Source organism: Balaenoptera borealis, assembly GCF_965194805.1.
Source record: "Balaenoptera borealis genome assembly, chromosome: 9".
In the NCBI taxonomy this organism is placed as follows: domain Eukaryota; kingdom Metazoa; phylum Chordata; class Mammalia; order Artiodactyla; family Balaenopteridae; genus Balaenoptera; species Balaenoptera borealis.
This window is the reverse complement of record NC_138873.1, coordinates 41,887,242-41,959,330: the sequence shown is the minus strand read 5'-3', so window position 1 is coordinate 41,959,330 and position 72,089 is coordinate 41,887,242.

Here is a 72,089-nt window from a genome sequence, read left to right as displayed (position 1 = left end):
TTATTTGTAGGCTTTTCTTTCTTTTCTCCAGTTCCTTTCCTTGCCTGAGACCCAGTTGGACACTCTTTTTTTTTTTTTTTTAATTTATTTTTGGCTGCATTCGGTCTTTGTTGCTGAGCGCGGGCTTTCTCTAGTTGCGGCAAGCGGGGGCTACTCCTTGTTGTGGTGCGCGGGCTTCTCATTGCGGTGGCTTCTCTTGCTGCGGAGCACGGGCTCTAGGCATGCGGGCTCAGTAGTTGTGGCTCGCGGGCTCTAGAGCGCAGGCTCAGTAGTTGTGGCGCAGGGGCTTAGTTGCTCCGCGGCATGTGGGATCTTCCCGGACCAGGGCTCAAACTCGTGTCCCCTGCATTGGCAGGCGGATTCTTAACCACTGCGCCACCAGGGAAGTCCCCAGTTGGACACTCTTAACCAGGATTAAAAAAAAAATTTGATGTAGTGTTTTATTTGTTTGCTTCGTGCTCCATCTTCTTCAAGGCCAGAAGTGGGGTCATTGTCCTCCTTGCTTCCAAGTGTGGCTTCCAGACCATTATTCTTTCTCATTTAAACCCTGCTCTTTGAGGCTAACCCTTTTGCTCTCATCTAACAATATTCATTAACACTTACTGAAAACTTCTATTGAGCCAGGCAGTGTGCTAATCACTTTGCACAGAGTATTTCATTGAAAACTCACAATAACTCCGTAAGGTAGAAACTATCATTATCATATCATTGTGAGGTTTATAGAGGCCAAGAAACTTGTTCTCATCTGAATACCAAGGATAAAGGGTGCCTAATGCATTGGGTTTACGGTGAGGTATAACGTATGTAAAGAGCTCAGTAAATACCATGTAAGTGTTTGCTGTTATCTTGTTGCTGAAGGAGACTCTGAGAAAGTGGGGGAGCTGGCATTCAAACCCTGGCAATCTGACTCTAGAACACGTGTCCTTAATCATTATGCACAGCCAGGTGACATTCTACTGACCTCGCCTCATTCAGTAACGAGATCCTTGGCTCACAGCCTTTGAAGCCAGTTCTGCTTCAGTTCTCTGAGGCTTTTTCATAGTGCATGATGTGGCTCATTCCCAACCCTTGCTCTTTTTCCTTTGTCTCCTCTGCTGCAACTCCTTCTTCTACCTTTTTCACATCACCTCACTGCCACAACATACCCTGCATCCTTCGCTACCTCTGAAATCTCTACCTCACATATTTCACTATCTCGTCACAACCTAGTGCCTTTTAGTACGTCCTCACTGACACGCCCACTCCATCACAATTTCATTATCCATCAGCTATTCTTCACTTCTCTTTTTGCCCAGCTTAGATTTTTACGGTTCAAATCATAATCATGTCCCTGTAGAGACTCTCAACTCCCTTATCTATCCCTCTGCCTCTCACACTCACCTGACTTTAGCACTGGTTGAGCCCAACTATCTACTTTCTTTGCACCTACATCTGAACAATTGTGTATGGCTGGAGAAAAAAATCAGTAACCAGACTGACTGTTTTTAACATCAAACAAATCCATCATCGTATTTAAGTCCCTTAAAGAGGCACTTGGCACTGCGTGACATTATAGTGTTTCCCTAGTAAACTCAACCACTTTCAAGATAATTATTTTATATTTTCTCCCCTCACTTCACGTCTCACATCTTCTCTTTACACTCATTCTCACTGATGATTTCATTTCTTACTTCATTAAGAAAATAGAAGTAATGAGATGGAAACTTCTTCAACTTCCCATTTTCAGACCCATTTAAAACCACTCCTGCATGAGTCCCTCCTTTTCTTCTCTTTTTCTTAATACAGAGGAAGTACTCTCTTTTGTCAAAGACCAGCCTCTGCATTTGTTCTGGATCTGATTCTCTCCTGTTTTTGCAAGGATTTCCTCCTTCTCTTTTCTGCATGTCCAACTCTCCCTCTCAGCAATGTTCCAGGTTGGTGCGTCCTAAAAATCCTCCTGCAGGTGCACACACCCTTTGAATGTTTAGGAAGCTTAGATTTGAAGGGGACCACTTTCTTTGACCTCTGTCTCTGCTTCCTCAACCACATTCATTGTGTCCCCACCTCATCAGCCCACTCCCATTTGGCAGATGCCACTTCTCCACTGAAACTGCTTTTTCTAAGGTCACCAATGAGTTCCATGCTGGCAAACCCAATGGTTGCTTTCTTGTCTTTAGTTATTTCACTCACAGGATGGCTCCCTTTTTTCATTCAGGTCACATCTCTTTAGCGAGACTTTCTCTGACAGCTCAAGCTGAAATAGTGCCTCCCTTCCCCCATAATGGCACCATTACATCACTCTGCTTTATTTTCTTCATGGTACTTATTATCTGAATTTATCTTGATGATTTATTTGTTCATTTGCTGACTGGGTGTCTCATGCCCCCGCCTAGAACAGTGCCTGGCACATCACAGATGCTCAATAAGGATTTGTTGAGTGACAGCACAATGCTTTATTTAGAATCTTCTCTCCCCTGTGATAACTAAGCTTTTGTTAACTGGATGAGGTTTGTCTGCCCCTGACCACTCTCTAATATTAGTAGAGCTTTCTAGTGCCTCTATCACTGAGACTTCCGGGTGGGCCACCCTCATTTGTGGACAGGTCTGAGTCCCCTAAAGGACCAGCTTCATTTTAGTGCTGTGCTTCCCGTCTCTCTCCTCCTCTTATTCTCCCCACCCATCCATACCACTCTGGAGACACATTTCTAGTCTTTTCTTTTTTTCAATATGATCCTTGTTTTAAAACCTCCTTCTTCCTAAATACTAATTACAGGTTGCTGTGTTGGTGGTGATTGGTGGGCATCTCTGAGCCAGTTTACGAATGTCACAGTCCTACACTTGCTCTTTAAAACTGTAAAACGTCCCTGTTTGGGGCCAGCTGGCTAAGTTCTAGATCTTGTCTCTAGTCTTCTGAAATCTTAAGTACCTGGGTCAAAGTTATTTGCAGGCTTGACTTTTGTCAGCTAGTCATTAAAATATTGTGGGCACCCAGTGAAGCATACTGATAGTGAAAACTAGGAGTGTGCCTATGAGAAGTCCAATCTACATCTTTTTCTAGTCGACAGGGCAAAGCAGCAACAGTGCCAAAAAGAATATCCAATTAAAAAAAAATCACCAACTGTTAGCCAGACAATGTTATTCTCCATTCTCCTATTGTTAAACAAACATGAAAACAAAACAAAGCCCACAAGGGCATTAGTATTGAGAAATATTTTGGATTCTAGTTTATTATGTTTTGAGTGGTCTTCAATCTCTTTAATTCATGATTTATTGATAATGAAAATATTGTCATATACACATGGACATAAACATCTTCTTGAGACCTGGACTCAGCATGCGTGTATGCTAGAAACCTAACACTTTACGGTCAAGTGCCACTGGTTATTCAATTTCAGCTCCTATCCTGACCACACCCAGTAAACGTGCCATAACCAGGTGATTGTTTAATTTACCATCTAAACTGGGATACTATTAAAAATTAGGCTGGAAAAACATGATTATAAGAGGACTGTCTTAAGAAAATGGGAACATATAGTCATTCCAACCATAAGTTCCTATGATGGCACAAACCAGTCCAATCTCCTGCAAGTGGAACAGAGGCTCTGGCCCCTGCCGCTGTGACTCACTGCTGCCCTTGGTCCACAGGCTTAAAGATGTACAGAAGGCACTGTTAATCGTGAACGAGGGACTTACTCTTTACAAGTGCGTTCTTGTATTCGCACAGGTTTGTGATAACAGACCATATCCTTTTTGGTGTTTTCCAGCCCACCTCTCACAAAATAAAGCAGGTCTTAAAATAAATGTCTTTGAGAAAGAAGGAAATTTCTCTCTTTGAGAGAAAAAGCAGAGACAAAGAGAATTTTTCTCTGAGAGAGAGGCTTACGTGAACTAACTTCCCTTCCCCCAGCCCAACCACCGTTTAATTCGACATGAGTCTTCAATGGCAAGCAAAATCAAATCATTTTTAGAGAGCATCTGACTTTCAATGCACTTGCCATTTCTAGCAGAAGAAAAATGTGTGTGTGTGTGTGTGTGTGCGTGTGTGTGTTAGGGATAGTGGGGTGGGTGGCAAAACAGAATGGAAAAGAACTGAGGTTTGTTAGAGCTAAATTTGCCTTTTCTCCCCTGAATGTGTGTGTGTGTGTGAAGCACATGAACAAAAAAGTTTCTTAGAGAAAGGTTATTATTACACATGCCAAAAGCAAGCCAATAATTTGATAATGCTTATATTCCAGTAAAATTTTTCAAAGGCCAGGACACCAAAATGCTCTTCCTCCTTCAGGGTGGCTTCTGTGAGCTGATACTCGTTATCTTCCTTTAATTGAGGCCCTAAGGCTGGCCCGGGGGAAGGGCACCAGCACTGTTCTCTGTACTCACTTTAAGCTGTGAGCAGTCAACTGTGAGAAAAAAAGCGATGAATACTGAGAATACGAGGCATGTTTGGAAGTAAAGAAACTCTTTTCCTTGGTGGCTCAAGGAATATTCCTCCTCATTTCATATCCACCTTGTATGTGCATGAAGTCTTTGATTCCATAGGTGAGCTCACCTTTGAAAGTCGTCGACTCCTACCTCCTCTTTATTGGCCGCTTCACGCTGAGCTGAGTCTGAGTGTCTCCAGAGACAGCAAACTTGTTACCTCCCACTGGAAGGTTCTGACTGCTGAAAGGTGCCTTCTTTAATTGAACGGAAATCTGTCACCCCGGATGAGCAACGTTCTTGTTTGCCCAGCAATGCTCTGGTTTTAACTGCAAGTTTTGCATCCTGGGGTACCCCTCCGCCCTGGGCACACAAGGACAGATGGTCACTCTGTCTTTAATGCTCATCTGTTGGCCCTATTGTCCATCTTGGGCTATGCAAAGAAGTGCTATTATTTCTTCTAAATAAATCCATTTTGACACACTTAAGGCACATTTCTCTTGTTCCAAACATTCTCAGCTGACATAGCTTTAGATTCTTTATTTCACACTCAATCTGCTCTGCTCGGAATGAGCTGTCCTTTGTTGGTGGAGAAGCTTTCCCTTCCTTTCCACATGTTTCCACAGAGGAGGGGAATTTTACTTCCCTTTTCTTTGGGGAGAGGGTGGGTGTGGACACTTTTGTTTTACACTACCCACTTTTTTTTCTTATCCCACTGAGAGGAAGAGCTGCAGCTAATCTTATTGTTGAAAACACATCCTTTGGGCCAGGGTTCTCACAATGGCCAGGATTACTTTAGCTCAAAGGTAAAAACAGTTGCTCAACATCACCAATTATCAGAGAAATGCAAATCAAAACTACAGTGAAGTGTCATCTCACACTGGTCAGAATGGCCATCATCAAAAAGTCTACAAACAGTAAATGCTGGAGAGGGTGTGGAGAAAAGGGAACCCTCCTACGCTCTTGGTGGGAATGTAAATTGATACAGCCACTATGGAGAACAGTATGGAGGTTCCTTAAAAAACTAAAAATAGAACTACCATATGATCCAGCAATCCCACTCCTGGGCATATATCTGGAGAAAACCATAATTCGAAAAGATACACGCACCTCAGTGTTCACTGCAGTACTATTTACATGTCTTGAGCTAAGTAAGACATGGAAGCAACCTAAATGTCCATTGATAGAGGAATGGATAAAGAAGATGTAGTACATATATACAGTGGAATCTTAGCCATAAAAAAGAATGAAATAATGCTATTTGCAGCAACATGGATGGACCTAGAGATTATCATTAAGTGAAGTAAGTCAGACAGAGAAAGACAAATATCATACATCACTCATATGTGAAATCTAATTTTAAAAAATGATACAAATGAACTTATTTACAAAACAGAAACAGACTCACAGATTTCGTAAACAAACTTATGGTTACCAAAAGGGAAACGTGGTGGGGAGGGATAAATTAGGAGTTTGGGAATAACACACACACACTACTATATATAAAATAGATAATCAACAAGGACCTATTGTATAGCACAGGGAAATCTACTCAATGTTCTGTAATGACCTATATGGGTAAAGAATCTGAAAAAGAGTGAATAAGTGTATATGTATAACTGAATCACTCTGCTGTGCAATCGAAGCTAACACAGCATTGTAAATCAACTATACTCCAATAAAAAAATGCAGAATACACAACTATGCATTACCTGTATAATTCCAATTTTGCTTGAAATATTTTTAAGATTTACGTATAACTATGCATAGACAAGAAAGAATGTGATCAAGAGCAATGAGAAGTTAGCCTGAAAAAAAGGTGACGAACAGGCTCTATCCTGTCTTTTTCACTGCCAGTCTCAGCCCCAGGGATCACACAACAGACTCGACTTTACTCCTTCCTCCTTCCTGCTTCCAGGCAGTGAGCACGCTGGCAGCAAGATGGAGCCTGTCCTCTAGAGGCAGCCAGAAAGTTCCATGATTTTGCTTTAATTTCCAATTTCCCTGCTTCCTGGGTGAGTACGTCAGGTCATTTAGAGAGGGTGAGAGGGAGGAGGACCCACCACTTCCTTCCATTTTTCTAGGGAACCCAACACTTGTCATAACAATTAATAAGTGTAATTCTTTGGTCTCTCTTTTGACTTAATACTTCAGATCTTTTCTTTATCCTTTGCAATAGTGATGGAAAGGAGGAGTGACTCTTTGAACTGAAAGCACATTAAGCTGGAATTTAAGATATAGTGCCCCAAATGAGTATAATACTTCATGTGTGACAACTTTTGTTTTTGTTCCAGATTCAGCACTTCTTTAATCCAGTGTATGATCACATTAGTTATTTTACTGTCTTCATTCTAGGTTCCTAGTTTTCTTAATGATGACTAAAATCCCCGATAAAGAACACATTTTTCCCCACGCTTCTGTGCTGGTTGTTTCTACCAAAGTCCAAAGGTCTGGCCACCTCTGTACCTACCATTCACTTCTTAACTCACTGCTGTAAGCCTCCTGTCCCCCAGTGCTCTGGTGTAACTGCTGCTTTTAAGGTTACTGATGATTTTCTACTGGGCAATGATCTTCATCCCTGGCCCTCTGCTTTATCACCATTCACTTATACTGGGTGACCTCCTTCAAACCAATGGCCCTTATCTACCACTTATGCATTGATGATTCTCAAATCTATACCCACAGCCCAGATCTCTCTCCCAACCTCCATACTCATGTAACCCAGTTGCCTGTAAGATGGCTCTACCTGAATATCCTACCTGCAAATTCAACATACCCCAAATCAAATTCATTATTTTGGTGCAAGATGCTAATTTTACTCCAGCAGTCACTATGTTAGAGACTGGCACTGCTATTCACTTAATTTCCCAAGCCAGAAACCTGAGTACTATTCTTAATTCTATTCTCTTTTTCTTTCTCTGCCACCAATTTGTTCTGTTAATCCTACTTCCTAAATATTTTTTACATCCCTCTCTTGCTCTTGGGTCTCATTGTCACTGCCTTACTGCCCTTTCTTGTTGGTGTTGCTTCAATGCTGTCCTCTCCGCCTCCAGTCCTACCCATTCCCACTCCACACAGTCGCCAGAGTAACCTTTCTAAAAGACAAATCAGACCACGTCACGTCCCTGCTTTTAAAATCCTTGAATGAGCTCTCGTATGCTTCAGAATAAAGATCAGACATTTTGGGTTAACACAGACTGCCCTTCGTGGCTTGTCTCCTGACCATGCTTTAGCCTCATTTCCCGCCACCCTCCCGACCTCTGGCACCCTCATTCCTACCATTCTTAACAACATGCAAGTTCCTCACTACATTGTGCTGCTCTACGCTGCAGTGCTGTTTCCACACACTGCTCCTTCTACCTGGAATACCATTCCTCCCTTTGCCCTATCAAACTCCAGCCCACATGTCCTCATGATCATATCAGGGGTTACACTCTCTAGAAGTCTCTCCTGAGCCCATCTTCTTCCATTATCAGCCAGTCTCATGTGTGATGCTGTTGTTGGAATCTAACTAAAACTCATGCCTAAATGGACAGTCATTTCAATTCTCCACTGAGATGACTCAAAAGAAGATCTTTGGGTGAAGAGTAAAATTTTCTATAGAAAGCCCCTCTACATCGCACCATTAACAAAAACAAATGAATTATCATGTCCCAAAGCTCTATACTATAAAACACAGTGGGTATATTATATCCTGGAATATTTTCAAAGGAGGACTTGCCAATTGCCTGTCACAATCATAGAGGGTTCCTAGTAGTTTGCTCAAGAAACATCTGGTTTGGCAAAACTGAGCCACAGAGCTTCCCAATGAAACAGCCAAGGTCCTAAGTAACCTCAAGAATGATTTGTTAGATGGAATTACTGAATATAAACTAATTGAACCAGAGAATATCTGCCAAAAATAATGATTTTTACCTTCAGAATGATTGGTCTTAACCTATTCTTTCTAATAATCATTAGACAGCTGAATCAATTAATTGTCTATTGCTGCTATTAGTTCACGACAATAAAATTGTGTCAATAGTGTATGGGAGGGATATTTTTCTTTCTCTCTGTAACTGGAGAATGTGCTTTCAAATCATCCTAAAGAGGTTTTATTTCATTAAAGTATAAATTTAAGAGGAGTTTAAATTAGAATATGATCGGGCTTCCCTGGTGGTGCAGTGGTTGAGAATCCGCCTGCCAATGCAGGGGACACGGGTTCAAGCCCTGGTCCGGGAAGATCCCACATGCCGCGGAGCAACTGGGCCCGTGAACCACAACTACTGAGCCTGCGCGTCTGGAGCCTGTGCTCCGCAACAAGAGAGGCCGCGATAGTGAGAGGCCCGCACACCGCAATGAAGAGTGGCCCCCGCTTGCCGCAACTAGAGAAAGCCCTCGCACGTAAACGAAGACCCAACACAGCCAAAAAAAAAAAATTATAATATGATCTTTTAGGAAGCTTTCTACAGATCCCAAGTCTCATGGTGGTGCTAAAGAGGAGGTTTTGTGTAAGAATTACCAGCTTGGGAACATACAGCTTAAACTATAATTGTTCCTGGTCTAAGAGTTAAAGGCCCAGGACAGTCAACAATATTTTATTCACACCAAAATGACTGCTTGTGCGACCAATGCCATGTTATACTTTTGTCTTGACAAATGTCTTCAGAAGATGATTAGAGTTTAACAGGCTCTACAGTGAGAGAGGGGATGCTAAAGATCATCAGCTCTACTCATGTTCTTTTGGACTAAAAATTAGAATTAAATAGTCATAAGGGTTAGATGGAGTGTCTGACAACAAATGTGACTGTGTTGTAAAACACTGTTTATTTTTTACAAATGAGGTAAATAATATTTCACACCCAGCCGGCTAGTATCTTGCCTAGACTTAATAAAGACAAATACATATGTTCTCAAGAATTAGAAACCATCAGTGAGAACAAACAAATCCATTTCTTAAATATGGATTATAAAACAGAAAAACATAAGTCTCCAGGTGCTAGGTGGGATCTGGACTTCTGCAGGCTTTATCAGATCCACACCAAAGATGAATTAGTCCCCAGTTACACCTAAATGTTTAATGTTTAGTTAAATTAATAAATGTCAAAAAAAGTTGTGTCAAGAATATTTAATTACAAAAATTCTTATCAAAGAATATTTAATGGCACAACAAAATGTTTAAGTGAAAAAATTTAAGAGCAGCATATGTAGTATAATCTTAATTTTTAAAAACACATAGATATGCCTATAAAAATATTGGAGAAGTATTCAGAAAGATTTTTATTTGTTTGTTTATTTTGAAGAATTAAAATGAGGGGAAATGGTCAAAACCCTTTGACCATGTTTCAAAATGCATCCTACAGAGTATGGTAAGCAGGTATTGGCAGACGGTGCTGTAGACCACCAAGAATGGGAACATGAACAAACATTTCCTCTGTTTTGTCTCATGTGCAATATCAGTTTTTGGTTTTGACTATTTTTAATGAGAAGTTTTATACATGAGTTGACACAGCTGATCCTAAAAGAATGGCATGGGGGAGAAAGCCCCCCTCTGCCATGCTGACCCTGGTAGACTATGGTACTTTGTGGATAATCAGCCTGCACAAAGCAGTTTTCAACTGTACTGTGATTGTTCATCTGTATTCTGCACTGTACAGTTGTACATTATTTCTAGATGAGCATATATCTGCAGAAGAACAGGGTTTCTGGCTCCTACATGGAAGCCCCCATGCCGAAATCTGTGCCATTTCCACTGAACAGAGGGCTTTGGAATTGGTTTGGGGAGGTGAAGTAATGTTTTTTTCCCTGTTGCGGTCTCTGTCATATGGTATGTGGACACGCAGAGGGAAGGGTGGCCATTCCTATGTCACTGCATGTTTGTGCACACGCATGTGTGTCTGTGTGTGTTTGTGCTGGTGGGTGTACTCACGGGATGAAGAGGATGCAAATGGTTTGGTCTATAGGATCAAAGGGCTTGAGCCACGTGGGTGGACACTGTCTGCCATGATTCCATTTAATAAGGATAGAAAAAGGCAGGCTTTTTTTTGTTTGTTTGTTTCTGATGGTGGGGGCAGGTGATGGGCTCACTTGAGCTTCTTTGTGCTTCCAGAAATCAGGCAGCTCAGAGAGCTGAGTCCTGATATTCCTGAGTGAGCAAAGGAGTGGGGCAGGGTGTTCATGCATGCATCTGTGAGTGTGTGTGTGTGTGTTTCCAGATTCTATTGTGGGAATCCCTTGCTAACAGGCCTTAAATAGGAAACCTATTAGGGATTTAGTCCAGTATCCTTTTTAGATATGCATGAGGAGAAGAAGTTGGGAAACACACATCCAGCTGGCAGAAAGGTCCTTTCCTTTGCCGATTCAGACAGAGTTGAAAGCTGTCTGTACAGTACAGTACTTTCTGCACTTTCAGCTGCAGCTCTGAAGCTTTGCCTCATTTAAGCTATTCATGGAGAAGCTGATTTTTATAAGAACAGAAATTGTATTCTTGAGGCCAAGCTTTCCCTTTTTTCTTTAAAATTTCTTGAAAAGACTTAAGACGGTTAAACAGTTACTACATGACCACACAGTGAAAGGCATAACACTGTTTAGAGTAAATAAGGGAGTCTTATGAAAACACCATGATGCATATACAGTGGTTTCTGCATGAATCAAATTGTATGTTTTCAAAACATAATTGATATTCTTAGGTGGGATGATGGTTTGATCCTGTCAGCAAACTGAATGTACTAGTGCCAGCCTGTAAGGGATAATGATTAAATCAAAAGGAGTGACACCAGCAGAGGAGTACAAATAATCCATATTAAAATACTTGAGTTTGGGAATTATTTATAACCTGGAAATTCAAAAGGAATTGCCAGAGTGCATGTATGAGCGCAGACAGATGATTCATCTCGGCATCTAATGGAAACTTTACTTTTCACTGGTTAAGGAAGCTGGAATTCTTAGGTGTAATTGCGCATCTTTGTTAGGAAGATTATAATAATTGGCCTGGTCTTGGAAATAGTATGAATAAAAAGAGCACAATTCATAAATGGAAGTCCTCTTTTCCCCCTTTCACTCTTTCTTATCATATATTTTTTTAAAAGTTACTATTTTAGAAAGTAAAATGGATACAGTTTATTGATAGAGTGTGTTGTAGGAGAATCTTTCTGAGTTAACAGCTCCTATGGGAAGAAATGCAAAAGTCTTTTAGCTATTGAAAAGCATTGGAGTGTGATGGCAAAGCTTAAATAATGCCATGTTTTTAGTCAGGGAGGGGGCTCGATATGTCTCTTGTGTATCACAGTAAGAACAAATATATACAAATACATGACATTGGGCTGTCCTCCACTAAATGTTTTTGTTCTACTCTCAGTGATGTGAAGAAAAAAACAACAAACCCTGTAACTCATAACAATCACATTTCTCCATTTCGTTTCAAGTATAAGTTTTGTTCCAGAGACATATTCAAAGTGGAGAATACGACAAAATATGTTTTATGTTCGCATTCATCTTTAAAATAGCCTCTTGACACTGTTAAGTTGCGACTGGACAATTACTTGGCACGTAACCCATGCAGACCGCAACCTTGACAGAATTAGAGGAAATCCTTCTCCAAAGATGAATGTTCTTGACTGATTCATCAGAAGCATTAGGCACAAATGCACTCTTTTTCTGCACCTCATGCATGCCAACTTTCTTGCCCATCTTCATGTATTATAAATGGCCTTGTTTCCTGTTTCCTGTTTTATTTCCACAATTATCCCTTCCCTGTGACTGAGATCAGGTAAGCAGATATGGAAGTATCTCACACATGTGTAATTCCCATCTCCTCAGAGCATTTTTCTTGTCCACCCCTGCTCCCCACCCAGCTGCTTACATGGCATTAACAATAACCCACATAGTTCTTCAAATGTCGTAACTCTTTAGGAAAAAAAAAGCCTTTATTTAGCTCACTTTTTTTCCTTTTGCTGAACAAAATACAATCTCTAGCATGGATTACAGATGTAAAGAACAGCATTCCAGCCCAGTGCTAGGCCTTACCTTATGCTCAAGTGATAGAATGAATGACTTTCCTACTTGGGGAGACTGTTAGTTGCCTCTGTGAATTTTTCAGGGGCCACGTAGACACACACACACACACACACACACACACTATATGCTTAATATAAGCGTAAAAAGAACTGGGGGTATGATCTTAAAAATGTCTTGACAAGCATGATGCCCTTAACTGCTCCTACCTAAGCTCCTGCCTAAGAAAACATGGATTTTCACACCCTTACCCTTTAGTGTTGTGTCAGGGACCGTTTTGGGGCTCAGTCTCCTGAAGTCATTCTCTTGGTCTGGCCTGTTTGAATTCTTCTAGATATCTAGCTTCAGATTCCATTTTTCTATCTAGCCGTGGCCTTGAGGCTTTAGAGTTTCTCTTGCTTTCCAGCATGTCCATATGTGATACTGTGATTTATAATAAGAAATATATATTTGATCTTTGTCCCTGTTCCTGGCACAGAGCTCCTAAAACCCTTTTAACTTCCTAACTGCTGAGGATGATCAAGGTGTTTTTGTTGTGTTAATAGTGTGACTTTTGGAAAGTCCCTAGGTAACCTAAGGGTGGAGGCTGGTAGCCTGTGGAATGAGCCAAGGAACTTTCAGTCCTTCCAACCCCACCCTTCCCCCTCCAGGGAGGGAAGAGGGGCTGGAAATTGAATCCAGTCACCAACGGCCCATGATTTAATCATGCCTATGTAATGAGGCCTCCAGAAAAACAGAAATGGATGAGGTTCGGAAAGCTTCGGGGTGGGTGACCCCGTGGAGATGCAGGATGAGTGGCAGAGGGCATGGAAGTTCGACGCTCCTTCCCACATACCTTGCCTTGTGCATCTCTTTCATCTGACTGTTCCTAAGTTATATTCTTTTATAATACATTGGTAATCTAGTAAGTAAGATGTTACTCTGAGTTCTGTGAGCTCTTCTAGCAAACTGATTAAACCCAGGAGGGGGTCGTTGGAACCTCAGATCTATAGCTGGTCCATCAGAAGCACAGGTGATTATCTGGGTTTGAGATTGCCCTTTGAAGGGGGGCGTGCATCTTGTGGGATGGAGCCCTTAACCTGTGGGATCTGATGCTATCTCCAGATAGATAGGGTCAGAATTGAGTTGAATTGCAGGACACCCAGCTGGTGCTGTGGGAAAAGCCCCCATACGTGGGTTTTAGTGTCAGAATTGTACCATATTTGGATGATTGCTCCCCTTTGAGCATATGTCTTGCCTCCACGGGTAGCCTTCACCTTGGTAACCTTGGCATCAGACTTCACCTCTGCTTGTTCCATATCCAGCAGCCAGCTAACTGCCCATTCCATATCTAGCCACAGCCCCAAGGGACTTTGGCCAGGGTCAGAGCTAAGGGAAAGCGAGTCAGTAGAGAAACGTAAATGCTTTTTCTCTTTTGTTCCAATCTTGGCCATGAGTACGTGTGAGCTAAGTGTAGCATCCTAGCATTTTGTGGGTACCTGGAGGAAAAGAGATTCAGAGAGAGGAGCTTTCTCACTCACTTACCTAGGCCCCATTTTAAGTCCTCTTTCCATTTACTCTGTGAAGTAGAACACCTCACAACAATATCCATGCATTAATTATTTTGTAGCCTTTGTGGCTTCCATGTCTCAGGGACAACTTGAGAAAAATTGAACCAAGGAAGGTGCTGCTTTCCATCTACCTTCCTTGGGCTTTCTTCACGCTCAGCTTTCTCAACAGCAAGGACACAGACACCAGATTATCACCCCTAAAGCAAGCCATTATCAGGAGAGAAACTCAGGAAAGCCCTTCTGTGGAAAATGTGTTCTTGAAGGCTCACCCTCTGCCACATCTTCTGGTGGTTTACACAGTGCCTGCTATGCTCCCCTGAGGGGGTGACAAGGGTGGAGGTCAAGATCAAGAAAACCAGCATGGAAAACCCTCAGTGTTCTTACAAAACCGGGACCAAAGATTCACAACATTTTAAAGTTACAAAGAGTTAGATATTAGGATTCTATTGCCCCAGAGATTTTCAGATGAGAACGTCTTGTTCTGCAATATTATAAGAAGCAGAAATCTTTTGAACGAACTGGTCAGACTTCAACATGAATGATGATAGCGGGATCATTTTCCTGACAGAAATTTTTGCTTGAAATTGGAGAATTGTTATTTATTATAAAGTTCAGATGAGTATTGAATCCACTCATTTTTGCAGCACAAAACCAAAAAAAGCCCATTAATGCCTTCCTAAAGCTTCTCACTAGTAACGATTTTAACCAAGGTGAAAATACATTTAATAGTGCCATCTAAGGTTTCAGATTAATTTTACTTAGGAAAGACCTTTCAAAAGAGTAATTGTTTGAAGTGTCTAGTTTGTTCAAAATGTATTTTATTATAATTTCAAAGGGTTGTCATCTTTTTTTTTTTTTTTAACCTAACCCATGGCACGGAAGACATTAGCATTCCCACGAAGACTTAGCGATGCTATGTTTTTAGTGTGAGACGCATACTCATGCATAATGCAGGTTCTCTCTCATTTCTATAGTAGGTATTGCTTAGTGGTACTGAAACTGTTGAAAAATTATAAATTGATGTACCTCTGACAGAGGGTAGACCCTGGCCAAATGGGCTGACTCAGCACTGTAGCATAATCTCTGCTTTGGCTTTGGCTCGGAATCAGTCCTAATCACTGAGTACCACACCCATGCTTATCTATTAAAAACAAAAAAACAAAAAAAACCCAAAACAAAAAATGAGTTGAAAACACTGATGTTTGATTGATTCACTACTAATTTCTTGACCACTTACTACATGCAAGGGGCTGTGAGAGGCCCCAGGGATAGAGTAGTGAACAAACAGATGAGATTCTGCTCCCATGAATGTGAAAAACAACACAATTAGATGAAGCAAAGCCAAAATCAAAATAAATCATACTGGTTTGTTCCAGGTATTTTTCTTCCTTTTTTTTTTTAATGAATTCTTGGCTCCACATCTAAACGCTGGCTCCCACATTTGGGAAGCACATCATGTTTCATGCTTTTGCACACTTCCCTCCAGGCATTTGCGATCTTTGCACATCTCACCACCCTACTTTTTTTTTTTTTAATATAGTTGACTTATGATATATTCATTTCAGGTGTACAACATAGCGATTCCACATTTTTATAGATTACCTACCATACAAAGTTATTATAATATTAATATTATTGACTATGGTCTCTATGCTGTACATTACATTCCCATGACTTATTTATCTTTTAGCTGGAAGTTTGTACCTCTTAATCCCTTTCACCTACTTTGTCCATCCTCTCACCCCCTTCTCTTCTGGTAAGCACCGATTTGTTTTCTGTATCTATGAGTCTGTTTCTGTTTTTGTTTTTTTTGAATATTCCACATATAAGTGAGATAATATAATATTTGTCTTTCTCAAAAAAAAAAAATTTGTCTTTCTCTGTCTGATTTATTTCACTTAGTGTAATACCCCCCCAGGTCCATCCATGTTGCCAAAAATGGCAAGATTTCATTCCCTTTATGGCTGAGTAGTATCCATTGTATATATACCACATCTTCTTTATCCATTCACCTGTTGATGGACACTTAGACTGCTTCCATATCTTGGCTATTGTAAATAATGCTGCAGTGAACATCAGGATAAATATATCTTTTCGAATTAGTGTTTCCCATTTTCTTTGGATAAATACCCAGGAGTAGAACTGCTGGATTGTACGGTAGCTCTATTCTTAAATTTTAAAGGAAACTCCATACTGTTTTCCCTAGTGGCTGCACCCATTTACATTCCCACCAATAGTGCCTGAGGGCCTCCTTTTCTCCACACCCTCTTCAACATTTGTTTCTCACCACCTCCAGTCTGCTCTTCCCTTTGACTTCAGTGTCCCCATTGCTTCAGGCCAGGACTTGCGGCCAGTGACCCTGGCCCTAAGAAACCTGCCCATTTCCACCTCCCCATGCCCTGGCAGTCTTAGAGACCCAAGAAATCCTGTGGTGTTGCCTGCATGGTGATGGTTTCTGTGACTGCAGAGTCTGCTTACAAGTGATTTAGATCTGTTTCTACTTCTATGATCTCAGGTGGGGAATTAGGTGCAAACATTTTTGGGGTTTGTAGCTGAAACCTCATCATGACAGATTTTCAAATACGATGAGACAATGATGACAATGAAATGGAAGAAAAACATCTGAGAATACTTGACTTGTCCTCCTGACAGTTTCGTTTCTTGGAAGTAGAAAGGGGAACTGGCACTCTGCACCTAGTTCTGATGAATAAGGGAAGATTAATTGCTGAAGCGGAAGAGACTGTTATGATATATGCAGTAGCCAGAGGAAAGAACCCTAATGTCTAGGGAGAGGGAGATTTATCAAAAAGCGTAATCTTAAAACCTGAGATTCTAGAAAGGAGCCAAGAGGCATGAGTGGTTACTTAGAAAAGAATCTGACAGTCCCGTGAGAACTGGTTCTTATGAGGGATAAATTTTTGTTATCTAAAGAAACAGGAAGCTCTCAGGTAAGTACATGTTTCAAAAGGACGTGCTCCAAGCCTTTTGGTTCTGGATGTGCACCAGAACCTGCAGAACATCAATCCCATTCTTGGAATCTGAAGTGAGTGTGGATAATGAGTAGCTATATCACACCCAAGTCTTTCCTATTCACTCTTGTTCTGTTTTCCTTGTTTGCTTTTTAATATCTCCCCTGGCGTTGGATCTCCTAACAAACTCATCTTTGTGTTTAAATTAATCTCTCTGGGTCTCGTTCATTCTTGTATTTTCTTCTTGGTGTTTCTCTTGGATTTCAACCTATTTCAACCCACACTTACATAGCTTTTCCTTCTCTCTCATGGTCGGTTGTTCTCTTGGTCCTCCACTTTTACCTCCTGATTTCTTCCTCCTTTCCTAACTCTCCCTCCCAGTTATGATGTCCAGAGAACCTCCACATAAACAGTGTACCTCCAGTTGATGCTGGGGCTAAAAACCCAAAAGCTTTCTATAGCGATGCTTCCTTCTCTTCAAACCCCACCACCCCCAGCCCCATTTTTTTTTTAATTTATTTTATTTTTTTATTTATGGCTGTGTTGGGTCTTCGTTTCTGCGCGAGGGCTCTCTTCTAGTTGTGGCAAGTGGGGGCCACTCTTCATCGCGGTGCGTGGGCCTCCCACCATCGCGCCAGCCCCATTTTTTTGACTTTAGTAGCAGACTGATTACGTGAAAATTGGAAGATGAATTCAAGAGTGAATTCATTCACTTAGCAAAGTACAGAGGGATCAGAGTTCCTTTAAGTAGCATCTTCTCAAGTGTTTGTTTACAGATCATTACATACTTAACTTGGTGAGAGACTAAAAGTTGAAATGTTCCAAACCACTGCTGATTAAATAGCAATCTGGAATTAAGATAAGGCAAATCTAAAATTAAAATAGCAAATTTGAAATGTCCATGTTATCAGATAAGAAGCTAAAATATGTGACTGTCTTGTTCGACAGGAGACATCTGGCCAGTCCAGGTCTTGCCTTTTCTGGTTACTAAGATCTGATGTTCAACCTTTGTGTCCTTTGGATGACCTGTGCTGCTTGTACTACCAGGACCTCCCCAGGGCAGGGGACACCTGCTCCATTTCAGCCTGGCTCTTCCAACTCTTCACCCCCTCTCCCTGGACCAAAATACAAAAGACTGAAAGAGGGACTCATTACCAAGGATGACTATTCCTAAAGTGGTTAACAATGTAAGAATGTAATCAGCAAGGCTAATTTCATCATGATAAAATGCTAAAGATAATAGAGAAGGACATTCAAATCTGTATTTTGAACTAAAGAATCAGGAAGAGATAAAGGCTAGATGGAGTAGGGATGGGTGGTGTAAGGCTAAATGAGAGAACAGAACTACTGAGCTTTGATTTCGCCTCTGTCTTTTTTATCAAGAAGAATCATCTTCAAATGAAAAAGAGCAGACCAAATATAGAAAAAAGAACAGAAACCCCAGATAAGGGAAGCGATAGTGAGAAAGCACTTAGCTGCCCTAAAGGTATTCAAGTCCCTGGGTAAACTGCATTCTAGCAAAATTATTTACTGGTGTGATTATGAAACTACCCTTGGTAATTTTGGAGGGTTTATGAAGAGAGGTATGCAAAGTCCAGGATGGGTAATTATCCCAATTATTCATGAGGGGAGAAAGTGGGTTTCAGACTCTAAAGACTGGTGAATTTGAAGTCAAGATCTAGAAGGGGAAGTGATGACTCCTATTAACAGTGTGAACTTAGAAAGTAATTAATTTTCTTTTTCTTATGTGAGCATTTAATTTCTTTTTATAGAAGTTACTAGGCAATATGACACAATTCACTTTGTTGATTCATGCATTCAATATATACATACATTATTAAGTGCTTACCTGCCTCTGGGGTCAGGTATGGGAGATCTAAGATAATCAGACTCTGACTCTGACCTCGAGAGCTCCCAGTCTATTGGGGAACATAAGGAATCGAGAAGGAAGAACAGATCTGTGGGAGCATGATGAATTATGTCTTTGGGTGTGGTGATTTTGAGGCTCTTCCAAGTTGGGATATCTAGTTATCATTTGGAGATGTCTGAATCTCCAGAGAGCTCTTGTCTGAGAAGGCATATAGGTGGTAGATAAAGCTGTGGTCTGGGGTGAGAAGAAAGTCAGGTGGGAGGGGAGGGGACCAGTTAAAGAGGCTGAGACAGAACCAGCAGGAAGGTAGGAGGTGCTTCATGAAAGGGGGGCTATCTGGAGACCAAGGGAGGTGAGAATGTGATGAAGGAAAGAATACAGAGGCTAGAAAAATGAGACCTGCAGAGCCCACTACTTTTGGAATTTGATCATTGAAGATCTTAGCAAGGCTAGTGGAGTGGAGTGGTGGGGTCAGAGGCTGATTACAACATTCTAAAGGGTGATGAGGTATGAGAAAGTGGAGGCAAGGAATACAGGTTTTTATGAGCTTGGTTATAAAGGGTAAAGTGGGACATGGGGTAAAGGGAGGGAGTTTTTAAAAATGATGATGGAGATTTAGGCATTTTCTGATAGATTAAGCAAAAATAGCTTCCATTTATTGACTATCTAGGCATTGTGCTGAGTGGTTTACCTACATTATCTCATTTAATCTTCATTTACATCCATAGAGGTAGGTATTATCATTCCCAGTTTATAGATTAAAATATTGAGGTTTAGGGATGCTAAGTCATGTGACCTCAGTACACAGGAAGGGACACAGCAGGGATCCAAACTCAAATTTCCTTGTCTGTAAAGTCCTGTTTTGCCTCAATATGCTGACCAGCGGCTCTTAATCTTTAGTGTTTATGAGAATCACTTGGAGGGCTGGTTAAGACACAGGTGGCTGGGCCCTAGCTCCCAAATTTCTGATTCAGTTGGTCCGAGGTGGAGCCTCAGAATGCACATGTCTAACCAGCTCCCAGGTGGTGCTGGTGCTGCTGGTCTAAGGACCACATGTTAGAACCACTGAAACTTGTCAGAAATGCAAATTCTTGGGCCCCAGCAATCTGCGATCTAATAAGCCTTCCAGGAGATTCTGATGCATGCTAAAATTTGGGAACCACCGTGCTAGGCTAAGGAAGAAGCTGGTGGAAAGGAGGAGATGGGAAAAAAAGAGAAGAAAAATGATAAATTAAAGACCTAGAGGAGAATTGGAGGTGCTGGGATTCATGGCACAGGAATGGACTTTGGCAGAAGGAGTGATCGTAACTTGGAGATGGGACATGGTGGGAGGAAGAGGTGAGCCTGTGTGCAGAGGTAGCTAAGCGTGTGAGAGCGGAATGGAGAGTGGAAAAGTGAGGGCACGACTATGACTTTCAGTGTTTTGGGCTTTTAGCAAGACATCTGATCATACCTCTTTTGATGCTCTTGTAGGAAGGTGAAGAAATGAGGGCTCATTGAGAGTGCCGTAAGTGGCTTTGAAGAGGGCTATCTATCTCCTAGAGAAAGTTTTTAGGGATGTGCCACAGGGTTCCATTGAACTTTTAATAAACCAGCTGAAAGCATGGAAGATACACTCATTGAATCTGAAGATGACATGAAGCTGGGAGGAACAGCTAATTACTTGGATGACAGAGGCAAGATTCAAAGATACTGACAAGCTGGACTAATGGGCCAAAAGAAACAAGATGAAATTTAATAGGTATAAATATAACCTCCTGCACTGAAGTTTAAACACACATCACCCTCTCCGGTAGAGGGGAAATTTCTAGAACCTGAGTCCAGTATCTCAGGCAGCTCAGCATTGTATTAGCTTTATGACTGCCTGGCTCACCTCTTAAATCCTGGTTCCATAACAAAATTGTTGCCTTATTCCTTATGCCAAATTCTTTTCTTGTAACCTACCTCTGGTAACATGTCTGAAAGGGTATGAGACCAGTTTCCAGTGTGGGGTGGGGAGGTTCCCCCCAACATCCACCAAGCATTGTTCCAACAAGAGCTGTGTGTCCTAAAATTTAACCCAGTTCTGACACTATCTACCTGGAGACAACATCAGATTCCACAGGTTAAGGGCTCAGTCCTATAAAATCTGACTGCCACCACCCTCCCCTTCCCCCCAGCTTGAGATGCCAGTTGTAAGCCCATTCTGTCCCCTGTGCTTCCGAGCAACTGGATGTAAACTGGAGGTCCCAACAATATCCTCCTTGGGTTCGATTAATTTGTTAGAGCAGCTCATAGAACCCAGAGAAACATTTCACTTACTGGATTACCCGTTTATCATAAAAGGAGACAACTCAGGAACAGCCAAATGGAAGAGAGGCACAGGGCAAGGTATGGGGAAAGGACACGAAGCTTTCATGCCCTCTCAGAGAACATCACTCTCCTCAAATCTCCATGTGTTCACCAACCAGGAAGCATTCTCAACCCAGTCCTTTTTGAGTTTTTATGGAAGCTTCATTACATAGGCATAATAGATTAAATCGTGGGCCATTGGTGATTGAACTCAATCTCCAGCCTCTCTCACCTCCTCAGTGGTGGGAGACTGAAAGTTCCAACCCTCTAGTCACATGGTTGGCTTCATTGACAACCAGGCCCCATCCTCAGGTGCTTTCCAAAAGTCCCCTCATCAACATAGACCCAATTGTGATGGAAAGGGGCTTGTTATGAACAACAGGAAACCCATTTCACCTTTATGGCTCTGAAGCAATTTCAGGAACTGGGGACAAGAGAACAAGTATTATGACAAAAGATGCTCAGGAAATTCTTATTGCTCAGGAAACTCTAATGAGGATGAAGACCAAGTATATATTTATTATATCACATGCCTCTCTCTTGTTTTGTCTCTGTGCCCATGATCTTGCCTTGGTTTTTCTGTCTCTAAGTTTCTCTGAAATTGGGGTCTGGCTTGGCCCTTGCTGGTCCTCCCTAGCCTGAACTCCAGTGCCATATCTGTCTAGGATTTTATCCCCTGATGCCTGACCTTCCTGACACCCAGCCCATCCCTCCAAGCCTTCATGTATTTCCTGTCTATGATGCATCATGGATGTTGTTTCTCAGAGCTGCCTGGAGTTCTATTCCCGATTGGAAGTATTTCTGACATCACCTGCTTGCCTGAAGCCACTTCCTTTCATTTTCTGCTGCTGGGTGCATCCCAATACTTACAGGGAATAAGTAACTGTAGAGATTTTTAATTAAGTTTCATTTTGAAGGAATGAGAGCTTTAGTTTTGATTTATGTATAATTGCTCACCAAAATTAAATTCTGCTCTCACATTGTACTGTAAAAATCCATGAAGGGCTTTCATGTACTTTTTTTTCATTTAAATTTGACAATAATCCTGTAGATAGGTATTGTAATCTTCATTTTACAGCTGAGGAAATTGAAGTCCAGGATGGTGAAATAACTTGCCTAAAGCCACACAGCTTCCAATTGGTAGGACTGGGATCAAAACCCAGGCCTGTTGATGCCAGCTACCCCCTCACAGCTGCACCTGTTCATCAGCTTGTAATGAAAACTCAAGTTTTCTCCCAAGTGTTAGCTTTTCCTAAAGATACATATTGCCAGAGTATCAAGTAGATAATGGCTTCAGTGCACAAAAGAGAAAGGGCTGCAAGGCCTTGAAAAAGGAATATTAAGTGTAATCTATCATCATTTGTTTGTTTTCATTATTAAACGCACCAGCAACTACATCACCACTTAAGCTCTCTAAACAACTTAAACAGATAATTGTCTTAAGGAAACATAAGAAATGTAGCTTAGTCCAGCGTGGAGACATCATTCCTGTTTCTATCGTTCCTGTCTGAGCTCTCATTAGTTCGTGCTTGGATTTTTACATCAGTCATTGGCTGGTGCATCTGGCTCCATTCTCTTTCTAGCTGTAGTTCTTCCAGCCTCACACTGTGAGGTGAATCTTTCTGAGGCATTGCTTTTATTATTGCCATACCTTGAATCAAAGACTTTTATTGGCTTCCACTGGCCTGAAACATCAAGTTTAAACTACTACTTGCATGGCTTTCAGTGCCCTTCCTAATCTGACCACATCCTACCTGGCAAATCTATTCCTCAGTAGGGACCGTTCTCCTCCCTTTATCGTATCCATGCTGGTTACTCCTCATGCTCCCTGAACTCCCCAGATCCAATTCACTTCTTCACGAATTTCTGGTCTCTAGGTTGGGTGGTGCCCTGTGCTCAGCCCTGCATACTTGAGTGAATAATATTATGGTGACTGATTTAGCTGGGGAAAGCACTGGCTATGTAAACAAGTAACCATAGTGGAAAGCGGGGTTCGCAAGCACGAAAATTTCCTTGGAAAGGGCACAGATTGGGAGATTGAAACCAACTTTAATAAAGAAATATGACAAAGAATAGAATATCGTTTGAAATTTATGAAAATGGTGATTTTTATAGACATCACAGAGTCCTTTAATTTTAGATCTGGAAGGGACATGAAAGATCAATTATTTTATTTTTTAAATTAATTAATTAATTAATTTTTGGCTACGTTGGGTCTTCGTTGCTGCGCACAGGCCTTCTCTAGTTGTGGTGAGCAGGGCCTACTCTTCGTTGTGGTGCACAGGCTTCTTATTGCGGTGGCTTCTCTTGTTGCGGAGCACGGGCTCTAGGTGCACGGGCTTCAGTAGTTGTGGCTCATGGGCTCTAGAGCGCAGGCTCAGTAGTTGTGGTGCACGGGCTCAGTTGCTCCGCGGCATGTGGGATCTTCCGAGACCAGGGATCGAACCCGTGTCCCCTGCATTGGCAGGCGGATTCTTAACCACTGCACCACCAGGGAAGTCCCTGATCAATTATTTTAAATGAGAAATATAGTGTGTAGAAAGAACATGAGATTTGGAGTTAAAATCTCATCACTAACATTTATCAATTTGTTAACTTGGTTCCATTGTTTGCCCTCCACAAGCCTCATTTTTTTATATCTAGAGTAGAAATAATGGTACTTACCTACATATATGGTAGCAAAGAGGATTAATGAGTGAAGTGGATTATGTAAGTGTGTACAATAATTACTACATAGTGTGGGCTTAAGAAAGGGAGCTACTAAAGACATGTTAGTGGGCTTCCCTGGTGGCGCAGTGGTTGAGAATCTGCCTGCCAATGCAGGGGACATGGGTTCGAGCCCTGGTCTGGGAAGATCCCACATGCCGCGGAGCAACTGGGCCCGTGAGCCACAACTACTGAGCCTGCGCGTCTGGAGCCTGTGCTCCGCAACAAGAGAGGCCGCGATAGTGAGAGGCCCACACACCGCGATGAAGAGTGGCCCCCACTCGCCGCAACTAGAGAAAGCCCTCGCACAGAAACGAAGACCCAACACAGCCAAAAATAAAATAAAATAAATAAATTAAAAAAAAAAAAAAGAGAGACATGTTAGTTTTGGATGAGGTTATAGTATTTGTCTGAGAACCTGGATCCTGAGCACCCAAATCTTGTCTTTTCTTTGAGAAATACATGTGCAAAATAACACAGGAAATACACATATAAGGTTATTGCTCTCAAACCCAATGTGCAGGCCTCCCTTGAGGAGTCCTGCGTTCTTCCTCTCAGGCATTGAGGACACCAAAGAAAGAGGCAGTTGCCTCAATCTGGGCAAATCCTTTACTTCCTGAAGACATCATTTCACGTGCAGCGTACGCCTTCTTTGGCTAGTGTGATGTGTAAGGGCAGGGTAGTGTGCATCTCTCTGAGAGTTTCTAGCGTCCTCAAATCACACTGATATTAACTTTTCCCCACAGACTCAAACTGTATTAATTTTTCTCTGAATTCAAAGGAGAAAGAACCCAACTCTTCTTGGGGACAGAACTTTTGAAAGCAAGACTTCTAAAGGTCTCATGTGGAATCTATTTATCTTTGAAACTCTTTGACCTGTAGGGTAAAAATAATCTTGGGCAATGGTGTGTAAAGAACAATTTAAAACAAACTTTGGGCCCTTCTTCTTTAAGGGAAGAAAAAAATAAAATTTTTAAATTGCTTCATTCCTCCTTAAAAAAAGAAAATAAAATGCACTATTTGATTTAACAAACAAAAATTTAATTAAAAATGTGTATTATGGCCTTTTGAGGAAGAGTGAAAGGAATGAGAGAGAAAAAAAAGAGAAAAAAAAAGGAGAGACAGAGGGAGAATGGACAGAGGAGATGGTTTTCCAGCTGGGACAATACATGGAAAGAGGGAGGCAGGTTAGGAAAAGAGGAGTGGGTGGGCTGCGAGGAGAAACAAAGGGAAAGGGAAGACCAGCATTTTCTTCTGCCTATTCCATTTTCTGCAGTCCAGCCTCAAAGTGTGGTTTCCCTGCAGTGAGCCCGCTGTTTAGAACAGACTTCTAGATGTGTGTAGAATCCTTTCAGCCCTTTGCTTTCCCTGTCCACAGGCCCTGAGATGCCATCACCTCTTCTTGGTTCTTCCTCTTTCACTATCTTGTCCCATCCACTTCTTGGGCAAGTCACCCCAGCACCTGGCTTAGTGCCCCAGATAGGGGCTTCCTGCTCTAAGAGCAGAACTCAGGGCACAGCAGTCAGAAGACAAAGTGCTGGGTGGGGTGTCAAGACTGCTGTGTGTACTTTGAGATGTGGATACAATTGACATTTGATGAACTGTCTTTAGGGGAATTATGAGATGTCCAGTTGATGCTTAATTTCAGGACTTTTGCTTTAGAACTGATGAGATTAGGACCAGCTTGATCTAGCCACGGGTCAGAGAGAGGGTCCATACCCTGCCAAGCAGCAGGAACTGCACAAGCCTTTACTGAAGATTCACCCTTATTCCTGGGGGCACAGTGGGCGAGGCAGGATGATGCAGAGGGAGGAAAGTCCTGAGCCCAGAAGTGGGAACCCATAAATATGCCATTATTTTGCAGCACTATCGGTGAAAGAAGTTTAAAAATCTTTGTGGACTCAGTTTTTTTTTCATTTATACAATTAAAAGACGTGATAACTACTTCTAAAATCCTGTTAAACAGAGAAGTCCTATGAGTTTTGATAAATTACTTTGTTCTTTTTCACCAGAATCTCTTTGCAGTATTCTATGAGATGATTGTCCAGGCTCATTTCCAATGACTGTGAGGCAATATGTTCCATTGATACCCATGTAGAAAAATCTCATTTTAATTACATTTACTGAGAAAACTTACCTGGTCATTTCTGTAACTCCATGCCAGGCTAGGCAGAAGGGGTCTGAGACAGAGAAATGAAGTCCTACGTACTCTGCAGGATACTGAAGCAGCAAGGCGAGTCACAGGCCTGAAGAGAAGGGAAAAGGACAAAATTGTTGGGAACTGTATGATAGTGGCCTGTGCAGACTGCTGACCAAAGACCACAGGGGACTGAGGACATCTCAGCCAATGCTCACATGGACGGACAACATACCAAGGACAGAGGCCCTGCTCTGAATGAAATTTGGAGTCCGCTGTTCAGAGGAATGGGGAATTCAGAACAGAGAGGGTAAAGTTATAGAAAAACAAAGAAAGGTACATTTCTTTGCATCAGACTTTAGGGCCTGAGAATTTGGACCTGCCACACGGAAAGTGAACGTGGTTATACAGTTTCCTTGTTCTGTGCTTGCAGTGGGCTGAACGGTGGTCCCCAAAATATATGTCCACACCCTAATCCCTGGAACATGTGGATGTTAACTTTTTTGGCAAAGGGGTCTTTGCAGAAGTGATGGTTAAGGATCTTGAGATGGGGAGATCTTAAAAATTAAAAATGGTCTACTAAAAAATCTTCTATTTTGTAGACTGTGTGCGCCATGACAACAAGGACTAAGTCATTAATATTTAACTGTGAGACTTCAAAACATTACTTAACCTCTTTGTGTCTCAGTTTCCTAATCTGTAAAATTAGGATAACAATAGTATGTACTTTAGAGACGCAGGTGAAGACTAAATGAGATAAATGTATAGAGGAAACAGACACTGGCACTGGCATAGGCTTTTCATTGGTTTACCTGCTGCTTTGCCCAGTGACTGGAATATAGGAGGTGCTTAATAAATGTTTGTAAATGAATATAGACAGTAACAAACATAGAGGGAAGTACCTACAGAGACCCTCCCCCCACAGTAGATGGCTTACACATATATTTACAAAGACAATGTTTCTTTACCCTAAAGCAGCAGATATATTCTCTTCCTATCCACCATCTGATTTTTAGATCCTAGGTGCATAGGGGACAGAATCAGGAAAATTTCACAAATTAACCTTGTAATCTTTTAACCACTGTCAGGGCAAAAGTGTCAAAGAGGTAAAGTTTACTGGTTACCCCTTCATTTGCCGATTTAGTGTCCCTCTAGGTCTTTCAGTGCTCCTGTAAGGGTTACTACTAGAGTGCTGTGGGCTAAGATTAAAATAAAAATTTCTAGGATGTACTGAGTATATTTAATGTGCCAGGCACTATATTAAGTGTTTTACCTGCTTTATCTCATTTAACCTTCACAACAAACAAGAGAGGGAAGTACTATCACTTTGACCACTTTATAGAAGAAGTATCAGATGTTGAGAGAGTCTGACTTGCCCAAGACTGTATAATTAAAACTTAGCAATGGATGGTCTTCAACCCACTCCAGGCCACTGCAATTCATGTTCTTATTTACCGGATACCCCATATACAGATGGCAGCCTATGATCTTACACTCAAGAAAGTTGGGATCTCTCCTAACTTTTCTCCCTAGATTTAAGAAGTCAGGAGCTGGTTGGAGATTATTAGATACTCAGGGCTAACTGTAAATATACCTATAATTATTGTCCCCATTTTACTCAGTGTGGTGAAATGATTTTGCTCTTGAGAGAGAACATGAGATGGATGAATCCACAAAGGAGTACTGGATTCAGATAACTTAATTTTTTGTGCGTGATTGAAATGCATTCTTATCACAGTTTGGAAGAGTACCTGAAGTTCAGAGAAATATAACAAAGCTAGTATGTGGAGAGTGAGATATAGGCCTTAAATCTCTTCTAGAGCAGTGTTTCTGCTGCTTCTTCCTCCTCCTATTCAGGAGGAATAGTTATTTGGAGGAAAAGGAGAGATAGGAACCGGGGGGACTTTATGCACTGGGCTGAAACAGGGCTAGTGGCAATGTCATCATAGGAGAAAAAGTTACGGAAAAACAGTCCTAAGACTGGTTACGAAAAAGCAGCTTGTGGCAGATGAGTGCTCCTGATGAGAAGGGCTAGAAATGTTGGGTAAAATATAAAAATCATCAGTCTATTCTAGGAAGTGAAAATAGTATTAATTTATATTAGGTTCTTCAGCTCAAAATGCATGTTATTATCTCTAGGGGTAGAAGAAAATATATGTAAAAAGCTAACAGAGGACAAAAAATGGAATGATAAAACAAATACTGGATAAATCCAAAGAAAAGCAATAAGTAAATAAAAGGAAAGAAAACAGATGGAATAAGTAAAAAACAAATGGTTATATGATTGTTATAAACTTAAGTATATCAATAATATATTAAATGAAAGGGATCTAAATACTCCAATTAAAAGGTTGTCAGATGCATTAAAAAACCCAACAACTCTGTTACTTGCCAAAGACATAACTTAGATATAAGGATTCACAAAGCCTGAAAGCAAAAGAATGCAAAAAAACGTACTAAGTGTATTAGTTTGCTGTCGCTGCTATAGCAAATTACCAAAAAAAAAAAAAAAGCATTAAAACAGCACAAATTTATTATCTTACAGTACTGAAGGTAAGACGTCTGAAATGGATCTATTATCACATTTCTTTTTCTGACACTCCTAATCAGCATACATGGAACAATGCCCTCAGCAATATAACCACACATATTTTTTTAAGTGTACACAGAATATTTATCAAAACTGATCATATGATGTGTCATAAGGTAAATCTCAGCATATTTTAATAATGAAAATCATTGAGAATATGATGTATGATCACATTGTAATTAAGCTTGAAATGCACAATAAAAAGGTAACTAAAAAAACCCCCAAATGTTTGGAAACAACCCATGAGTTTAAGAGGAAATAACAATGGTGATTTTAAAATATTTTGAATTAAATGATACTGAAAATATGACATACTAAATCTTGTGAGATATAACTAAACCTGTGCCAAGAGGAAAATTTATAGCTGTAAGTTGCTTTATTATAAAAGGAGAAAAACTGAAAATCAATGGTTTTAGTATCCACCACAAAAGTTGGAAGAAAAAAGGAAATTAAACCCAAAGAAAGCAGAAAGATTAAAATAATAAAGATCAGTCTAGAAATTAATAAAATAGAGAAAATCACCAAAGTCAAAATCTGGTTCTTTGAAAGATTACTAAAACTGATAAACTCCAAGTAAGATTGATCAAGGAAAAAAAAGAGTACAAATTACCAGACATGAGTATGAAAGAGAAGACATAACTAATTTCCTATAGACATTTAAAATATAGTTAGAAGATATAAAATAATATATTATTAATATATTTGATATTATAGATAAAATAGAGAAGTCCATTGAAATGCACAATTTACCAAAAATTACACAAAAAGATATGAAAATATGAATAGTTCTACACCTATTTGTACATAAATAGCTTCCCAAAGGAAAGTCTCCAGGTCTAGAGTTTTCATCAATGAAGTTGTTGAAATATTTAAAGAAATAACATCAATCTTAAGAAGCTCTTCCAGAGAAGAGAATGAGAGCGGATACTTTCCAAGTTATCTTATAAAGCCAGGATAACTTTGATACCAAAATGTAACAAAGATATTACCAAAATAGAGGCCAATTTCTCTCAAAAATATATATGCAAAAGAATCCTACCCCAAATATTAGCAATTTGAACCACCAATGTAAATACAAAGGATTACACATCACGGTAAATTGGGTTTAATCCAGGAATGCAACGTGGTTTCATATTAAAACAATCAACGTAATAAACAACATTAATAGAATAATGAAAAAAATCACAGTCATCTCAATAGATGTAGAAAATATATTTGATTAACTTCAACAATGATTCATGATTCAAAATAAAACCAACTTGTAGGAAACTAGGAATAGAGGGGAACTTCTTTTTTTTTTTTTTGGCCGCACCTCATGGCTTGCGGGATCTTAGTTCCCCCACCAGGAATTGAACCCGGGCCCCAGCAGTGAAAGCGCTGAGTCCTAACCACTGGACCACCAGGGAATTCCCAGAGGGGAACTTCTTAAATCTGATAAGGGATATCTACAAAAAACATACAGTGCATATCCTACTTTATGGTAAAATATTGAAAATTCCCTTGAGATTGAAATAGTGCAAGGATTGCCTTATTACCTTTCTATTCAACATTGTACTAAAGGTTTATAGCTTGAGCAATAAAGCAAGAAAAAGGTATTAAGATTAGAAAGGATGAAATAGAATTGTCTTTGTTTTCAGAGGACATAGAAATTCAAAAATTATAGAAGATACAAAATAATCTATAATCAAACTATTTAAATGTAAAAGTAATTTTAACTAGGTCTATAGATACAAAGTGAATATACAAATTCAACTGTATTTCTTTATATGAGCAGGAAGCAATTTGAGATAAAATAATAAAACATATTTTTTTATTTACATCAGCACCAGAAAACATCAAAAGCCTAGAATTAAATCTAACAAAAGATGTACAAGGCCTCAGGAGCTGCATTCCCCAAGGACTGATCCTAGCCTGTGCTCAGTCCAGCCTCAGCCACCCCACCAAGGTGGCCTCCAGCACAGCGCTCCCCAGGGGCTGCCCTCAAATTGCACCCACTTCAGCTCCAGTTGGTCTGCCAAGGCCGCCAAGTATAAGCAGTTTACACTAAGGACACTCCCACACAAGGTCACTCCTTCAAGACCAGGAGGCATAGCTGTTTCACCTAATTTATAGAAATAAACAAATGTCAAACAAAACAGGGAGACAAAAATATGTTCCAAATGAAAGAACAAAATAAAACCCTTAAAAAAAAACCCTAATGAAATGAAGATAAGTAATTTACCTGATAAAGAGTTCAAAGAAATGGTCATAAGGATACTCAGCAAACTTGGAAGACGAATGCAGGAACTCAGTGAGAACTTCAACAAAGATGTAGAAAATATAAGAAATAACCAACAGAACTGAAGCATACAATAACTAATATAAAAAATACACTAGAGGGAATCATCAGCAGATTAGATATACAGAAAAAGAAGAACAAGCAACACCAAAGTTGCTAGAAGAAAAGAAATAATAAAGATCAGAGTGGAAATAAATGAAATAGAGATGGAAAAAAAAAAAGAAAAATTCAATAAAACTAAGAGCTTGTACTTTGAAAAGATAAACAAAATTGACAAAACTTTAGCCAGACTCATTGAGAAAAAAAGAGAGCCCAAATAAATAAAATCAGATACAAAGGAGGAGAAATTACAACTGACACCACAGAAATACAAAGGATCATAAGATAGTACTATGAACAATTGTATGCCAACAAATTAGATGGCCTAGAAGAAATGGATACATTTCTAGAAACATAGACTCTTCTAAACCTGAATCACGAAGAAATAGAAAATCTGAATAGACTGATTACTAGCGACAAAATTGAATCAGTAATCAAAACACTCCCAACAAACAAAAGTCTGGAACCAAATGGCTTCACAGATGATTTCTACCAAATATTTAAAGAAGAGTTAAAACCCATTCTTCTCAAATTATTCCTCAAAAATCGAAGAGGAAGAAGCACTTCCAAACTCATTTTATAAGGCCAACATTACCCTGATACTAAAACCAGGTAAAGCCACCACAGAAAAAGAAAATTACAGGCCAATATTCCTGATAAACATAAGTATAAAAATCCTCAACAAAATATTAGCAAACCGAATTCAACAATACATTAAAAGAATCATACACCATGATCCAGTGGGATTCATTCCAGATATGCAATGATGGTTTAACATCTGAAAATCAATCAACATGATGCATCCCGTTAACAAAACAAAGGTTAAAAATCATATGATCATCTCAATAGATGTAGAAAAAGCATTTGACAAAATTCAACATTAGTATACAATAAAAACTCTCCAGAAAATGGGTATAGATGTAATATACCTCAACGTAATAAAGGCCATATATGACAAATCCACAGCTAACGTCATACTCAATGGTGAAAATCTGAAATCTTTTCCTGTAAGATCAGGAACAAGGCAAGGATACCCACTCTTTCCACATTTATTCAACATAGTATTGGAAGTCCTCGCCAGAGCAATTGGACAAGAAAAGAAATAAAAGACATCCGTGTTGGAAAGAAATAAATTAAATTGTCACTATTTGCAAATGACTTGATACTGTACAGAGGAAACATCAAAGACTCCACCAAAACACTATTAGAATTAATAAATCATGGTGGTGTGATGAATTGGGAGATTGGGATTGACAATATATACACTAATATGTATAAAATGGATAACTAATAAGAACCTGCTGTATAAAAAAATAAATAAAATTAAATTAAAAAAGAATTAATAAATCAATAAAGTTGCAGGATACAGAAATTAATTAATTAATATATGAATATATTAATAAAAATTAATATACAAAAATCTGTTATATTTTTATACACTAATAATGAACAGTTAGAAAGAGAAATGAAGAAAACAACCCCATTTACAATTGCATCAAGAAGAGTAAAATACCTCGGAATAACTTTAACCAAGGAGGTTAAGTTTTCAGACCTGTACTCTGAAAACTATAAGACATTGATAAAAGAAATTGAAGATGACACACATATATGGAAAGATATACCATGCTCTTGGATTAGAAAAATCAATACTGTTAAAATGTTCCTATTACCCAAAGCAATCTATGGGTTCAATGCAATCCATTTCAAAATTCCAATAGCAGTTTTCACAGGATTAGAACAAATCCTAAAATTTGTATGGAACCATAAAGATCCCAAATAGCCAAAGCAATCTTGAGAAACGTGAACAAAGCTGGAGGCATCAAGTTCCCAGACCTGATACATGAAACTATAATAATCAAAATAGTACAGATGTATGGAACTGGCACAACAAACAGACATATATCAATGGAAAAGAATAGAGTACAGAAATAAACCCACACTTATATGGTCAATTAATCTATGACAAAGGAGCCAAGAATATACAGTGGGGAAAAGTCAGTCTCTTCAATAAACGGTGTTGAGAAAACTGGACAGCTACATGCAAAAGAATCAAACTGGACCACTTTCTTACACCATATGCAAAAATAAACTCAAAATGGATTAAAGACTTAAATGTAAGACCTGAAACCATAAATCTTCCAGAAGAAAACATGGGCAGTAACCTCTTTGACACTGGTCTTAGCAATATTGTTTGGATATGGCAAGGGAAACAAAAGCAAAAATAAACAGATGAGACTACATCAAACGAAAAAGTTTTTGCACAATTAAGGAAACTGCCAACATGGCAAAAAGGCAGCCTACAAAGAGGAGAAGATATTTTCAAATGGCGTATCTGATAAGGGGTTATATCCAAAATATATAAAGAACTAATACAACTCAATATCAACAAAACAAACAACTTGATTAAAAAATGGGTAGAGGATATCTGAACAGATACTTTTCCAAAAAAGACATACAGATGGCCAACAGGCATAGATTCTCAACATAACTCATCATCAGGGAAATGCAAGTCAAAATCACAGTGAGATATCAAGTCACATCTGTCAGAATGGCTATCATCAAAAAGACAAGAATCCACAGGTATTGATGAGGATGTGGAGGAAAGGGAATCCTCATGCACTACTGGTGGGACTGTAAATTGGTGCAGCCACTATGGAAAACAGTATGGAGGTTCCTCAAAAAGCTAAAAATAGAACAGCCATATGATCCAGCAATTCCACTTTTGGGCATTTATTTGTAGAAAACAGAAATACTAATTCAAAAAGATATATGTACCTTTAGGTTCATTGCAGCACTATTTACACTAGCCAAGAAATGGAAGAAACCTAAGTGTCCATCCACAGATAAATGGATAAAGAAGATGTGGTATATATACAGAATGGAATATTACTCAGTCATAAAAAGAACGAAATCTTGCCATTTGTGGCAATATGGATGGATCAGGAAGGTATTATGCTAACTGAAATAAGTCAGATAGAGGGAAAAAATACCATCTGGTTTCACTTACAAATGGAATCGAAAAAACAAAGCAAATGAACAAGCAAAACAAAAGAGAAACAGACTCATAGAAAGAACTAGTGGTTGCCAGAGGGTAGAGGAGTTGGAGAACAGATGAACTAGGTAAGGGGATTAAGAGGTACGAAATTCCAGCTATAAGATAAATAAGTCATGGGGGTATAATGCTCACAAAGGGAATAAAGTCAATGAAATTGTAACAGCTTTGTATGGTGATGGATGATACCTGGTCTTATTGCGGTGATCATTTTATAATGTACAAAAATATTGAATCACGATATTATATACCTGAAACTAATATGATATTGTATATTAATAAAAAATCAATTAAAAATGTACAAGAAATTTACACAAATTTCTTGTATAATATACAAGAAATATACAAAAACATTGAGAGAAATGAAAGCAGACTTATATAAATGAAAAGTTATTCCATATTGTGGATTAGAAGAGTCATTATTGTAAAGATGGCAAATCTCCACGATGGATCTGCAGACTCAGTGAAAACCCAATCAAAATCGCAGGAAAATGGTTTTCTAAAAATTAACAAGTTGAATTTTAATTATGTATGGAAATGCAGAGGTCCAAGAACAGTCAAGGTAATACTGAAGAAGAACAAAGCTGGGAAAGTTACACTACCAGATTTTAATATTTACTATGAAGTTCCAATAATTAAGACAATGCTGTATTGTCTGGAAGATAAATAGATCAAATAGTAGAAAGTCCAGAAATAGACCTACCAATATATGGTTATGTGATATATGACAATGTGGACATAGCAGCGGAGAGAGAAAAGAATGCTCCTTTTATTAAATAAAATGGTTCAATTGCACATCCACGTGGAAAAAAGCAAAAATGATGCTTACCTCATGTCACACACAAAAATAAAATCCAGATGGATTATATATCTAAATGAAGATAAAACAATAAAGCTCACAGAAGATAACAAAGGAGAAGATACTCATGGAGTTGGCAGAGAGTTCTTGAAAAGGACACGAAAAGCACTAGCCATAAAGGGAAAGATTCGAGTTCACCGAGATAAACAGCTCCTCAGAAAAGCATACAGTTAGGGGAATAAACAGGCAAGCAACCATGAGAGAGTATATTTACAATACATATATTTAACAAAGAGCTCATATTCTCAGTATAAAAGCAACTTACAAATTAGTAAGAAAATGATAGGCAACCCAATTAAAAAATGTGCATAGACTGAACATGCATTTGAAAAAAGAGGATATCCAAATGGCCAATGAACAATGGACAAATAAGTTGTAGAATATTAGTAAAATGCAATAGTATACAGCAATAAGAATACAGGAATTACTGTTACATACAACAATATAGATGCATTTTATAAGCATAATTTGATTGGAAGAAACGAGACAAAATAAAGTATGAACTATATGAGTCCTTTTATATAAAGTTCAAGAACAGGCAAAAATGGGTAATTGATGTCAAAGTAGCAGTTACCTTTGGGGAGGCTTACTAATGGGGAAGGAGCACAAGGCAGGATTCTGAGGTGCCTGTAATATTTTATTTCTTGATCTGAGTGGTAGTTACACATATGTGTTCACTTTGTGAAAATTGAGTTTTACCCTTAGGATTTGTTGCCTTTTTCTGTGCATATGTTATACTACAATTAAGAGAAAACTTAAAAAAAAAAATAAAGTGAGATAACATCCAAATGCAAAGTTGAACTTAGATTAGATCCTGACAATATGTTTTGGGGACAATATGGGAAATTTAAATATTGTCTAGATATTAGGTGACATTAAAATACTTATTAGTTTTTTGAGGTATAATGGTATTGTGGTCTTTAAGCAGAACATTTAAATTTCTATTAGATGTAAGCTGAAGTGATTATGAATAAAGTGCCATGATGTTGGCAATGTACTTTCAAATGGTTCAGTAAAACAAATATATACACATATGTAAATATAGACTTACATATGTGTACACACATAGACAAAGCAAATATGGTAAAGTGTTAACAAAAATATGAACAATTGTCTAATTTAGGCACTAGGAATACGTATGATTAATGTACCGATCTTTCAATTTTTCTGTATGTTTAAAAATATTTATCATACTAAATTGAGGGAGAGTCCTAAAGCATTAGTTAGCTTGTGTTGAGCCACATGTGGCTTGTGGGCCTGGAGCCCTGTCCAACGGCTCTACTGAGTCAGAGTGATGTGTAACGTTTTAGGTGTCCTTGCAATCTTGCTAGCTCGTTTCACATTCCCTGGAGTCAGGAGGCAAGGCCCAGGCCAGCTGCTGCCTTGCTTGGCCACTCATGCCACCAGATGTCAGGCAGCCCTTCTGGGCTTCTCACTGGCCACCTCTCCCTTTGCCTTTCCTTCTCTCCTTGGGCTCTGCCTTAACTTTTCTTCAGCCCCTTCTCATGGCTCCAGGCGGTTCAACTTCATTGTTTTGGAACCAGGAAAAGAGAAACAAGGAAACAGAACAAATATATCACCCCAACACACTGGAGGAGACTCTAATTGAGCAAAATTAAACAATTCCTCTGTAGCCAGGGCTGCAGCAAGAACTGGGCTCCCCACCACATGTAAAACACTCTGTGAGAATTTTCAAATTGTCTCTTTAGAAGAGGAAACCCAGGCACTGTCATACATGGTCCAGCTGTTATCAGATCAGGAGAATGAAAATACGAAATGCCAGATAGTCCTTCTGTAAAGGAGAGAGTATCCCTATTACTTATAAGAGGCTGTATGAGGATTACACAGACAGAGGAGACAAGACGCCAGCAGGCTGCCTCTGGAACATTAATAGAGCACTGCAAGGTGTGAGCAGACAAAACCCTGGCCACCTGTGAAAGCGGGGTAGAGAAAAGAGGAAAGGCTCTGGTACTAATACCCTGTAATGTAAGGGCTAGAGGTCCTCTCTGCAAGTACAAGATTGTTTATTAATCCTAATTTCCCCTATCTACACTACTGAAGAACACCAATAAAAAGGTTCATCCAATAAAAATAACATTCTGATGCCTGCCCTTCATTCAGTTTTAAAAATTTCAAGGTGGACTCTGGAGCCATAATGCCTAGGTTTATAATTCAGTCTCCACTGCTTATTTATTAATGATAGGACCTTGGGCAAGTCACTTTTCCTTCTGTGTCTCAATTTTCTTATTTATCAAATGAGGGTATTATGAGTATGTACTTCATGAGCTGCTCTTACTGCTAAATGAGTTAATATGTGTAAAATGCTTAGAGTGCTGCCTGACACAAAGAGCCATCACTTGCAGACCATGGTGATAGCGATGAGGAGGAGGAGGTGCAGGAGGAGGACTTCATGGGCATTATCTTCCCTTCAACAGTCTTTTCTTACCTATTTCTATTTCTGAAACCATCATGTCAGCCTCTAACCCCAAATCTGGGCATCACTGTTGACTTGGATTTTCTCTAAGATTTCCAGAACTTAATCAGTTAGTTGGCAAGTTCTGTTGACTTGGTCTTTTTATGTTTATCGTATCTCTTACTTCATTCCATCATCAAGGCCTAAACTCTAAGTTTTCTTCTTACCTGAATAATTGGCAATGACCTCTTGGTCTTACTGTCTCTCTAGTTCCTTCCACTCCATTATGTCCACACAACGCCGTCAGCTTGGGTAATGTCAAAACCTGTTCAAAACCTTTCAGTGGCTGCCCATTTGCCTGTCAACTAAGCATACAGTTTTTATTCCAACATTTGGAGCCTTGGGAAATTCTGACCTGCATTTCTAGACTTAGTTCTTTCTGTTTATTGATAGTCACTATATGGTCTATTCAAACTTTTCAGTTACCTGAACTGTTCTCAGTTTCAGATTGTGCTACTTTTAGCTCTATGGGCCTGGGCAATTAACCAGAGTTTCAGTTTCCTCTTTTGTAAGATGGAGATAATAACAGACTTTACTGGGCAGTGTCGTTGTGAAGATTACAGGAGTTAATGCATGTAAAGCTTAGCACAGTTCCTAACATAAAGTGAGTACTCAGTAAATGCCAGTCAGGGTGATGATGACTATTGTTTATGCTGTTCTTTTCCATAAACCTTCTTCACCTCTGTTTCCTTTGGACAAAACACGAGCCGTCCTTCAAGTCCTAAGTCTTTTCTCAAACCCTGTCCATTTATAACATGTTTTCTTACTCCGTTCAACCAGTTATCTTCTCACCCTCCTCTGAACTCTCATGTGCTCCCCTTTCTTTTGGAATTTATATTTCTCCATGTCCTACAATTAGTTTCGACTTTTAAAACCTTTCCTGCAGCCATCCTCACTCAAAAACCACAACAAAAATTCCCAAACAGACAATTTACCCTTTGAAGGTAAGGACCATAGCTTAACTCATCTTCGTATCCCCTGCAATATCCAACATGATCACATGGAAGATCCTCCAATGCCCCTTTAATTGATAATTTAAGTTTAATTGAGAAATTAATTAAGTTTAATTGATAGATTCAGGTTGCTGGATTACCGGTCATAACGCCCAGAAATTCTACATTTTGAGAAGACAGCCATAGAATTAGGTGTTAACTATTTCCTAAAGCTCCTACCTCCCACAGGGGACCACTTAATAGGAAAGCCTACCCATAGGACAACCATAAAATCGTGGTGTCCAAAATCTTTGGGGAAAGTTTCATATTTTATATTTCCCTGTTAAGAGATAAATATAAAGTAATCAATATGAGAAATCAGACCATTGTTGATACTCCTTTACACATATTGGGGCTGGTGGAAGGACTGCACTACCATTTTTTCAGTGTTTAAGCTGTGAAGTTTGTAGTCTGATCCTATTTTTTTCCCTCTTTCCCAACAGGGAGCTTTTCTCAAGCTTACCTTTTTTTTCTCCTTTATTCTGCAACGCCCCTGTTTTTCACTTGGGTGCGGCGTTGTGGAAATGTTGGTTCACAACCTCGGAAGTTCTCTTAGTGGAATCTGAAACTGGTCTCTGGACACAGAGGGCAGGGAGGGACCGAGGAAAGCGGCAGGTCTCTCCAGAGTGGCGGATGGCAGTTTTAGTAAGCAAGGGAACTTACATTCAAGGCTTGTCTTGGGCGGCTGCAAGACGAGTGGATCTCCTCACCCACCCTCCAGAATCTTAAAAGTTTATACAGAAGCCTTAACTGGGTTCAGTCATGTATACTGTCCACATGGTCTCAAAAACACGTTACTCTCTCGAGGTTTCTCCATGGAACAACTCCCACTGGGGCCTCTGTAGGCAGAACGTAATTCCAAGGCCAGGGGAGGGGGCTAGGAGCCTCTGCTGGGGTCACGCTGGCAGGTCAATGGGCGGCCGCGCCCTCTGGATGACCTCCGACGCTCCGCCCTCCTGACCGGCGCTTACAATCTCACACACACCCCACTTCCGCAGTGTGCCCTGAGCTGCCAGCAAGGGGTTTCACTAGTGTGGAGGCGGCTCGTTTGGTGGCTATCGGGCTGCACTGGAGGCAGATGCCACAGCAGCGATAGAGGCGCAGGCAAGAGAAAACGCAGGTCAAGATAATGAGTCCCAAAAAAGTAACAATTTTTTCCACCCAGAGCCCCATGCTCCGAACCACTGATGTATGAAGACCCCTAGGCTGGGAGTTGGATCACGAGGGGTGGAGTGTTCGAGGAGGACATCTACAGGACGTGACTGCCGCTTGACCTGAGAGCTAGTCCCAGGCAGTCAGAGGCGCCTCACCTCCTTCTGTCCTTAGAATGTGTCTCCTGCCCACCATTCCCACAGCGGAAGCCGTTTTCATGGATGCAGCCTTGAGAGAGTAATGTGTTTTTGAGACCATCTGGCCGCTATACGTGACTGAACCCTGTGAAGGCCTCTATATAAAGTTTTTACAGTTCAAACGGGTGGCTGAGGAGACGCCCAAGATGAGCCTCGTATGTAAGTTCCCTTGCTTTTTAAACCTACCACCTACCTGTCTCTTTCTTCAGCCTCTCCCCACCATCTGTATACCGGGACTGTTTGAGAACCAAGAGAGAAGTGTATGGAGTGAAGAGGACCCCTTCTCCTGGGAAGACACTCTAAAACTACATTCCCTTACCTGCACCCTGAAAAATCTCAGCTGCAGAGAGTTGCTGATTCCAGGCTTCAGGTGAAAAGCAACAGCCTTCTTCAAGCCAAAGCAGGAACTGTTTCTCTGGGTGGGCTCTTCACTAGGTCCCTAGACTGGACACTGGGTTCCCTGAAGCACCTTTAAGCAAACCAGACCACTCAGGCCAAGTTTTGAAAAACCAAAAAGGTAAGAAAATGAAGGATGTATTTGTGTTCACATTTATGTTTTTAACGATATCCTTCTATAGATTGTATATCCAAGAATCCATGCCCCATAAGCTGGGTAAGTGAGGACAAATCTGGCTCAGGCTAAGGAAGTTATTACAGATTCAAGGCTGGTGATTAGAAACCCTTCATGTTAAGACCAAGGGATTGTTTATGCCATATCCACTGCGGAAAGGCCGGGTCACAGCACCTCTCACCTGGATATGCTACAGATTCGTGATTGAAAATTGCTGACTTAGAAGAGGTAATAGAAACTCTTTAAAGATATCTTTCTAATGTATTTACTTTCCAGACAGTCAAATGCCAGGCTGCTAACAGATGAGTTGTTTGTACTTTAAAAGTTTACTGTTCCAGTTAGGATATTCTTGATGGCATTTTATATTCTCTTTGCAGTGCAGCCAGCTGATTCATGCTGTATTCTGAAGGTTAAGAGTCTCCATGTGATGTTAAGAACTATATGTCTGAACCATTAAAGAAGAAGTGTATAAAATGCAGTGTAGCTCAGTGGAAGTATATGAACCAGAAGTATTTCATTTTATTCCATGGCTCTAGCTATATTTGTAGCTTTTGAGCACTGGCAGTTCTACTTTCTTTCACTTTTGGAGTTATAGCTGTCTCCTCTGTTGAAAACATAGAGCAAGGTTATTACCTGATGAGCTCTTTATATTTATTATATGTGTTTTCAGTTCAACTTACAAATGCCACTATTTACTGTATTGCTGCTATATGTAAGGTTTTGTGCTAGATGCTGAGAGGGCTACCAAGATGATTCAGGTATAAACCTCTGGGAACTTATAAGCACACCCATAGTTGAAATGCATGGTAGAATATGTTAGAGATTATTAGAAAAGTACAAAGCATTAGAGAGATTCAAAAAAGGGAGATGACATATTGTTTGTGAGATCTGGAAGAGCTGCATAAAAATATCTTTTGAGATGTGCACTGAAGAGTGGGTAGGAATTGAACAGATGGAGCTTGTTTGGGTGAAGGAAATCCAGGAAAGGGGAAAATCATGAATTCGCCCATACAATCTGGGAAAATATGGAACACCATTAATGCACAGTGGGTTGTCATGGGGGCTTATACAGGAGTAGAAGGGGCTGTGTCCACCTGTGATTCCTGCCCTCTTTTCTAGTGTATTATTGCTAGAGTGTGACTACCCCACTGAAGGATACATTTCCCAGGTTCTCTTGGAATAGAGGCAGAACTAATGGGTTATTTTCAGGCTTCATGTGCCAGTTAGAAGTGGATTCTGGAGGTGACCTTGAAAGCCTCATACTGCAGTTGGTACAGCCTCTGTCAGCTTGGATTCTGAATGACTGAGTGGAGCAGAGTACTCCTTACCTTCCCTTGCCTACCCCAAGTGGGAACACTCATATCTACTTCGGTGAGCAAGGAAAAAACCTCTTCAATGTGTTTAGCCACTGAGATACTGGGTTTGCTTAGGAAAGCTGGAGTTTTCCTTAACTAATGTGGTAGTTAAAAGGGAAAGGTAGTCCTGGCCCCATGTTTTAGAGGTAGCATAATATACTGGAAGCAATTCTAGGCTAGAAACATGGATTTCATTTATTCACTTATTTATTCATTCATTTCATATTTACAGAGACTTTTATAGCCTGTCAAATCTTGAGTTAAATGTTGGGAATCCTTATGATTAATAATGCATAGTTCAGGGCCTTATGGAGCTTACAGTGGGGTGCAGGAGAATTTTAAAAAAAGCAAAAACGGAAAACCAGGGTGCAGTGATCCACTGGAATGCCTTAGACCAGCAGCATCAGCATCACTCTGGAGCTCATTAGAGATACAGGACCTCAGGCCCCACCCCTAAATCAATGGAGTCATAATCTGCATGCATATTAAAGTTTGAGAAACATTGGTAAAATGAGTGCTTTGGTAGGGACAGGCAATGGGGCAATGGGAACCCCAAAGAAGGACAATTAGTCCAGTCTTGATTGAGACTTTTCAGGTTTCCTAGACTAGGTGATGGCTAAACTGACTGCTGAGTGGCATGGTTTAGTCATAATAATTGTGTGACTTTGGGTAAGCTACTTATTTTCAATTTTGGTTTCCTTCTCTGCAAAAATACAGGTAATATTACAAGGTTGTTTTGAGTCTCACGACTTTCCCAGGTTGTTTTGAGGCTCGTAAGCAATATGTAAAAATGCTTTGAATACTCTAAAGCTGTATGTGAATGGGAAATTTATATTATTTCAGCTGTAGTTGGAGTATAGTAAAAAATTGTGTTCTTTGGTATAATAATGCATTTTATTTATTTATTTTAACATTTATTGGAGTATAATTGCTTTACAATGGTGTGTTAGTTTCTGCTTTATAACAAAGTGCATCAGCTATACATATACATATATCCCTATATCACTTCCCTCTTGGGTCTCCCTCCCACCCTCCCTATCCCACCCCTCTAGGTGGTCACAAAGCACTGAGCTGATCTCCCTGTGCTATGTGGCTACTTCCCACTAGCTATCTATTTTACATTTGATAGTGTATATATGTCCGTGCCACTCTCTCATTTCGTCCCAGCTTACCCTTCCCCCTCCCCATGTCCTCAAGTCCATTCGAAGAACCTTTTTTTTATTTTTTTACATTCCATACATATGTGTTAGCATACGGTATTTGTTTTTCTCTTTCTGACTTACTTCACTCTGTATGACAGACTCTAGGTCCATCCACCTCACTACAAATAACTCAATTTAGTTTCATTTTATGGCTGAGTAATTTTCCATTGTATATATGTGCCACATCTTCTTTATCCATTCATCTGTCAATGGACACTTAGGTTGCTTCCATGTCCTGGCTATTGTAAATAGAGCTGCAATGAACATTGTGGTACATGACTCTTTTCGAATTATGGTTTCTTAGGGCATATGCACAGTAGTGGGATTGCTAGGTCGTATGGTAGTTCTATTTTTAGTTTTTTTAAGAATCTCCATACTGTTCTCCATAGTGACTGTATCAATTTACATTCGCACCAACAGTGCAAGAAGGTTCCCTTTTCTCCACACCCTCTCCAGCATTTATTGTTTGTAGATATTTTGATGATGGCCATTCTGACCGGTGTGAGGTGTTACCTCATTGTAGTTTATATTGGCATTTCTCTAATGATTAGTGATGTTGAGCATCCTTTCATGTGTTTGTTGGCAATCTGTATATCTTCTTTGGAGAAATGTCTATTTAGGTCTTCTGCCCATTTTTGGATTGGGTTGTTTGTTTCTTTGATACTGAGCTGCATGAGCTGCTTGTAAATTTTGGAGATTAATCCTTTGTCAGTTGCTTCATTTGCAAATATTTTCTCCCATCCTGAGGGTTGTCTTTTTGTCTTGTTTATGGTTTCCTTTGCTGTGCAAAAGCTCTTAAGTTTCATTAGGTCCCATTTTTTATTTTTGTTTTTATTTCCCTTTCTCTAGGAGGTGGGTCAAAGAGGATCTTGCTGTGATTTACGTCATAGAGTGTTCTGCCTATGTTTTCCTCTAAGAGATTTATAGTGTCTGGCCTTACAATTAGGTCTTTAAACCATTTTGAGTTCATTTTTGTATATGGTGTTAGGGAGTGTTCTAATTTCATTCTTTTAATGTAGCTGTCCAGTTTTCCCAGCACCACTTACTGAAGAGACTGTCTTTTCTCCATTGTATATTCTTGCCTCCTTTATCAAAAATAAGGTAACCATATGTGCATGGGTTTATCTCTGGGCTTTCTATCCTGTTCCATTGATCTATATTTCTGTTTTTATGCCAGTACCATACTGTCTTGATTACTTCAGCTTTGTAGTATAGTCTGAAGGCTGGGAGCCTGATTCCTCCAGCTCCGTTTTTCTTTCTCAAGATTGCTTTGGCTATTTAGGGTTCTTTTGTGTTTCCATACGCATTGTGAAATTTTTTCTTCTAGTTCTGTGAAAAATGCCATTGGTAGTTTGATAGGGATTGCATTGAATCTGTACATTGCTTTGGGTAGTATAATCATTTTCACAATGTTGATTCTTCCAATCCAAGAACATGGTATATCTCTCCATCTGTTTCTATCATCTTTAATTTCTTTCATCAGTGTCTTATAGTTTTTGGCATACACGTCTTTTGTCTCCTTAGGTAGGTTTATTCCTAGGTATTTTATTCTTTTTGTTGCAATGGTAAATGGGAGTGTTTCCTTAATTTCTGTTTCAGATGTTTCATCATTAGTGTATAGGAATGCAAGAGATTTCTGTACATTAATTTTGTATCCTGCTACTTTACCAAATTCATTGATTAGCTCTAGTAGTTTTCTGGTAGCATCTTTAGGATTCTCTATGTATAGTATCATGTCATCTGCAAACAGTGATAGTTTTACTTCTTCTTTTCCGATTTGGATTTCTTTTATTTCTTTTTCTTCTCTGATTGTTGTGGCTAAAGCTTCCAAAACTATGTTGAATAATAGTGGTGAGAGTGGACAACCTTGTCTTGTTCCTGATCTTAGTGGAAATTGTTTCAGTTTTTCACCATTGAGAATGATGTTTGCTGTGGGTTTGTCATATATGGCCTTTATTATGCTGAGGTAAGTTCCCTCTATGCCCACTTTCTGGAGGGTTTTTATCATAAATGGGTGTTGAATTTTGTCAAAAGCTTTTTCTGCATCTATTGAGATGATCATATGGTTTTTATTCTTCATTTTGTTAATATGGTGTATCACATTGATTGATTTGCATATATTGAAGAATCCTTGCATTCCTGGGATAAACCCCACTTGATCATGGTGTATGATCCTATTAATGTGCTGTTGGATTCTGTTTGCTAGTATCTTCTTGAGGATTTTTGCATCTATTTTCATCAGTGATGTTGCCCTGTAGTTTTCTTTCTTTGTGACATCTTTGGTTTTGTTATCAGGGTGATGGTGGCCTCGTAGAATGAGTTTGGGAGTGTTCCTCCCTCTGCTATATTTTGGAAGAGTTTGAGAAGGATAGGTGTTAGCTTTTCTCTAAATGTTTGATAGAATTCGCCTGTGAAGCCATCTGGTCCTGGGCTTTTGTTTGTTGGAAGATTTTTAATCACAGTCTCAATTTCAGTGCTTGTGATTGGTCTGTTCATATTTTCTATTTCTTCCTGGTTCAGTCTCGGCAGGTTGTGCTTTTCTAAGAATTTGTCCATTTCTTCCAGGTTGTCCATTTTATTGCCATATAGTTGCTTGTAGTAATCTCTCATGATCCTTTGTATTTCTGCAGTGTCAGTTGTTACTTCTTTTCCGTTTTTAATTCTATTGATTTGAGTCTTCTCCCTTTTTTCCTTGATGAGTCTGGCTAATGCTTTATCAATTTTGTTTATCTTCTCAAATAACCAGCTTTTAGTTTTATTGATCTTTGCTATTGTTTCCTTCATTTCTTTTTCATTTATTTCTGATCTGATCTTTATGATTTCTTTCCTTCTGCTAACTTTGGGGTTTTTTTTGTTCTTCTTTCTCTTATTGCTTTAGGTGTAAAGTTAGGTTGTTTATTTGACATGTTTCTTGTTTCTTGAGGTAGGATTGTATTAAGCTATAAACTTCCCTCTTAGAACTGCTTTTGCTGCATCCCATAGGTTTTGGGTTGTCGTGTTTTCATTGTCATTTGTTTCTAGGTGTCTTTTGATTTCCTCTTTGTTTTCTTCAGAGATGTCTTGGTTATTTAGTAGTGTATTGTTTAGCCTCCATGTGTTTGTATTTTTTACAGATTTTTTCCTGTAATTGATATCTAGTCTCATAGCATTGTGGTCAGAAAAAATACTTGATACGATTTCAGTTTCTTAAATACCAAGGCTTGATTTGTGACCCAAGATATGATCTATCCTGAAGAATGTTCCATGAGCACTTGAGAAGAAAGTGTATTCTGTTGTTTTTGGATGGAATGTCCTATAAATATCAATTAAGTCCATCTTGTTTAATGTGTCATTTAATGCTTGTGTTTCCTTATTTATTTTCATTTTGGATGAGCTGCCCATTGGTGAAAGTGGGGTGTTAAAGTCCCCTACTATGATTGTGTTACTGTTGATTTCCCCTTTTATGGCTGTTATCATTTGCCTTATGTATTGAGGTTCTCCTATGTTGGGTGCATAAATATTTACAATTGTTATATCTTCTTCTTGGATTGATACCTTGACCATTATGTAGTGTCCTTCTTTGTCTCTAGTAACAGTCTTTATTTAAAAGTCTGTTTTGTCTGATATGAGAATTGCTACTCCAGCTTTCTTTTGATTTCCATTTGCATGGAATATCTTTTTCCATCCCCTCACTTTCAGTCTGTATGTGTCCCTAGGTCTGAAGTGGGTCTTTTGTAGAGAGCATATATATGGGTCTTGTTTTTGTATCCATTCAGCCAGGGTGTGTCTTTTGGTTGGAGCATTTAATCCATTTACATTTAAGGTAGTTATTGATATGTATGTTCCTATTACCATTTTCTTAATTGTTTGGGGTTTGTTATTGTAGGTCTTTTCCTTCTCTTGTGTTTCCTGCCTAGAGAAGTTCCTTTATCATTTGTTGTAAAGCTGGTTTGGTGGTGCTGAATTCTCTTAGCTTTTGCTTGTCTGTAAAGATTTTAATTTCTCCATCAAATCTGAATGAGATCCTTGCTGGGTAGAGTAATCTGGGTTGTAGGTTTTTACCTTTCATCACTTTAAATATGTCCTGCCACTCCCTTCTGGCTTGCAGAGTTTCTGCTGAAAGATCAGCTGTTAACCTTAGGGGGATTCCCTTGTATGCTATTTGTTGTTTTTCCCTTGCTGCTTTTAATATTTTTTCTGTGTATTTAATTTTTGATAGTTTGATTAATATGTGCCTTGGCATGTTTCTCGGATTTATCCTGTATGGGACTCTCTGTGCTTCCTGGACTTGATTGACTATTTCTTTTACCATATTAGGGAAGTTTTCAACTGTAATCTCTTCAAATATTTTCTCAGTCCCTTTCTTTTTCTTGTCTTCTTCTGGGACCCATATAATTCGAATGTTGGTGTGTTTAATGTTGTCCCAGACGTCTCTGAGACTGTCCTCAATTTTTTTCACTCTTTTTTTTTTTTAACATCTTTATTGGAGTATTCTTTTTTCTTTATTCTGCTCTGCGGTAGTTATTTCCATTATTTTATCATCCAGGTCACTTATCCTTTCTTCTGCCTCAGTTATTCTGCTATTGATTCCTTCTAGAGAATTTTTAATTTCATTTATTGTGTTGTTCATCATTGTTTGTTTACTCTTTAGTTCTTCTAGGTCCTTGTTAAACGTTTCTTGTATTTTTTCCATTCTATTTCCAAGATTTTGGATCATCTTTACTATCATTACTCTGAATTCTTTTTCAGGTAGACTGCCTATTTCCTCTTCATTTGTTTGGTCTGGTGGGGTTTTGACTTGCTCCTTCATCTACTGTGTGTTTCTCTGTCTTCTCATTTTGTTTAACTTACTGTGTTTGGGGTCTCATTTTCGCAGGCTGCAGGTTCATAGTTCCCGTTGTTTTTGGTGTCTTCCCCCAGCGGCTAAGATTGGTTCAGTGGGTTGTGTAGGCTTCCTGGTGGAGGGGACTGATGCCTTTGTTCTGGTGGATGAGGCTGGATCTTGTCTTTCTGGTGGACAGGACCATGTCCGGTGGTGTGTTTTGGGGTGTCTATGACCTTCTTATGGTTTTAGGCAGCCTCTCTGCTAAAGAGTGGGGTTGTGTTCCTGTCCTGCTAGTTGTTTGGCATAGGGTGTCCAGCACTGTAGCTTACTGGTCGTTGAGTGGAACTAGGTCTTAGCATTGAGATGGAGATCTCTGGGAGATCTTTTGCTGTTTGATATTACTTGGAGCCGGGATGTCTCTGGTGGACCAATGTCCTGAACTTGGCTCTCCCACCTCAGAGGCACAGCCCTGTCGCCTGGCTGGGGCACCAAGAGCCTGTCAGCCACATGGCTCAGAAGAAAAAGGAGAAAAAAAGAAAGAAAGAAATAAAAAAATTAAATTAAATTAAATTAAATTAGTTATTAAAATAAAAAATAAAGTTATTAAAAATAAAAAAATTAAAAAGTAATTAGAAAAGAAAGAAAGAGAGAGCAACTAAACCAAATAACAAATCCACCAATGATAACAAGTGCTAAACACTATACCAAAAAAACCAAAAAACAAAAAAAAGACGGACAGACAGTACCCTAGGACAAATGGTGGAAGCAAAGTTATACAGACAAAATCACACAAAGAAGCATACACATACACACTGACAAAAAGAGAAAAAGGAAAAAAAAAAATCTATATATAAAAAAAAAAGGAAGAGAGCAATCAAATCAATAAAAAAATCTACCAATGATAATAAACTCTAAATAGTAAACTAAGATAAACATAAAACCAGAAACAAATTAGATGCAGAAAGAAAACCCCAAGTGCACAGTTGCTCCCAAAGTCCACCGCCTCAATTTTGGGGTAATTCATTGTCTACTTAGGTATTCCAAAGATGCAGGGTACATCAAGCTGATTTTGGAGATTTAATCTGCTGCTCCTGAGGCTGCTGGGAGATATTTCCCTTTATCTTCTTTGTTCGCTCAGCTCCTGGAGTTCAGCTTTGGATTTGGCCGTGCCTCTGTGTGTACGTTGCCTGAGGGCATCTGTTCTTCGCTCAGACAGGATGAGGTTAAAGGAGCAGCTGATTAGGGGGCTCTGGCTCAGTCAGGCCAGGGGAGGGAGGGATACAGAATGCGGGAAGAACCTGCGGCGGCAGAGGCCAGTGTGATGTTGCACCAGCCTGAGGTGCACCGTGTGTTCTCCAGGGGAAGTTGCCCCTGGATCACAGGACCCTGGCAGTGGCAGGCTGCACCGGCTCCCGGGAGGGGCGGTGTGGAGAGTGACCTGTGCTTGCACACAGGCTTCTTGGTGGCTGCAACAGCAGCCTTAGCGTCTCATGCCCGTCTCTGGGGTCTGCGCTGATAGCCGAAGCTCGTGCCCGTCTCTGATTTTGTCTGTATAACTTTGCTTTTACCATTTGTCCTAGGAGCTCGTTTAGGTGGTGCTCTGAATCCCCTCTCCTCGCGCACCCCAAAACAATGGTCTCTTGCCTCTTAGGCAGTTCCAGACTTTTTCCTGGACTCCCTCCCGGCTAGCTGTGGTGCACTAGCCCCCTTCAGGCTGTGTTCACGCAGCCAACCCCAGTCCTCTCCCTGGGATCCGACCTCCGAAGCCCGAGCCTCAGCTCCCAGGCCCCGCCCGCCCTGGCGGGTGAGCAGACAAGCCTCTCGGGCTGGTGAGTGCTGCTCGGCGCCGAGCCTCTGTGCGGGAATCTCTCTGCTTTGCCCTCCGCACCCCTGTTGCTGCGCTCTCCTCTGTGGCTCCGAAGCTTCCCCCCTCTGCCACCCGCAGTCTCCGCCCGCGAAGGGGTTTCCTAGTGTGTGGAAACCTTTCCTCCTTCACAGCTCCCTCCCACTGGTGCAGATCCCGTCCCTATTCTTTTGTCTCTGTTTTTCCTTTTTTCTTTTGCCCTACCCAGGTACGTGGGGAGTTTCTTGCCTTTTGGGAAGTCTGAGTTCTTCTGCCAGCGTTCAGTAGGTGTTCTGTAGGAGTTGTTCCACATGTAGGTGTATTTCTGATGTATTTGTGGAGAGGAAGGTGATCTCCACCTCTCACTCCTCCGCCATCTTGATGGTCTCTGTAATCATGCATTTTAAACAATGTTTATTAAGAAAAAATTATCCCATATGGATTTGTTTTGATTATATGCAGATCTGAAAGAGAATTTTTTTTCCTCCTACTTATTGCAGAAGACTATAAAATCTGAAAAATAGGTCTAGTGTGTTGGTCAAATAGGGTGTCTCCTGGGGTTGAAAAGTATATTCCACTGGAGCTTGTGGGTTCTGGACTTCAGCCATTTGTGCCCTTGTATAGAGTTTATCCAAAACATAGAGATATAGTGGAGCAACTTTCTTCCAAACATTAATTACTGGGCTCAAACAGAAAAATTGAGCTGAGTGAGTTTATTCAGAATTAATAGGCCTTCAGAATGTTAAAGAAATATAAACAAAGAACAATAATTAATTAACAATGATAGTGGTCCAGTAATATAGCCTCTGCATAGAATTTCCTCACTACCAGCAAGTATTTTTAGTGTTTTTAGGTTTCAGGCAAGGCTCCAGTTGTGTATGTTATGGTCACACAAAATGACCTGTTCTTTTATGCTTCTGTCCTTTGCACATTTTTTTTTTCTTTGCCTGGAGTGTTCTTTCTTTTCTGGACCACCTGCGATATTTGGGCTACCTGATGATTTCCTTAAAGATGACATCCAGACGTCATCTCCTGACGATAAGAAGCTTTTACTTACCAGTGTAGGCCAGTTTATTGAATAGATCACCTTCCTCTGTAGTCTTGTGGAGGCAAGAAAAATATATTGAATCACACTGGGATCATTACTCCAGGAAGTAAGTCTTACTTACTTCCTACCCCTAGCATATGGCACTGTGCCCAGCACATAGTAGGTCCTAAATAAATATTTATTGAATAAATGTGAGAAAGGCCAGCAACTTTAAGAATGAATAAACAAAAATCGTTCATGCTAATACTGATGTCACTTAGAAAGGGAATTCTGTCAAATAACAGTCTAAAAACATGTAAAAAGAGGTAGTTATTCACAAATATTAGATGTTCTATCTAAAACATACTTAGATATTAATATCTATTTCACATTACAGATTCTTTAACACAGAAACCCTATGTATAGGAATTTATCCTAAGGAAATTAGGGATGTGCACAAAGATCTAACTGAAAAAGTGCTCATTTTATTCTGTTTATAATAACAGAAGTTTGTAGATGAGCTAGATGACCTACAATTGTGAATTAGTTAAATAAATTGTGATATAAAATTAAAAGCTATGATGGAAAATGTATTTATTAATTTAGAGAGATATTCATGTTATTTCAAATATAAAAAGCAGGTTACAAAATGGCATGTTCATTGAGTTGGCATTTTATGAAAAAGAAAAATTTAGATGCTAAGAAGGGGAAGTCTGGGAAGAAATATTCACTAAAATATTGATAGAGATTTCTCTGGTTGGTGAAATTCTCGGTCATTTTGACTTTTGTTCTCTTTGCTTATAATTGTTCAACATTCTCACACTAAAATATACTAATTAATCATTTTTTAAATTATAAAAGGAACCATAAATGTTTTTGGAACAAATTATCCCCCTTAAGCCTTCTAGAAGGCCTCATATCTTTCAGTGTTTCCCACATTCTATTCTTGCACAAGTCTTCCTCCTCCTCCAGTGCATTCCTCAGAATATTATAGGGTGGTGAAAAGAGGATGGAATCAAGGAACAGGAGGTATAGGAGACTAATTCACTGTATGCATATTGCCCAAATTTATCTGCTTAATTTAACCACAAGAAGTCAGTTTTCGGGTTGGCTGGGTTGTTCTCTTGTGTCACTGATAGCAGGACTTGGAGTGGAGAGGAAGATGTGAACCAGGTGCTACAGATGTTGACAAATTAGGGGATGTGCAATGCAATTCTAGATATGAAGAGAAAAGGGAGAGGGTGGAACAGCAGAAGCTCATGTTCTTTAAAAGAACATGGCTTTTTTCAAGAGAGTGAGGGAGTATGATTCTGGAAGCTGCAATGAGGAATAAAACAGACAATAACCGCATTCATTGATCTTCAGGTACATGAGGTGTGAGAGAATAAATAGGTACCCCTTGAAAGGGTCAGAGAGGATATGGAGTCCTTGGAAAGCTAGGTTTCATTAAGGCAGGGGATGCTGTTGGTGTCAGATTCAACAGTCTTGCACTTCAAACTCAAGGGCAGTGGGTATCTCAGGGGTTGCCCAAGAAGGATAAGACATAGTTCCTGGTTTTAGGTAACTTGCTCCAGTTAGGAAGCCATATGTAACATACACAAAACACCTGGAAAACATTTTGATGCTGAACTGTAGCAATTGGCTGTCAGCCATGGTCCTTAAAACCAGTCTAGCTTGATCTAAGATTTTGAACTCATCACCCTTTGAACACAATCCCTGCCCTTAAGTCCTTCATCCTCTCTTGGCTGGTATCTGACCCAGCAAGGTCAAGTTCCATGTCATGAAGAAAGAGTAAGACTGCAACTCTGAGTGGAACAAGAATTTAGAAAAGACAGAGTGGCAGGGAAGTGCTGGAATGAGGATGATGCATGAGATTGACTTAGCCAGTTCTTAAAAGGTGAATAACATTGAATTTCTAGGAACTGGGAAGAACGTGAACAAAGATCCAACAGTGGGGGTGAGCATAACATGAATATTATAATACTTTTTGTATGATAAAATTGTTTCTATTTTTCCTAGACCATATTTTAAAATTAAGTTTATTTAGTTATAATTTACACACAATGAAATTCAGCCTTTTTATTGTGCAGAGTTTTGTCAATGTATACAGTCATGTAGCCAATATCACAGTCAAGGTACAGAACAGCATTGTCTTGTAGAAATATAATACAAGCCACGTATGTAACTTTAAATTTCTAGTAGCCACATTAAAAAGTAAGAAGAAAGGTGAAATTTATTTTCATAATACATTTAATTTAAATAAATATATAAAAACATATCATTCAATATGTAATCAATATAAAAGTTACTGACATATTTTACATTATCTTTTTCATACAGAGTCTTTGGAATCTGATTTTTTTTACATTTACAGCACATCTTAATTCAGACTAGTCACATTTCAAGTGCTTAATAGCCACATGTGTCTAATGACTACTGTATTCAACAGTGCAGGTATAAAATATTCCCTTCATATCAAAAGTTTTCTTGAGCCCCTTTGCAGTCAATCTGTTTTTCCCCAATTCTGACCCCTGGCAACTACTGAACTGTTTCTTGTCCCTTCCTGTATAAGTTAAGGATCTCCAGAGAAACAGAACCAAAAGTATGTACCTGTCCCTCTCTTTCTTTCCCCTCTCTCTATTTAGAGAGATTTAATTGGCTCATGTGATTGTGGGGCTGGTGAGTCTGAAATCTACAGGGCAAACCTATAGTCTGGAGACCCAGAGAAGAGCTGCTGTTGCAGCTTAAATCTAAAGGCAGTCTGGAAGCAGAATTCCTTCTCTCCTTCTTTAGTCTTTTCTTTTAAAGTCTTTAACTGATTGGACGAGGCCCACCAACATTATGGAGGGTAATCTGCTTTACTTAAAGTCTACTGATTTGAATGTTAATCACATCTTAAAAAACCTCACACCACATGATTCAGCAATTCTGCTTCTGAGTATATACACAAATAATTGAAAGCAGGATTTTGAAAAGATACTTGTACACCCGTGTTAATAACACCTTTATTCACAATAGCCAAAAGGTGGAAGCAACCCCAGGGTCCAATGACAGATGAATGGATAAACAAGATGTGGTATATACATACAATGGAATATTATTCAGCCTTAAAAAGGATTCTGACACATGCTACAACATGGATGAATCTTGATGATATTATGCTAAGTGAAATAAGTCAGTCACAAAAAGATAAATACTGTATGATTCCACTTATTTGAGGTACAAAGGGTGGTCAGATTCATAGAAATGTGGTTTCCAGGGGCTGGGGAGAGGGTGGAATGGAGAGTTATTGTTTAATAGGTATAGGGTTTCAGTTTTTCAAGGTGAAAAGAATTCTGGAGTTGGTTGCACAGTAATGTGAATGTTCATAACACTACTAAACCGTGCACTTAAAAATGCTTAAAATGGTAAATTTTATGTTACGTGTATTTTATTACAACTTAAAAAAAAATACCTTCACAGCAACATCTAGAGTGATGTTTACCAAAAACATGGTACCACGGCCTAGCCAAGCTGATACATATAGTTTTTCCTTTTCTAGAATATCAGATAAATGGAATCATATAGTATGTAGCCTTCTGTGGCTGGCTTCTTTCACTTAGCATAATGCTTTTGAGATTTATCCATGTTGTTGGATGTATCAGGAGTTTATTCCTTTCTATTACTGAGTAGTATTCCATTGTATTAGTATATACTGTAATTTTCTTAACCATACACCAGTTGATGGACATTTGGATTATTTCCAGGCTTTTGCTATTATTATTAAGGCTGCTATAAACATTAACGTACAGGTCTTTGTTCCTAGTTCATTTTGAGAAAACATTTAAACCATTGCATCATGAAGAATGCTCATGGCACAAGTTACAGAAAATTGCCTCAAATCAACTTAAAATATAGAAATCAAAAAAAGAAATATAGAAATCTTTCCATTTGTGACAACATGGATGGACCTAGAGGGCATTATGCTAAGTGAAATAAGTTAGACAGAGAAAGACACATACTGTGTGATTTCACTTACATGTGGAATCTAAAAAAGAAAACAAATGAACAAACATAACAAAACAAAAAGAATCATAGATACTGAAAACAAACAAGTAGTTGTCAGAGGGGTGGGGGATGGGTAAACTAGATGAAAGGGACTGAGGTACAAACTTTCAGTTATAAAATAAGTCATAGGAATGTGATTGATGTATAGCATAAGGAATATAGTCATAACATTATAATAACTTTGTATGGTGACAGATGGCAGCTAGACTTATAGTGGTGATCATTTCATAATATTTAAAAATATTGAATCAAGATGTTGTGCACCTGAAACTACTATAATATTGTCAGTCAACTGTACTTCAATAAAAAAATTTATATAGAGAGAAATTTATGATCTTATTAACAAAAGTCCGAAAGAAGGATGGCTCTTAGGGTGGTTAATTCAGCCGATAAACAACATTATCAAAGACCCAGGCTTTCCCTGGGTCTTTCCCAGCCTTCTCTTTCCAAGCCTCTATTCTTCTGTGTATTGGTTTTGTCCTCAAGCTAGCCTCACTCCTGGTCACAAGATAGTTGTGACAGCACCAACCATTATACCCAGATAGAACAATGTTTGTAGGTAGTAGATGGAGCTGTCTTTTCCTCATGTTTTTTTCTGAAGATCAAAGAGTCTTGCCCAGAAGTCCCTCAATAGACTTTGCCTTAGTTTTTATTGGTTAGAATTGCATCAAATGCCCAGAATTGCATCAAATGACTAAAGCAACTAATGGCAAGGACAGTAGGACTCCCTTAGTTAGCTTAGAGCATTCGGAATTCAGTCCCTGGGGATGAGGCTTGTATCATTTCCCCTCAAGCACATGACTGTGCAGAAAAGAATGGACACCTGAACAAAGCCAGGGTTTGCCAGGAGGGAGAGTAAACGGATGTTGGGGAGACAGGGACCACTGCAGTCCTTAATTCTGTTCCATGCCACTTTCATACTGGTTCTTCTGTTCCTAACTTATGACACACTGTCTGAAATACTTTTGCTTCTGTTATTCTATTTTTACTAAAAGGTTAACAACAACAAAAGAAGCTTCCACCCTTTAGAATAGATAACTGATAATTGTACTTGTTCCTCCTTCCAGGCTCAGTTCTAAATTATTTCAATAATTTATTCAAGAATAATCTGCTGAACTCCTATTCTGTTGGAAGGCTTTGAAGGGCAAATAAGGAAGAATAAAATTAAGATTCCTGCTCTTATCGCTTTACAATCTAGTTTAGAAGACAAATTAAAAGTGATAAGTTAAATAACTGCAGAAGTTACAAACAGTGGTTCTACATAACTGTGCAGAGCTGGCACAGGCAAGATGATGATTAATGGTTAAATGACAGTAAGTACCATGGCAGTTCAGGGGAGGACAAGATACCTGCAGGCTGGAATGGGCTGAGGAAGCTTTCCAGAAGAGGAGGGATTATAGATGGGTCTTGGCAGATAGGGTTTGCAGAGGCAGACGGGATCGAGGGAGGGCCCTCAGCTGCAGCATCAGGAACTATTTGAACAGAATGGCGGAACAGTGTGATATTTCTTTGTATTCAGGATGTAGAGCAGACTGTCCAAACTGATTTTTTCCACTCGTTCATTAGATAAATATTTTTTGTGTGCCTTTTATGTCCCAGGCTCTGTTTTCAGCAGAGGGGATACTGCAGAAAACCAAACAGACGAAAATTCCTGTCCTCATAGATGCTGTGTTCAAGTGGAGGAAGATAGCCATATAATAAGAAAAATATATCTTTTGTCGAATATAATAGAGGAAAATCAGGAAAGGGGGGGCAGTATGATGAGGGAGGATATTGTGATTTTAGGCATGAGTCTAGATCTGGAGGCCTGAAATGCCTTCTCTGACATGTGTGCATAGGGGTACAGGGCAAGGAGACTGGCCTCAAAGGATTCAAGGCAGATGATGGTGGGAAGACTGTGAATGTGGCAGGGGAGGAAAGGGTGGAGGTCTTGCCAGGAACACGCAGGAATCAAGGCGCCCCTCTTTATTCCTGCCGATGGCAAGAGGGAGGATGGGCAAGGCTTAGCTACCCAGAGCTCATGGAACTCTTGGCTTCTTCTTTACGTCTGCCATGGGGAGATAGCTTTATTCTTTACAAATAGTAGGAGTTAAGGTTGGAAAAATAGGTTGGAGCCATGTTGTGGAAGGCCTGAAAAACCAGGGTAGGTAGATTAGATATGGTCTTAGTGAGCTAGGAGAGGGTTAAAATGTTGTTTGCTCGGATGCTTGTCAGTGTGATAAAAGCGATGTATGGGCCCTCTCAAGTATCCTCTAAGTCAAGTATTTCTTAATTTTGAAGCTCCCGGTATGCTGCAGAACAGAAGAAAATCCAAAATAGTTTTGCAAAAATTGTTGTCTGTTTAAAGTATTTAAATTTAATAAATTAATGTTTTATCAGACAATAACACAATGCTTCTTATAAGATATTACAAGATTTACTAAAAAATAGTTCAGTTCCAAGTGCACTAGTAGGTCTGGTCTTGGCACTGTTATTTAAATTTCTATGACAAGTGCCCTCTCTCAATCCTGACAGTGTGTCTCTTGCATCTGTGTGTGTGTAACCTCATTCGGGCATCATAACCCTCTACTTTGAACTGACCTTCAACTTTTGCTGATTCCTCATTTGCTCATTGTTGGGCCTTTTTTATCTCTCTCTGTCCTCTGCTGTCAGTGTCCTTTGGACATTTATTTGTTTAATGACTTTTGACCAACCCTGTTACTGTTGTGACCCTCATGTTTTGTTTGTATCCTGGTTTCCTGGTTCTGGCTCCTTGCCTGGATCCCTCGACCTGCTGCCATTCACAGCCTGGCATGACAGATGGCCGTAGGCTCTGTGGCACTCCATCAGTGCCTTGGCACTGCAGTCATTTAAGACGCGTGACAGGCAGCAGAGAGGAAAATGTGAATAGGTAGTAGGATGCTTTTCATAGCTACTGAATGGTGCCAATTCTTGGCTGGACCGCTTGTTGTATGCCTAAATGAATCACTGCAAATGAGACCTTGTGTAAACAGACTCTCCCTGTGGGTCATATTGCATATTGTTTTGGTTCAGTGCACGCTTGTTAGAGGTCAGTCCTACATAAAGCTGTGCTGGGTACTGAGGGGGGATACAAAGATGACATGACTGTTACTGCCCTCGAGGAGCTTACAGTCCAAGGAGAGAGATACCCATGTGAACAGAAATTTATAATATAAATTAAGATGGGAAAGTCTTATGGCAGAGATCCAAACCTAGCTGCAGGAAGCACACAAAGCCATGACTGACCTGGTGAAGGATTGCCTTGTTGATGGATTTAGGTTGTAGTTCTAATTGTGATATGTGTGCTTCTGGGTCTTGAGAACAACACACACAGCAATCAGTTCTACTGTTTTGAATAATTTATCAGATTCGTGATTTCAGGAGAGAAAGGAGCGTTTATATACAATCGCCACAATAAGGAATTTATCTATCCCATAGATGAGATTCAAAAGTGGGTCCTATTTATAGAAGAGGAAGTGACAATGAAAAAAAGGGCAAAGAAAAAATGGCTCATTATGATAAAACGAAGCTATATATTAATCAATAAATTATAATGTTCAAGATCAAACAATATGCAGAATATTTTGATCATTCCATTACCACAGATCCACTATTTCAACTTCAATAGTCATTTAACCATTTTAGGGTACAACTTTTTCATCTGAAAACAAAAATGTCTGTCCTCTGTTTATTGTATGTGGTCAAGATTGAGAAAAATCTCTTAAAAATGCTTTGAAGTTGTAGTAAAAGATTTTTCTCCTTGGAGAAATACACCATATCAATTAAATGTTCCAACTAATATTCCTACTATTTATTTAAAAATAACTGTATTACATGAAATGAACCACTTTACCTTTTTTGGTAAAAACAAACAAAAATGACAGTTTTAATTTCACAGGAAAATGTACAGGAATTTCTTTTTTTGGTAAAATATAGGTTTTAAACACCAGCTGGTTTCTATATTCCCTACCAATATTTGCTCAGAGGAATGCTGTACATACTTGAATTTGAGCAGATGGGCGTATGCATGTATATATAGAAAACATCATTCTAGTTCATATTACGAGCCTCAGTATGTACACAAATTAAGTTGTACAGGACACAGAACATTATTTTTATAAAACTGTAATTTCTATTTCAACCTCTTATTTTTATGGGATGGTGGGGATTTAATCTTATCAATCTGGGAGGTTCTTCCCATATCCCCCAGTGTCATAAGGTCTGGGGGATCTCCACTCTGCCAAGATGTGGGAAGGTAGCTTGTCTAGTACTCAATGCTATCTGTCCATCCATACAGGTATCAGAAAAAAATATCCCTTATTCCTGTCCTGAATTATCCTAAGGGAAAAACCCAATTTACATTTAAAATTATCCCAATGCATTAAAGAATTGTTTTTACTGCAGTTCATTCTTTTAGCTATCTCATTAAGTATTCATCCAAATGGTCTGTGCATATGCAATATCTCCATGGAACCAAATGAAACAAAATGAAACTAAGGTAAATACAATCTGAGTTTCAATTTATCTTTAGATTATACCTGATGGAGACATTTAAAATGCTTTTTGGAAGTAGGTATGGATGTAAATAAATAAAAATAACCATATGAGGACTTCCCTGGTGGCACAGTGGTTAAGAATCCGCCTGCCAATGCAGGGGACACGGGTTCAAGCCCTGGTCCGGGAAGATCCCACATGCCGCGGAGCAACTAAGCCCATGTGCCATAACTACAGAGCCTGTGCTCTAGAGCTGGCAAACCACAACAACTGAGCTTGCGCCTAGAGCCCATGTTCCGCAACAAGAGAAGCCACTGCAATGAGAAGCCTGTGCATGGCAATGAAGAGTAAACCCCGTTTGCTGCAACTAGAGAAAACCCGTGCGCAGCAGCAAAGACCTAACGCAACCAAAAATAAAAGTAAATAAATAAATTTATAAAAAAAAAAGGACTAAGTAGGCTTTAAAAAAAAATTAACCATATGATTGATGAATTTGTAAATTTAATTATTTATAATCTTATTTTCTCCAGAAAGGATTTCAGGAAGCTAAAAGAAATGAATGCAGTAATATATCATGATAAAATAAATAGATAAAAATAAATCATACAATAAGTTTATGGAAAATTGCTGAAACTGGGTTGCAAATTTCATTCTGAGTTTTTTACTGGCCCAAGCCAAAAGGAGATCACAGTCTGCTGAAGGATTCATGTGTCATCACAACACTGTTCAGAGGTAGCATAGCTTCCCCAGCACTGGGGCCTTAGAGAGGGGTCTCCAGTAGATCTTCATACATGGGACCCCGTGATGTGGGCGATGTCCTCAATGCTATCCCTAAAACCAGTCGAATACTATCAAGTACAGTTCATGAAAAGTGATGTCATGAGGTGTCAAAGCAACGTTTCTCAAGTCTGGAGTACTCTCCTGGTATGGCTTCAACCAGGAACCATAGGGAAGTTGGCATTTAGCTCAACCCAACATTTCCATCTGTAATTGAATGAAGGTTGGGATATACATCCAACAAAAGCACACCCAGTCATAATTTTGGTGTTTAGAGGTTCCTCTCCCTCATTAGCTGGAACCCAGTTGTTGCCACAATTATTTTAGAGTGAAAAACATTTGCTATGTGACCTAAGAGTTCAGAGCAGAGCAGTTCTGGAGCCCAGGAGAAGCAGAATGAAAAACAAATTTGTTACCTCTGTTCTTTGTGACGTGACTTTCAAACAGTGCTATTATCAGCAGATGCCATCTGGTCGCTGCCTATTTTTACTAGTTTTCTTTTTGTTTGTTTGTTTTTTAAAGGTTTTTTTTTTCCCTTTCACCTGAATCAAAGCCAATTGGAAAGGTTTTTTGGTTTTTTTTTTCCCCTTTCACCTGAATTCCTCTCCCCCTATTGATTTTTTTAGTTTATTTTTTTAATTTTATGGCTGTGTTGGGTCTTCGTTTCTGTGCAAGAGCTTTCTCTAGTTGTGGCAAGCGGAGGCCACTCTTCATCGCGGTGCGCGGGCCTCTCACTATCGCGGCCTCTCTTGTTGCGGAGCAGAGGCTCCAGACGCTCAGGCTCAGTAGTTGTGGCTCACGGGCCCAGTTGCTCCGCGGCATGTGGGATCTTCCCAGACCAGGGCTCGAACCCGTGTCCCCTGCATTGGCAGGCAGATTCTCAACCACTGCGCCACCAGGGAAGCCCTTTACTAGTTATTTTTGCAACTAGGTATTGAACTCACTTGTTTCTGAATTACTGAAAGGGGGCGTATACTGTAAACATGTAAAAGCCACATATTTTCAAAGAAATAAATTTAGAAATATTTATTATTATTATTATTTGCTTCCTATAAATTTTAGTGGCTCAAGACAAAGGTCCAGGTGCTCTAATTCACTGTAGTCACATTAGAGCAGAAAGTTCATTAGGGCTTTGGGAATGTCTCCCATTTCAGATCCAATCTCTTGTGTCCCAGACACACTGTACCTCAGGAACAGGAGAAATAAAGTCTTTGCTGCCATAATGACCCTTATGAATTGCAAAAGTTTATTCACTTGTCTGACTCTGCATTATTTTGGAAGCTCCCCAAGAGCAAAAAGTATTTACTTGACTTAGATTTTTTTAAAATGTAACTTTAAAATATTTTAAAGATTTTTGTAAACACAAGAAAATGCAGAGACTAATTCTTTACCATACATCCACTAACCAACATTAACAAAGGGTGACATTCTGTCATATTTTCTTACAGTCTTTTTGTTGGCGTGGCAAAGTGTTAAGGTATAATTTATATACAGTAAGATGCATACCTCTTAAGTGTGAGAAATTTTGACAATTGTATATGCCCATTTTACAACCACCTAAAACAAGATATACCTCTCAAGAGTCTAAAAAGTCTAAAAAGTTCCCTCAAGCCATTTTCCTGTCCATCTCTCATGGCTCAAGGGGCAATCTTTCTGATCTTCTTTCTGATTTTCTATCACCACAGATCAGTTTTGCTTGTTTTCGGACTTCACATAAATTAAATCACACAGTATACATTCCTTTGTGTCTGGCTTCCTTCACTCAGGAAAATGTTTTCTAAATTCATCTGTGTTGGTACCTATTACAGTAATTCGTTCCTTCTCATTGACAAATACTATTTCATTGCATTTGTTCATTCTCCCTGTTAATGTGTGACATTTAGATTGTTTCCAGTTAAGGCTGTTGTGAAGATTCTGTACAAATCTTCTTATGGACATATGTTTTCATCTTTCTTTTTGGAGGGGGTAATTATTTAGGAGTGGGATTGCTGAGTCAGAGGGTAGGTGTATGTTTAACTTGACAGGAAAATGCCAAATTGCTTTCCAAAGTGGCTGTAGCATTTTACACTCCCACCAGCAATGTGCAGGAGTTGATTCACAGCCTCCACAACATTAGGTATTGTCAGTCTTTTCAATTTTAGCCATTCTAGTGGTTTTATTTTGCATTTTCCTGATGACTAAAGATGTTGAATACTTTTTCATGTACTTATTGAATGCGTGTATATCTTCTCTTGCCTGTTCAAGTCCGTTGTTTCTTTCTGTTTTTTTTTCCCCCTTCTGTTTGTTTATTTTTGTTTGGTGATTGTGTTTTTACCTGAGTTGCAGGAGTTCTTTATATTCTGGGCACAAATCCTCTGTCAGATATATATTGAAAATATGTTTTCCCAGTCTGCGACTTCCCTTTTCATTTTTTGCCTATCTTGATTTGTAAGGATACTCTTTGATGTTTTCATTTAGAAACTTTTAGTTTTTGCTTTTAGGTCTATAATTCACCTTGAATTAGTTTTTGTGTATGGTTTCAGAGAGGAAGTCAGGGTTCCTTTCTTTCTCTCTCTCTCACTCTCTCTCTCATATGAGTATCTAGTTACCACAGAACCACTTATTGAGAAGATTTTTTTATCCCATTAAGTTGTCTTCGTTCCTTTGTTGAAAGTCAATCAACTGTTTAAGCATGTTCTGTTTCTGAATTCTCTGTTCTGTTACATTGATCTACTTGTCTGTCCTTATGCCAATACCACCTTGTCTTGATTACTGTAGCTTTTGATTGTCTTGAGGTTACCTAGTCTAAGTCCTCCAGCTTTATTTTTCTTTATCAAGATTGTTTTGGCTACTGAGGAACATTGTATTTCCAAGTAAATTTTAGAATTTGCTTGTAAAGTTCTGTAAGATAGTCTTTCAAATCTGTGAGTTAATTTAGAGAGAAATGACATTTTAACAATAATGATTCTTCTAATCTACTATCACAGTATATCTCTTCATTTATTTAGATCTTTAAACATTTTTCTCAGCAATTTTTTTCATTGTTGTCAGTATATAGGTTGTTTCTGATAGTATTGTAAATGGAATTGTTACTTAAATTTCTCTGACCAATTGTTTGCTGCCAATGTATAGAAATACCACTGAATTTTTCACATTGACCTTGTATCTTATGACTTTCCTAAATTCACTTACTTGTTCTAGTTGCTTTGTACATTCTTTAGGATTTTCTGTAAGACAGTCTTTTTATCTGCAAGTGACAGTTTACAGAACCCCTTTCGATCTTTATGCCTTTTGTTTCTTTTATTTGCTTTACTGCACAAAGGGTAATATTTTGTTATATGTTCTTCAGGTCTTTTTTTCTGTTCTCTTTTTACTCAGCCCCTCCTTTCGCCTTTCTTGTTCCCATATCCATGTTACCTTATCCAAGTTCTTGTTATAGCTCTAAAACTTTCTTCATTTTTAAAATGTCCACATCCCCATTTCTTTTTGTAGGTTGGTCAGATTCTCATTTACAATCAATTAGCATTTTCAAGTATTCATGTTGTTGAAGCTCAATGAGGTGCCCTTTCTTCTATGACTAATAGGAGAAATTAAAGTACACATTTTTTGGAAGGGCTATATCTCATAGTCAGGAAATAACAAAATTCTAATTAGGCAGTGAATTCTTAATACAGGGAATTTAGTGAAAAATTACCTGAATAAGTGAATTGCAAGTAAATTCAGAGTGACTATTTATTACTCAGAAGTGCCAGGCTATTTCTAAGGGCACCTTGACATTGCCTAATTGTGGAGATTTAAAAGTCCTGTAAATTACAAGTCATTGAGATAATAGTTTTATTTGCTTCATTTAGAACCATAAATCGATACAAAAATTTTGTTCATTGCAGATGCTCCCTTATATCACAATCATAAGGAAAACCCCTCCATTCCCACTAAAAAGTACAAAATATAATCTTTGCATGCAACTTGTAATCATAATTTTACATGAAAAAAATTTATAATTGATTTAATCAATCAATTCATGTATGAAGTGATATTTTTTCCAAATTAATTTAGATTTGTTATAGAAATAAGTTCATCAAATGATGAATTGCTTTACCAATATACTATTCATGAAACAGATAGAAATCTCTTTGATGAGAAGGAAATACTGATAAAATGCTGAAAGCTCCTTAATTTTATGAATCTATATGTCTATCTAGTTACCTATCACAGTTCATATTTAAAATCAAATTAATTAAAGCTGGCATAAATGTACCAAGACTCAACCTTTTGATACAATTAATTTTATTTCTTAAAAAGAAATGGGTTCCAATGAAAAATTCATGACAAGGGAAAAGTACATTCTACATCTTAATATCTAGTATTAATGTTCAATTTTTAATGTATATTGATGATCCTAACTGTGTGAGGATCTGTAGCATCTGTGTATAAAACACATAACCTCTAGGACAAAGGTTTTTAACATTGATGTTACATTGGAATCATTGTGGTACTTCTAAATATCTTGATGTCCTTCCCTTCCCTGTGAGACTCATGCCACTTGTCGATAGCAGCCTTTTCCCATCCTTGTCATTGTCACCCACTGTATTAGTGTGCTATTGCTGCATAACAAATAACCACCAACTTGGTGCTTAAAATAATACCCATTCATTAACTCACAGTTCTGTAGATCACAGTCTGGGTAAACTTGATTGGGTACTCTGCGCAGGGTATCACAAGGCCAGAATCGAAGTGTTGACTGAGCTGGGTTCTTTTCAGGAGGCTCTGGGGAAACTGTATTCTTCCAAGCTCATTCTTATTGTTAGTAGGATTCAGTTTTTTGTGGTTGTAAGACTGAGGCTATTTCCTTGCTGGCTGTTGGAAGGGGGTCGATCTCATCTCCTAGAGGCTGCTTTTAGGTCCTTTCATGTCATTCCCTCGTTCTTCAAGCCAGCAACAGAGAACTTCTCATGTACTGTGTCCCCCTTGTACTTCTACTCTATGACTTCCTCTTTTGCAACTAGCTGGAGAAAGCTCTTTGCTTTAAAGAGTTCATGTGATTAGGTTTGGCCTATCTGGATAACCTTCCTATTTTAAGGTCAATTGGTTAGTGCACTTAAATACATCTTCAAATCTCTTACGCTATATAATGTAACACAATTATTGGAATAACACCAGGGATTGGAGATCATGAGGCTATCTGAGAATTCTCCTTACCCCACCCACCAATCTCCAGGCCATGTTTCTCTACCCACTGACCACTTGAGCATCAGAATCATTATCTTCCTCCCTGTCATGTCCCAAGTGTCACACAGGGGCTTAGTATTTGTGTAGAGACCTTTGTCACACATTTACCTTCAAATTCCTTGACTCTGCTCAAATGATACTCAGCTTCAGACCTTGTTATTATCATTCAGAAATACTATACATATGAAGTCTGAGACCTGTTTGCCACCCTGGACAACAACGTTCTCTTAATGTTTTTGTTATAACCCATGTTGACTTCACTAGGAGACATACTGTGAGGGAAAGGGGAGGAAGCTAGCAATGGGCAGAGCCAGGGATGTAAGGACTGACTTTGCAGGAGGGTTGGAGGGCTTAGGCCAATAGGTCATTCACAGTGTTCAAGGAGGCAAGGCCTGGTGCTGATACCTAAGAATTCCTACTCGTGGTTGAGGCTGGAGTTTTGGCTTCCATGATACTGGAATCAGCGAGGTGGCTGTGTTTTGGCACCAAGGGTCAGTCTGGATTGAGGCTGGATCCCAAGCCAGCAGGTGACAGCAATTATGTTGGGTGACAGAGGGCTGCCAGGAATTAGGTATGTTGTTAGTGCTACAGGCAGTCATTTGGCATCAAGGTAGAACTCCAGTTCCATTAGAAACCTGCTAGGAATCAGGAATTGGAGCACAGAACAAGGCAATTGTAGAGGGAGTTGGGAGAAGGCTGTGACTGAGGTGAATATGGAGGCTAAGCTTTAGGTAGCAAGATTATTTTAGATCCCAGGTGCTGGACAGATGATACTTTTAATAATCTTTTGGGCTTGTAGGCTGGACCCAGGGACTGCATCAGGCTAGGTGTAGTATAGTCTAAACTTCTGATTCACGCAGCTGGATGGGGCTAGGAAAGGCAGGAGAAACACCTTCTGGCTTTGTCGGTCTCACTGAGCTTCTCACTCTGTAGTCTCCTGCCCAGTCCTTTCCCCATGTGGGAGCTGGGAGAAGAGTCTCCTCTTCTAGTAGGTCCCACAGGGATGCAGTGGGGTAAGGTCTTGGGAGCCTCTATCCTCATGTCACAAGTAGGAGGTCAGTGAGCAGTGACAAGTCAGGTCCTGGATGAATAGTGCTGAAGTCAAAGCACAGAGAGTAAATCCAAACCTAGGTGCCTATCAAGGGGGGCCATCAGAGCAACAGTAGCAGGGGCACAGGGTGAAAGAAAGGGTTTTAAGACCCAGGAAAATTAGGGCAGCAGGGACATGGGAGACAGGCTGGGTGAAATGCAGACCTGCAGTTCAGTTCCTTCTTTTCTCCCTCCCTCCCTCCCTTTCTTCTTCTCTTTTTAATATTCTCAGCACATTTTAAAAGGAGCTAGCCAGAGTGGGTAGGCAAATCGTTCCATTTTACTCTAGTCTAAAACACTCTGTATATGTATGTGTAACTTTTACAGCACTATGTATTCTCTAGTGCTTAGAACAGTTTTGGGGGTGGTATTTAATGGTAAGGTTAATTTAAATTTAAAAAAAAATAGTGAAAGGGAGAAAAAAAGATCTTGTTCACAACTAAGGCAGAAACATTATCCTAGCCTTGTGTGGCTAGGATTTTACCAGCATCTTATTGAAAAATGATCGGCAGCTAAACAGTAGGCCCAAAGTGTAACTACTGTGGGTGTTACTTGTATTGTGCTGTGTGAAGTTATAGTTGTTATCCATTGTAAATGTATAGGTTTATTGCGTTACAAGGGTGAAATTCCTTTCAGCCCATCCTGTTCTTGGGCTTACAGAGCTTCAAAGTAAAGGCCCTTCAGTCTTGTTACAGAGAAGTGCTTCAACAGCGTGCACTCCATTGATTGTTTTAGTGGCTCTGCTGATGTCCAGACCATTAGGGATGAGACTCCTTTAGGGATGAGACTCCGGGGGTGCCCATGAAGGGTCACAAGAGTGCCCTATGCCCTTCAGAACACAACGAAGTACTGTTGCATCCCGGTAATGTCCTGTCACGCCATGTCCCATGGGACACATGATGTTCCACTAAGGGTATTAGAGGGCTTGTAGAACTGCCTAAGTTGGGCTGGTCAATAAATATCTATTGAGACCTTTACTGTTTTCTCTGAGCAAGAATATTGGAAGATGAAGAGACCAATGTGTGGCTTGGGGCCTGCAGCATCAGTGTCCTGCTCCTGCCAAAAGCTTGCTTCAATGGTTGCTTCCTCTCTCGCTTGGCCCCAGCAGGTGGGCTAGTGTGAGCGCAGGTCCCCTTCCTGCCTGGAGCTCAGCAACACTGTTAGAAACATGTGTGTATCATCAATCCCCGATCATTCCTGAGAGACTGATGCATTCCCGTAAAAAACCTGATTTACAGGGTGTGACTACAGATTAAAAAGATGGATTTTGTTCTAGCTTGTTGAAATCATTCTTTAGAGACAATATTTGAAACAAAAGTTGTCAGATGGTCTGTGGTCTACTTACTCTCAGATATTAATCTCTGCCTACAGTGCCAGGATGCTCTTTTCCTCATGAAAAGAATTTCATTCTTGTGAATTTAGTCCATTCATGTGGAGTCCACCTTGTAGGACTGTTATTGCCTTGTGTTTTTTGAGGGAATAGAATAAAAAAGAAAAGGCACTGGCAACCGATTGTGTGGCCCGGTTCATAGAACAGGAGACAAATGATCTTTTCTTATTCTTTAAAAATATACAAAGCTCTACTAAAATAGAACTTCATATTATAGGTTGCAGTTATTAACTTAGGAGGTAATGGGGTTTCTAATTTCCCATGATAAAAGCTTCCCCTATTGACACCTCCTACTGCATAATGTCTTGGCAAGATGTGCAGAATTTTCTTTGTTTTGTAGTTAGTGAATGGCAGATTTTCCCTTGTGCATTCCAATTTTTAGGCAGAGATAACTCCACAAGTTCTAAGAATGCGAGCCTGTGTTCTCCTTAGAAATAGTGAGCAAGGCAGTAAAACAGATACTATTTTTAGATTGCTTGTTAATCTCCTGTTTTACTATATGCCATACACATATTATTCTGAAAGCCATCCTAAAACATGAACATGAATAAATACTGTAATTCTTTACCACCAACCTTAATATTTCTAGAAAAATGTATGGTAAAAAAAAAAAGAAAAAGAGGTTTAGCCAAAAGTTCTTTTGCCTTTCTTCTTAATCTTCTTGGCTCCTCACCCAGCTTTTTCAAATCTATAATGTCATCTAAAGCCTGTTGCCTGTGGAAGCAGGAAGATGAAGAAATGGATATGACTGGGAAGTCTCATGTTTTTGGAGGTTCCTAAAGCTTCCTGGACTCGGGGAGGGAGGAGGGCTGAAGACAGAAAGTGTGTCTCTAATACAGGACTTGATTTGAATTATGGATGTGGGACAAAGGGACTTGTTAAATCCTTCCCTGGAATTTTGGTCTCTCCTCTGTACTACTTAGAGACTGTTTATTGACCTGTAGGACCTAGGGATAGGGGCAAATTATTTCCAAAAAAGTGCTCCAGATTCCCACTTTGGTTTGTGATTAGAGGGTGAATTGAGGAGCTATTAGATTTCCATAACAATTTGAGTGTTTTAAGTAGTGAAGGAAGTGCTTTTTAGTTTTTAAAACATTCAGATTTATATTGTACATTAGGTTAGACTCAGGGAAATATTTAGTGTGCTAAAAAGTAGTTCTGAATGCTTTTTGTGTAGAACATTAAATTCATGAGATCCAGAAATCATAGAATAATAAAACCCTATTTTCACTTTTAAAATACAGGAGGCATATTTCACGTGCTTGTTATACAGAGTAAATGCAAGAACACACTGAGAATAATATGAAGTCTCGTGTTTCTGACAGGCTACTGTTTAGAATGCTGATTGTCATTCACATTTTATGTGTGTGAAACAATGTGAGTTTTATAAAATTACTAAGTTTATGAGAGGATTAAGCAGGTTTTACTTTTATAGTAATAATGTGTTCAAATGCATTCCCATCAAATGGGAGATTTGTAATTGAAATTTAAATCCCAGCATAAATACAGCACTTAGAAAACTATTTTATAGGCCTGTCTTTTATAAGGATCCTGCAAAGAAGGTTACACAGCTGGAGATTGTTCAGAGACAATTAAGACTTATTGGCTTTTCAGCTGGTGATAAAAGCAGGGCTCTGAGACTCTTGGCATCTTGAAATTGTTACCCAGGTGAATTTCCTTTACAACACTAAGCTCTTTAGTATTCTTAAAAAAAATTATTTAGCATCTGAGACTTAAGGGGATGATCTATTGGAGTTTAAGCCCATGATGAATGTAAAGTATACATTTGTCTTTAACATGATTCATACACGGTGAGCCTGAGACCCTAGCCATCTTTTCAAGACTATTACTTCTTCTTCTGAGGAAAATATTGAAGTATGCTGTTAGTTTTTAGCATTCTCTGCCTCCTATTTCTAGTCCCTCCGAAATGGTACCCCATTCCCTTTAGATTTTAACCTTTACCTCCCTCCCTTATCTACTCCAGACTAGGAAAGAGGCTGCCTGATAAACCCACTCTGATAAAGTGATGTAGTTTGATACCCAAAATACTGCTAATAGGGTTAAGGTTTTTATGGATGACTTTTATTAATGAGGAACTTTCAGAATCCATTGGTAAAATATTTCTCACTGAAGGGACCTTTCTGGTAGCTTGCAAATCAGATCACAGAGGGGATACTTACTTTATGAATAAATTGGTTTGTATTTTCACAAAACCCTGAAGGATATAATTTTTTACAGTTAAACACCTTAAGTTGGTGACTGGCTTGATTCACCTTTCAGCCAAACCATACGTGGCCACAAGACTGTGGTGTGGATAATCTGAAGTGATCAATGTTTTGAGTTCCTTTACTAGTGTAACTAGTAGGAAATTTGACTTGACTTATTTTTATTAGTGTGAGTTTGGATATTATACAGGTAAGAATGTACCTATGTTACAGAAGTTTGATTTCCGACCTGAGATTTTTTGATTTAAATCTCTCTATATTTTAATGTGACAGAATTTATTTCTTGATACATAAAGGCAGGCTGAATACTAAATTAATTTAATTTGTCCTATTACACTAGTACTATGTGGCTATTAACTTTTGGGCAAACATATTGATCTTGCCTTTGATTTGCTGTTTCACACAGGGATGAGAGCTGGTGTCACAAATCCTTCCATCTTTGTACTTTGTTTCTGCTTGACAGGGTTTTGTTCTCTTTGACAGACATTCAGTGATAAAAAGTCATGTAATTATTAATTTCCTATTTGACATTGTGAACATTTCTATGCTAAGTTGGTAGGTAAAAATGTCACAATCCGTTTCTATTATATCTACCCACAGAACTTCAAAGGGCTCCTAGCAATCGGTTCTTGAGTCAGAAAGAAGACTGTGACATGCAGATACTGAGTACAATTAACTTTGGTAACAGTATTTGACCTTTCTATAAAACAGTCAATTTTTTCAGATATTTTCCTTCCTGATGGTAGTTTGAAAAAAATTTAACATTCATCTTCTTATTATTGCTTGCGTTAACTGGAAAGAAAGTATTTTAGCAATAGACTTGCTTTGGTCTCTCACATATTGAGCAAATGCTACTCCCTGGGGCTAGAATAACCACCAAGCTGTAGTAGGTACCAACCTGCTTTACTGAAGTGGTATATGGACAGAGGCAATTGCTTCTTATGAAGACACTATACTGATTACTGGGTTTCAGAGAGTTAAGTCTCCTTATATCAGCACGAGGGTGGTGAAGAGCGCTGGGCACAAAGGTGCGGAGAGGGACCGTGGCTTTCAGATTATGATGACCCTTTGAGCCCAACCCAAGAGGAACAACACTTGGCACATTTAAAAAACTTCTAGGGAATTCCCTAGCTGTCCAGTGGTTAGGACTTGGCGCTTTCACTGCTGCAGGCCCGGGTCAGAGAACTAAGATCCTGCAAACTGCACAGTGTGGCAAAAACAAACAAACAAACAATTTCTAATGGGCACATGAAAATTAGAAATGGGAAATTCATTTTAATAATATATTTTATATGACCCAAAATATTATCATTTCAACGTGAGGTGCTGGACACATTTCCAGGGCTCAATAGCCACCTGAGGCCAGTAGTTACCATACTGGCCAGCACAGCTCTGCCCAATCTCTCAATCTTCAAGTTATTTCAGTTCCTGACAGGGCAAAGCCTCCTTTCTAACCCAAATCTTATGTCCATGGAGGAAATATTGAAATATCAGTCAGGCATTACAAATTTTTTGTTTATAATTTAGTGTTCCATGCAGATATTTTTAGTTTTCTCATTTTTTCCCCAAGTCTGTTGCATAGGCTTTAACAAATCAACTAGAGAAGGTGTGGTTTGTTTTTTGTTTTGTTTTGGTTTTTGGCCCTGCCACACAGCATGCCGGATCTTAGTTCCCTGACCAGGGATCGAACCCGCACCCCCTGCACTGGAAGCACAGAGGCTTAACTTAACCACTGGACCGCCAGGGAAGTTCTCATATTTTACCTTTGATGGACAGTTTTAGCTCATAATTTTTTGTAATATGTATGATCCAAATGGAAAGAAAGTGATTTGTCTGAATCAGATTGATGTGGTAGAAAGAATCCTAGGACAAGTGTTCAGACAACTCTGGTTTCAGAGGGTCACTAGCAAATTAGTGACAGGGACAATTCAGGCTAACTTTGCTGAGATTTAATTTCCTTATCCAGAAAGGAGAAATAGTAAAGTCTGTCTGCCATAGTACCGTGTGTAGGTAGGCATATAAAAACACTTAAAAAAAAAACTGGAAAGAGCTAAGTAATAAAAGGTACTTTTTTGGGGCTAAACTTATTTGAGACAAAAGGTAATTCTTTGGGGAAACTTGACCCGTGGCTCCATGCTTGATCCCATATCATTCTTCGGTATGAGGGTACTTTCTACCTCTGCTTCCTGGCTCAACTTCTCCTTTAAACTTTTGGATCAATTTCCATTCCCCTTCCAAACACTTAGTTTATTTAAAAAATGTATTGTCTCCTTGGTACAGGTGTTGGGCTAAGTGTTTTGTATACATCATCTCATTTAATTCCCAAGACAGCTCTACAGGTTTTGCTTCATTTTACGGACGAGGATGATTTACAGAGAGACTAAGTAGCTTGCCCAGCGCCCCACAGACAGGACA